This window comes from Mesoplodon densirostris, chromosome 1 (genome assembly GCF_025265405.1).
Source record: "Mesoplodon densirostris isolate mMesDen1 chromosome 1, mMesDen1 primary haplotype, whole genome shotgun sequence".
Taxonomy (NCBI): domain Eukaryota; kingdom Metazoa; phylum Chordata; class Mammalia; order Artiodactyla; family Ziphiidae; genus Mesoplodon; species Mesoplodon densirostris.
The window spans coordinates 116,742,898-116,814,986 of record NC_082661.1 but is presented as its reverse complement, the minus strand read 5'-3'; the positions used below and the strand labels follow the sequence as shown (position 1 = coordinate 116,814,986).

Genomic DNA, 72,089 nt, shown 5'->3' with positions numbered 1-72,089 from the left:
AAAACAGGAATAGATAAGATAAACCCAGGGAAAGGTGAACCTTGATATTGCATTATGTTCTAAATCATAGCAAGAAACAATCAGAGTTTGATTTCCAAATCATTACCAAGACCAACAATAAACATATACGGTTGTATGAAAGACAAACCTCCAGCTCAGGCCTATTAGTGAGCTCTTCTATCCATCCCATAATTTCTATCCCATTGTTTTGTTCTCATTATTCTGGGATATTATCATATCTATGACATTTCAATTCCCCTCAGTTTGCTGTTGACTCTCAAGTCTAGTTGTTCATCTCAGCACAGTGTCCTGAGATCCTGGATCAAACATCCAACTGCTTAGTGAACATTTCTATGTGGATGTGACGCAAGAACCTTAAGCCTTTATGCTCCCACATCAATTTTCCCTCCACTCTGTCTCCCAACCAGCTTTGTTTTCAGTGTCCCACCCCCACCATCTATTCATTTATTCTTGAATCACCTTTTACTCATCTCCCTTATTTTTCCTTCACGTCTAATCTACCACCAAGTTCTTCTGGATCTACCACCGACATGTACCTCAATTACATTTTCTTCATACCACCTATGCTACTGCATTCCTTGTCCTAGCAATTATCTGCTTTTGCCTACACAGTTGTGATGGAGCACTCTTGCCCCCTTCTAAGCCATTCTCCACAATTAAGCCAGAGCAATACCTACGAAAAAAATGTCTTTATGTGTGCTTGAAAACCTTCACTGCTTCTCATTAATCTTGAGTGTGATTTGGAGGATAGAATTCATTGCTCTCAAAAAAGTCATAATGGGTCAGTATGATGACAAACAAAAATAAAAGTGTCCATCAGGCCTCAGGTTATTCTCTCTCCTGTGTTCCACGTATATTTCGTCTTTGCACCTTCTAGTTCTATTGAGCAAAAGCAGCCTCAGGCCCTCCCCCAGGCCCCCAGATATGTTCCCACAGAGGAAGCAGCTACACAGAGGCAGCAGTTCCCACAGTTCTCTCTGCAGCAGCTACACCGGCTTGGCTTCTCAAATTTTCCTATTAGTCACACCTTGAAAGCCAAAATAAAGGGAAAACCTTGAAAGCAGCAAGTAAAAATTGAAACTTACAAACAGGAACAATGAGCAAAATAATAGCTTATTTCTCATAAGAAGCCACAAGGTCAGAACAGAGTAGAATGACAACTATAAAATGCTAGAAGAAAAGAAATCCACCCAGGATTCTATATCTTAGTGAACATATTCTTCAAGAAAGAAGGCAAAATAAATAAATTTTCAGATAAAAGAAAACTGACATAATTCTTTGCCAGCAGATGTGCTTTATAGGCTATGGTAAAGGAAGTTCTTCAGGATGAATGGAAATGATAACAGACAGAAATTCACATTCAAAGAACAGAATGAAGAATACTAAAAATAGTAAATGTCCAAGGGAAAATTTTTTTTAATGTTTTTTTCTTTTTGTTTTTTATTCTTCTTCATTTCTATATAAATCATAACATTTTCAAGCAAAAATTATAATATTTTCTTATAGGGTTTATAATCTATGTAGGTATGATACATGTAACAATTATAACATGAAAAATTAGGGACAGTCAGTCATAAACCTATATGGTGGCAAGGTTTTTATGTTTTATATAAACAGGTATAATATTAATAACAGTTCAACTGTGAAAAGTTAAGGAGAGCAGCCCCTTGGGGAAAAAAAAAGAATTCTAGCTAAAAGGTGAATAAAAAATTAAGATGGAATTCTGAAAATATTCAAATAATCTAACAACATTCAGGAGAAACCGAGGAATAAAAAAACTTAGAAAGTGATATATAAACAACAAATAAGAAAATGATAGGCCCAAAGTCAAACATATAAAAAAATATATGTAATGGGCAACAACTAAAAGATACAGGTTGTCAGAACGGATTTAAAAACTAGTCCCAAATATAAGATGTCTACAAGAGGCACACTTTCCGTATAAAGGGAGGCAAGATGAAAGTAAGTATATGGAAAACATACCATGCAAAGAGGTAGGCAGGAAGACCACAGTGACTAAGTTAATAGCTGTTATGGGTCATCTTCACAAGTAGATGAACCCAACCCCAAATTTGGATCAATGTCAAGACTGACGAGGCCACGTGCACACACACCAAAAGGCTATGAGGAGGTTTATTACTTACATAATTGAGGTCTTACAGAAGCAGGGAAGACCACTAAAGCAGGTCCAGAAGTGATGGCCCGGGTCTTTATTGTAGTTAGGGGCTAGGGCTGGGGCTGGGGTGAGAGCTGCTGAGCACAGGCAGACCCTTGTAATGTTTGAATCTCCCACCTGCACTGAGGAGGGAACACCCAGGCTTGCTCTTCTCTAAGGGGAAAAAATTGAAAGTTAATGATCTGTTGCCCACCCTGAGACATTAGAAGAAGAAGAGAAAGTATGCCCAAAGTATGTTGAAGGAGGGAAAAATAAGGATAAAAACAGAATTCCATTAAATAGAAAGTAGAAAAACAGAGATTCAATGAACCAAAAACTGGTTCTTTAAAAATTTCACTGGAATTAGTAAGCCTCTAGCAAGAGTAATCTTAAAAAGAAGAAAAAAGAAAAAATTGACAGTATTAGGAATAAAAAGAGGACATTACTAGTCCTGCAAACATTAAAGTGATAATAAAGGAGTATTATGAACAACATAGTACCAATAAATTTGACAATGTAGATTCAATGGATACATTTCTCGAAAGGCAAAAAATGATCAAAATTGACCTAAAAAGAAAAAACTCAAAAATCCCTATATCAATTAAAGACATTCGATTCCAAATACAATACCTTCCTAAAAGCAAATTTGGATATGGTTTCTTAGTGTGCTCTTTCAAATATTTTAAGCAGAATTATTACCGTTTTAACACAAATGTTCAGAAAATACAAGAGGGAATGATTCACAGCTCATTTTATGAGGGTATTACTACCATGATACCAAAACCAGTCAAAGGTATAAGAAAAGAAAGTTACAGATGATTATTCCTCATGAACATAGATAAAAAAAAATGTTTACCAAATTCTCAGCAAATTGAATTATACAATATGTAAAAGAAAATTATTTCATGACCATGTAAGGTTTATTTTAGAAATTAAAGTTTCTATAACATTTAAAATCAATAAATGTAATTCACCATGTTAATTGAATAAGGAGAAAAAATGCGTAACCATGGCAACAGATGCAAATACTTGACAAAATCCAACTCCCATTTATGACTAAACCTCTCAGGAGACCAGGAATAAAAGGACACTTAATCTGATTAAAGGCATCTATGATAAAATTTACAACTAACATCAAAACACCGAAAGGCTTGGTGCTTTCTAACTGAGACCAGGATCAAGGCATGAACGTCCAATTTCAGCATTTCTGTTCAATATTGTAAGGAAGATCCTAACGAGTGCAGTAATGCAAGAAAAAGAAACAAAAACCATAAAAATTTGGAAGAGAGAAGCACAACTCAACTTGAAGTAACATGCTCAAATACATAGAAATACATAATGAATCTACCCAAAGTAATAATTACTAGGATTAAAAAGTAAATTTAGGAAGGTTGTAGGATATAAGATCAGTGTATAAAAATAATTTGTGTCCATATACACCAGCAATGAGCAATTAGAAAATAAAATTATTTTAACAATTGTTTTAACAATTTCATTTATAATAACATCAAAATACTTTGGAATAAATTACTGAAAAACACAAGATAAATACACAGAAAACTATAAACTATTGCATGTTTTGGAAGAATCAATATTGTTAGGATGGCAGTTCTCCCCAAATTATCTATAAAGTGCATGCAATTCTAATTAAAATACTAGTAGAATTTTATTTTAAAAGAAATAAACAAGTTGATTTTAAAATTTATATACAAATACCAAGGACCTGAAACAACTAAAAAAAAAAAAAAAAAGAAGACCAAGTTTGAAGAACTTACACTCCCTAATTTCAATAGCTGTTATAAAGTTACATTAATCAAGTCAGTGTTGTATTGGTATCAGGAGATATATATAGATATATATATATATATATATAGATCAATGGAACAGAATAAGATCAATAATAAGCCCATAGTTACATGGTAAATTGATTTTCTCCAAAGGTATAAATGTAATTTAATGAGTAAACATAGCCTTTACAACAAATGGTATTAGAACAACAGGATATCTATGTGGGAAATAATAATAAACCCTAACCTCACACCAGAAATAAAACTTAAAATGAATCATAAACCTAAATATGAGAGCTAAAGCCATACCAGAAGACAAAAAAGGAGAAAATCTTTGTGACATTGGGTAAGGAGATATTTCGTAAGCAGAACACACACAAAAAACCTCACAATCTATGAATGAATAAACCAATTAACAAAATGAGTCTTGTCAAAACTAAGAACATTTTCTTTATGTATTGGTCATGGTTTTCCAGAGAAACAGAAGCAAAAGGATATGGATAGATGATAGATTCAGATAGATGATAGATATTGTAGATAGATAGATAGGGATTTATTGATATTTTAAGGAATTAGCTCATGTGATGTGGAGGCTTGGCAAGCCCAAAATCTGCAGTATAGGCCAGCAAACTGCAGACCCAGGGAAGACTTGCAGTTCAAGTTTTGGTCCACCAATTTAAATGTCAATCTAAACCCCCCCCCCAAAAAAAAATAAAACACCTTCACAGAAATATCCATAATAATTTTTGACCAAGTATTAGGGTATCGTAGCCTAGCCAAGGTAACACATAAAATTAACTCACACTCTTTAAATGACATATTTAGGTTAAATAAAAGATAAGCTACATTTGGGAGAAAATACTTGCAAAACACAAATCTGGCTTGCATCCAGAAAAAAAACTCTTACAGCTCAATAATAAGACAAATGATCCAATAAAAACAGGCAACATATTTGTACAGATAGTTCAAAGAAGGTATACAATGGCCACTGAATACATGAAAAGATGCACCAAATCACTACTCATTAGGCAAATACATTCTAAAACTACCCACTAGAATATCTAAAGCTGAAAGAACTGACATTACCAAGTATTGGCAAGAATGTGGAGCAATTAGAGCTATCATGCATTGCTAGTGAGAATGACAAACTGTACAACCACTCTGGATACTATGTCAACATGCTATCAAATTAAACATATATTTACCATTTGACCTTCCCACTCATGGCATTGCACAATACAATATCCTCCAGCCACAGGTCGCTTATTTAGTTTCTCAGTCACACTAGCTTCATTTCAAGTTCCAGTCACCTGTGGCTAGTGGCTACCATATTGTAAAATGTGGCTATAGGAACATTTTCATTATATCAGAACAATATATTACAATGTGTTTCATTGGAAACATTACCCAAGAGAAATGCAAGAAAACATGTCTACACAGAAACTTATTTATTGATATTAATAACAGCATTAGTCATAACAATGCAAAATGGAAGCAACACAATGATCCATCAACTAGTAAGTACATAAGCAAAATGTGGCATATTCATATTATGGAATACCATTCAACAATACAAAAAAAACCCCAAATAATAGTACACACATTGCAGGAATGAATCTCAGATACATATATGCTACAGAAATAAGTCTAGTATAACTTCATATAGTGTGAACATGTTTATATGAAATTCTTGAAAATACAAAATTATGGTGATAGAAAGCAGATCAGTGGTTGCCTGTGGCTGGTAGTCTGGAGAGAGTTGACTGAGAAAGGGCATGAAGATACTTTTCAGAGTGACAGAACTTTTCTATATCTTGAATTTGATGGAGGTTATATAATTGTATATAAGTATTTTTTAAGACATTAATAATTTATTGTAGAGGCAATAGAGAATTAGGCAATGTTTGATGATGACAGTGAGGTATTAATGTGTATTTGAAAAAGAAAACATTGAATTAAACTGTGTAGATACATTTGAAAAATACCAAATTTTAAAAAAAAATGGAGTAGCATATGCTAAAGGATAAGTAGAGATTTGGAAATATACTTTTTTACTAAACCAGAAAACTGATGAAAACTAAATTTGGACAAACTAAAAATGAAAGGTCCTGTTGGGATGTTAGATGTAGTGAATAAATTCTAAAATCTATAGATACATTCTAGCAGCAGTTCTATGTCAGAAGTGTCAGAGGATATCTAATATCAGTGGATTTTGTCATATGTAAATTATATCTCAAAGGAACTAAAACAAGCACACACACAAACACACACACACAACTCCTGCACACACACTTACCAAACCACTCTATACTTCTTAGTTTACATGAGCTTTGTATTTGCTCAAAAAAGAGAGCAACCACACACATCAAAGTATGTATACTTTGACAAAGATGTCACTGCAATGCAGGAAGGATTTTAAAAATAAACGTTGATGTGTCAATTGAATATCCATTTTGAAAAAAATTGGACCTTGATCCAAAATTCACGCCACACACCAAAATTAATGCCATGCTCATTGCATACCTAATTGAAAATGGTAAAACAACAAAATATTCAGAAGAAAGCAGAAAAATATCTTCAGGGCTTTGAAGGAGGCAAAAATTTCTTAATCAGGATGGGAAAATCATAAATAATTTTAAAACTTTGATGAATCAGAACATATTAAGGACTTTCATTAATAAAGAGAAAAAGGCATGCTGCATAGTGGGAGAAGATATTTGAGGTATCTGACAAAAGACTTGTATCCACCATATATAAAGAATTTTTGCAAGTTAATAAGAAAAAGTCAAAAAAAATTAAAATCTGGGCAAAAAACTTGTTCAGGAAATTCATGAGTATATTCAAATAGCCAAAATACATACAAATGTACTTAACCTCATCAGACATTAGGAAAATGCAAAAACCACAAAGTCATATAACTACATTCCCATTAGAATGGATACAATTAAAAAAGCTGAAGGAAAAGGAGAAGAAAATGTATACCAAGTTTAGGTGAGAATGTGGTAAAACTATTATTCATACATTGCTGGTGGTATGTATATTGATATATTCACTTTGGAAAACTCTTTGAAAATGATTAATAAAACTACATATATGCAATGCCTATTACCCAGCAATTCCACCCCTAGGTACATCTCCTATAGATATACATTCACACTTACCAGAAGACATGCACAGAAATGTTCAGGTATTTGTAATGTTCACTATTTGTAAAAATGTTCACTATTTGTAAAAAAAAAACACACAGAAAACTAGAAACTAAACAAATGATAATCAACAGTTGAATGAAAAAAATAACATATAACGTAATCAGACAGTGAACCTCTATAAAACATTGAGAATGAACAAGCTGCAAGTATATGCAATGAAATGGATAAATATCATAAACTTAATGACAAAAAAGGACTGCCTAATGTATCATTCCATTTATAAAAATTTCAAAAACTGGCAAAACTACCCTATACTGTTAGAGACCAAGACAATAGTTGCTTTTGGCACAGAAAGTCACTAGATGTAAGGATAGCTTCACGTCCTACTTCTTTATCTGAATGCTGTTTATAAAAATGTGGGCAATTTGTGACAATTTCATCGAGCTGTACAATTTTTGAATGTTTATTATATTTCAAGAAAAGTTGTTTCTGAAGAAAATAACACAAGGGAAAAAATGGCGGCTGGTTATTAAAAGCATGACAGCCAAAGCCTGAAGGGCTGCAGATGGAACAGAAGACAGGGATTTCAAGCTACTCAGAGAAATGTTATTTATGGACATATGAAAAACAGTTTTCTAGACAGTCATCCCAGCTTCCTCAGAGATGCATTATCTAGTTGAATAGCATTATTTATTTTGCTTTGACTTTTGTTAAGTTGGCCCTGAAAACTAAAAGAAATCTGGATCATCTCACTGCACAAAAACTCAAGATGCCCACCATTGGTATCTGACGACTGACAATGTAATGTAGAGCAAGAACCCTTTTCCTCATTAGCTAGTATCATGGTGTGAAATGTTAGTAAATATCTGCTTATTTGTCTCTTTTGTGCAAGGTATTTTCAATTCCTTGCCACATTTTTCCAAATTGGAGTTTCCTTTTTGTAAGAGGCTGGCAAAACTTAGAAAAAAGTTCTAAAAGTCCTAAAAGTTCTAAAAAGTATGGCTTTCAACAATTCAGAAAGAGATAACAGCATCCTAGACAGTAAAGAAAGAGAGAAAAAAAAATCTCCCTTAAATTGAATCACTTGCTCAATGTTACAAAGAGAAAACTCAGAATCATATTTATGAGAAGTTAACCAGGATCATTGCAAATAAATGAAAACAACATGCAAATAATGTGAGCATGAAAAACAATGAAAACAAATTAACAAAATACAATGGTTCCTATAAGTAGAACAAAGCCAAATGCATTCTGCCTTTGTGAACTTGATACAGTCAATTTTCAACACACATGGAAATCACAAATTTTTATTGTCTGCTTTAAAGTTGATGAATAGGATAAATAAAATATTAAATGTAGGTAATCCATAGTAAAAATCAAATGGCAATGCTATTTCTGTCAAAGTAAAGTATCTTCCAATTTACATGTTAATTACTGGTGGTAAAGAAAGGGAAATTTACCAAAAAAAAATTTGCTTTGATGTCCCATTATCAGCATGAACATGGTTCCCAGCTTATTTGTAACCATCCTCCCTGTTAAATCAGATAAATATTTGCCAGACAGTTCAAAGTTTAATCTGAACACATTCCAAGCACCTACAATTCTTACAGGAATATCTTTGACAAACATCCCCCACTCCCTATTCAATATTTTGAAGCCTCCTTCAGAAACAAAAATGGTAAGTATAATTTTATCAGAAGGATTTCCCCATCAAAAGATATTTCCCATCAGAAATTTAGCACTTAAATCTTTGGAAATTATTTTTCAAGTCTCCTGAAAATGAATTTTGTAGAAGAGATGGTGGCACATTACTCTTGATATTCTTGAAGAAAAAGAAAAGCAAGTAGTAAAAGGAAGCCCTGAGAGAAATCAGGGTGAATTTCAAGGACCACATACAAGAGTTTTTTGAAGTATATATACTATTTTTTCCATCATAGTGATAAAATTTTTGAGAGCTAAAAACTCAAGTTAAGCCCCCTCAGTTCAACTTCATCAATTTAAGTAGGTGGGAAAATGGATGCCCTGCAGAGTTAAATCAGTTGCTCAAGGCACATAATAAGCCTGTATCAGAAGTAGTCCTGGAACCCGTTTTCCGATTGTCTCATCCACTAACCATTTACTCTTCCACACCACCTCTGTCAGCGGTGCTCCTTCCAATCTTGAGTTAAGCGGCTTGCTAGAGCACACTAGCTATGCATTGCTACAAGAAAATGAATGTACTTTATCCCAAACTCCCAGTGTCCTGGATCAAACTTTGCGGCAATAAAAAACAAATCATTCTCCCCAGGCTTTGCCATTATGACATGAAGTAGAATCACTCTATTTTTTTCACCATGATCCTTGGAAGGTCAGTTTTCTTTCTTGTAAATAATTCTTTAAATATGAGAGTTCTATAGCTTCAGTTTGTCAACTCACTCTATCATGCCTTTAGTAGTTTATTTGTTAGTGCCTATGAAATCCCTGTTTTTAATTCTGAACTAGTAACCCTGCCGTAAATTGAGTAAGAAAGTTGACAGAAGGATAGAGGTAAGCTGACAATGTTTGAGTTTAGGCTAATTGAACAAGAAAGGCTTCTATTGGATGGAGCATTATGCTCAAAATCTATTCTCTTCTTGCCAGTGACTGATTCTGTGCGGCAGCTCTCTGCCTCCTTTCTTCCCCAGATAAATGAGATTCAGTAATAACATTTGAGAGCAGAATGGCAAGGAGTAAAGAAGAAAGCAGCTCCTTTAAGGTACTTTACATTTATCAAAGATACAGGGTAGCTGGCATAAATAGGAAAATTTCTGGATTCATTCCACCTGAGATGAGCAGAAGGCAAGAACAAATAGATGCTGTTTTCATCCTCAACTCTTCAATCTCTCTTCTCTAGATGGTCTGGAAAAACCTATATCTAACATCTCAAATTTTCAAGCTACCTTTCTATTGATGGTGACTCTGCCTCCACTCACCTCAAGTGTAGATACTGCTCAATATTCTTTCCTAAACAGGTTCATGTTATAAAGGCCAATATTATTACCATGCTCAAATATTACTGAAAGTTTCCTCACTATGGAACACAGAACAAACTCCTTGGCATGGCAAAGCCATCTACCAACTGGTCCCAACATCTCTCTCTCTGACCCTACCTTCAACCCATCATGGAAATTCACACTATTTTACAAGTATATCGTACATGTCCATACCACTATTCTTTTCCTTTTATTGAATTCTAAAGTAGCCCTTCCCCAACTTTTTAACCCATAAACTTCACGTCCCTTATGAAACTTCCCCATACCGCCCTAGTTCAAGTATTTTTAATTTCTATTTGTATTGCTGCTATGCCTCTCATTTCAGTGTCTGTCTTATGTAAGTTGTGTGCTTTTTTTTTCTCTTCCCACATGTGTTCTGGAAGCTCCTGAATCTTACTCATCTTCATGTTTTATCAGTACCATGGGCAATGCTTTTCATAAATAGGACACACACATTCTGGCCACCCAAGAAGTTTATATGTCACGTTAAATAGAGAAGTGAATAAAATGTCTTATCTGACTTAGCAAACACAGAATGACTTAGTCTAGGATGAAATTTATCAGTTTTTTTCAGAAATGAAGGAAAGTAGCGTTATCAGTGTTTCATTAGGAAAACAGATATTACAGCAGGTATTTCAAGAAGGAAGGCATTCCATGAAGAAGATTCAGCAGCTCTCAAAACCATCTGGAGACTGAGAAATCAATGTCAGGAAAAAATACTACTTACTGATGTTCGAGAAATCAGGAATTGCAGCAGAGGACAGCCAATGAGCTCAGCTACCTGCTGCCCTGCACGGGATGGCTACCTGCATGCCCTACACAGGGGGACTCTCAGAGTTGCTGGAACCGACTGATACCCACACTTCTGCCTAAATCTGCCAAGAGGCCATAATAGCTTCTGTTTGTCTTCCACTTCCCAAATCTCAAGCAAGTGTATCTAATTGATGCCTCTGATTGCTGGCAGAGGTCCTGAGAAATATAGTTACCAGGATTCTAGGCACTATTATGTAAGAGGAAACACTGAAAAGGGAAAAGATTGTTGATATATAATAGCTAATTGGGCACACAAAGGCCCAGAGGTCACTGTGAATCAGGACTATTTTTCTGAGCTGTGGAATTCAGATACAAATATACACGACTGAGTGCAAATTATATGTTGGATTCATAAAGCATGTAACTGCCCAGAACTTTAACCCTATTGAGCTAAATGAGTTGACCTAGGATGTCACAGTCTAGTTACTTAGCTGACAGAGACCCAGTTAAAGTCTCAAAAAAACAATAAATTATGTATTTCTTGAAATTTTCTTTATCCCAAATTCTAAGCGCTTGTAATACCATTTAAATTGTCAGGAGGAAATAAGATTAATTGATAAGAAGAAAACTAAAAATTTTTATTATCTTCATGTGAAATAAAGAAAAATTGTTTTTACCATAACAGTGATCTCAGTATTTTGAGAGGCTGTAAAAGTTGCCAAATCAGTAATAAAAACCGTTACTTCAGTGTGGAAGAAAACTACAGGCCCTGACATGAATTCCACCAGAAAGCTACCAATGTCCCATAAACGGTTAGAAGGAACAAACATTTTCATGTTTCTTTCTTTCAAGTAACCACTTTATGCTTATTTTGAAGAAATGCAACCTCTTCTGGAACATTAAAGTTCATTCAATTTCCATTCATTTACTTAACCTGTCATTTTATTTCTCTCTTCTTCAATATTTGCATATGAGTATGTTGTAGGAACCAATAAAACCTGGATTATGAGAATAGCATGAAATCTACAGTTGTGAAGTTAGGCATGATTAATATTTGAAGCAAATATTGCCAACAGATAGGATAGTACAGTTTTGGGAAAACTGTCCTCTTGCCAAATAGAATAGAGACTATGGGACACAGGAGGGAAAAAAAAAGTGAGAAAATATACAAAGATATATATAAGTCTGTAAAGCATCATGAGATATTTTGGCTATATCACTAATGGTTGTGTGACATTTGACAAACTGTGTAATCTCTCTCTGCCTCCATTTTGTTTGCTGTTCTTTAACCCACATCAGGGGTGTGAAAGCGAGGTTCCCTGTAGCCCATTCAGGCATTTCTCTGATCAGGAGCACTAAAACCACTGAAGATTGTGGCCCTTACTCTGCTTCAGCTTGAGCAATTATTGTGCCTTGGAAGTCTGCATAGGATTCCTTTTGAAATGAGGATTTCTAGCTGAAGAATATTTGAGATCCACCGGTTTAAATGAACTACAAGAGGTAACAGTTTAGGAATGTGATGTTTTCCTTTTGTGAGGTTATGTTAGACAAAACCTCTCAAGGGATATAAGTATCTCTATTGTTTGACATTATGTCTAGGAAGGAAGACTTCATTATGGTTTTCTTGCTATACTGCACAGCTTCGCCTTTATCCTAAATTTCTCTTTGGGGGATTTAATACATCTTTACAACAGTCAAAGAAATTAATAGACATGCAGAAGACCATTTTTCATCTATCAGATGAGAGAAAATTTAAAAGGAGTAATTTTTTTTTGCAAACAAAATCTTAGTGAGGAATATAAAGATGAACAATAGTAGACAAAACTGTTACTCTTCATGACAAGATTCAATGTTGATAGAATGTCAGTTCTCTCCAAATTATTTTAAGATTTAAAACAAAGGAGTAGAGCTTCCCTGGTGGCGCAGTGGTTGAGAGTCCGCCTGCCGATGGAGGGGATGCGGGTTCGTGCCCTGGTCCGGGAAGATCCCACATGCCGCAGAGTGGCTAGGCCCGTAAGCCATGGCCGCTGAGCCTGTGTGTCTGGAGCCTGTGCTCCACAACGGGAGAGGCCATAACAGTGACAGGCCCGCGTACCGCAAAAAACAAAAAAAAAACAAAAACAAAAAACAAAGGGGTAATACTTTTAAGACTATGTATAGGCAGCAATTTCTTTTTTTTTTATTTTTTTATTTTTTTTGTCTGCATTTGGTCTTCATTGCATGGGCTTTCCCTAGTTGCGGTGAGTAGGGGATACTCTTCGTTGCGGTGTGCAGGCTTCTCATTGCGGTGGCTTCTCTTGTTGCGGAGCACGGGCTCTAGGCACGCGGGCTTCAGTAGTTGCAGCATATGGGCTCAGTAGTCATGGCGCACAGGCTTAGTTTCTCCACAGCATGTGGGATCCTCCCGGACTAGGGATCGAACCCATGTCCCCTGCATTGGCAGGAGGATTCTTAACCACTGCACCACCAGGAAGTCCCTAGGAAGCAATTTCTTATATTTCCAAAGTGGTTGTAAATTGGGACACACTTGTAGGAAAGAAAGCAAATTGGCAATATACATCAAAAACATAAAGGATTTCTGCTCTTTGTATTAATAATTTCACTTCTACAAATGAAGCCTAAAATAATCCAATTAATAAAATTATTTGCATACCTAGATATTCTTTTCTGCATTATTCTATAGAAAGTATATCAGAACCAGTATAAATGAGGGGTGATTGTATGAACTGTACTGCATACACGCACATGTTGGGATACTATGTGGGCACTAAATACAGGTTTTTGAGACTTGTTAATGACACATGAGACTTTTTTGTGATGTAACATTAATTATAAGTAAACAGAAAAAAATTGGCAGAAAAGCTACAAAATATTAACAGTGACCAACGAAGGGTGGTGAGTATATGTATGATTTCCCTACTTATAGTGTGTTCTTTTTTTTCCAAAGAATAAATATTAAATTCATCATAAACAAAATAATATTACATAGAAAACTGAGCCAATTTATACTCAGTGAAGTTAGGGAGAAATGTTCACTCTCTCAGAGATAATATTTTATGTAATAATGGTATATTTAGAATGTGTCTATCTTTGAAAGTCAAAGTGGACAGCATTGCCAATATTCTTTATATTATCTCAATTATCAGTAGGATGCAGATCACTCTTGCCTTCAGCTATTCATTATTTAACATTAAAGTTGATATCTTACTTCATAGTAAACTGACTAATCCAGATTGAATTCCCTAGTATCTAGGTTTAATGAAGATCAAGCATTTGCAAAACTATTGTCAAAGGTAAGCAAAGCCGGGCTTCCCTGGTGGTTGGGAGTCTGCCTGCCGATGCAGGGGACACGGGTTCGTGCCCCGGTCCAGGAAGATCCCACATGCCGCGGAGTGGCTGGGCCCGTGAGTCATGGCTGCTGAGCCTGCGCGTCCAGAGCCTGTGCTCCGCAACGGGAGAGGCCACAACAGTGAGAGGCCTGTATACCACACACACACAAAAAAAAGGTAAGCAAAGCTGGACACTAGATAAAATGGTTAAGGACAGATTTTTAATCAGTAATAAGTACTGCAATAGGGAAACAAGTCCAGTGTCAAGTTGTACAGAGATGACTGCGTGTTTTAAAGGAAGAATGAGGGAATAGGGAAGGGGTTAAGCAGGAGCTGGGTAGAATCAGAAAAGTAAAAATGCCAGGGTCTGTCAGGGTAAATACGACTGAGCCAGCTTCCTCTGTTAGCTGGGAATGACCAACTTTAGGATTCTGTCCATCCACAGGGACTGGGAGACAGGCCCTAAGCTTCCTGATGATTGCATTTCAAAGGATGGTCTTCAGATCCTTGGGAAAGACACTCCTGAGTTGGAGATATGTAAACATCCCAAAAGGACAAAGGAAGGATTCACAAGGGCAAGCCCTTTTTAGTAAATGCCCTAAGAAAGGGTGGTCGAGGGTCCATCCTCAGGTGTTGGTTAGAACAGTCAATTCTTTTGGGAGTCTGGAGCTTTCTCAGGCTGACACTTTAAGGGGGACTGGGTCACCCTAGGGATGAGGCCTTGAGCTATCAGAAACTATGTTAGTGTTGGTTCAAGTCTTTGTAGACCAGAGTTGAGACCCAATGGAGAAGATGGCTCAGAGGAGCCTGGCTAGAATTTGATTAAGGAGAGCATTTTGTCAGTATCAGCATCTTCCAAGTGGAATCCAATAGCCTCAAGCACAACTACACCAAGAAAGAAGAAAGTGCTGGCAGTTTTAGAAAGTTCATCTATATCCTCTTCCCTCATATCTAGCAGCTCCTTTCTGTTTTAGCTCACAGTGAACTTAAATAATGCTAGTTGATTAATTTTTAGAGCTTGAGTATGATCCATTTAAGTAATTGTTATCCTGTTTTTGTTAGAGGAGCCCCAGATAAAGTGCAAAGAGTGATCAATAATACATATTAATTAAGCACATACAAGTTCAGCAACGTGAGAACAATATTTGTATGTCAAAAGCAGTTTTAGGAAAATGTCAAAACTTTTAACTCACATTCTCATGCACAATTAATCCATTATATTCAACTCAACAATACTTTATTGAGAGTTTGCTTATAATAGGCACTGCTTCATTACTCATCACTACTCACCTCGACAAGCTCTTTTCTGTGGCTACAATAGTTGACTGAAAATGAATGTTTCACAGTACAATTTTTCAAACGTCCTCTAGAAATACAATGAGTAGTGGAATAGGATTCATTCTCATCTTTTGTATGAATATTCACATACTAAGCTTGGGTGTCATAGCTGGTTTTTCAAAAAAGATAAATTAGAAATTGATCAAGCTATTACAAAGGCACGTATAATTTAATAACTGGCTAGAAATAGATCATCTTAAAGGAAATATATATTATTGTGTTTAAAAGCAAGGTCTTTGGAGTCAGGTAAAGCAGGATTTGCTTCCTCAACTGTTCTATGGGACTTTATTTCTCTTGCAAGTGAAGGATACTAATTCCTACCACATAGACTGTTGCTCTGAGGTTAGATGAGATACTGTATGTAAAACTCCTGATACATAATAACTTCTCAATAATAATTATTATGAATTATTATTTTTCTTTCATAATTGAGTTTCTGTGGGAGTCCTGAATTAGAAGTATATCATGAGGCAGAACAGACAGACCAACTGAAAAGTTAATATATGAAAACACACTAATGTGCTAAATGTTCAAATGGAAAACAAAATATGACAGAATTATATTTAATTTAAATCTGATGCTGCCTAAAGAAATTCCAGAATGATCATAGAAAACCTAATACTTGAATTTAGTCTAAAAGAATAAACATGCTTACTAAGCAAATGAGAAGAAAAATTTATGTGTAAGAAGCACTGTGTCCAAGATGCAAACCTAGGGGCAGGATAGGAATAAAGACACAGACATAGAGAATGGACTTGAGGACACAGGGGGCGGGGGGAGGGGCAAGCTGGGACAAAGTGAGAGAGTAGCACTGACATATATACACTACCAAATGTAAAATAGATAGCTAGTGAGAAGCAGCTGCATAGCATAGGGAGGTCAGCTCAGTGATTTGTGACCACCTAGAGGGGTGGGATAGGGAGGGTGGGAGGGAGATGCAAGAGGGAAGAGATATGGCGATATATGTATACGTATAGCTGATTCACTTTGTTATACAGCAGAAACTAACATACCATTGCAAAGCAATTACACTCCAATAAAGATGCTAAAAAAAAAGAAAAGAAAAGAAGCATCATGTCCCAGATGGGAGGCTGGGAAGGGAATTGTGGGGCAAGATGAAATCAGCATGTTTGGAGTACAGAGTTGGTTGGAGTTTGAGAGGTGGGGGAGATTGAGGCTTCTTTGGAATACATTTTGTGGGTATTGATATAGGGCTGTGAATCTGTCTTTTAGACAGCATGTACCCAAATGAAGGACTATTATATGCACATCTGTATTTTGGGATAATAGCTCTGACATTCCTCCAAAAGTATGCAAATCCTACTTTTTCTCTCCAGAGTCAAATATATTGAATAAGTTCCTGACTTACAGAAAAGCAGGAAGATCTTTCTTTTTGCAAATTAGCAATGACAAAGGAGAATGTTTTTAATTGTTTGCCTTGAAATTTAAAATACCCACCCTTGGGCCTCCCTGGTGGCGCAGTGGTTAAGAGTCCGCCTGCCGATGCAGGGGATACGGGTTCGTGCCCCGGTCTGGGAGGATCCCATATGCCGCGGAGCGGCTGGGCCCGTGAGCCATGGCCGCTGGGCCTGCGCATCCGGAGCCTGTGCTCCGCAACAGGAGAGGCCACAACAGTGAGAGGCCCGCATACCGCAAAAAGAAAAAAAAAAAATAAATAAAATAAAATAAAATAAAATACCCACCCTTAATTTTGGGCCTACAAAATGTGCAAGTTCCCTCTCTTCCAAGCTCTACCGGATAATCCACAACAAATCTGTAGCTGAGGATTTCTGACAAATTTTCAGGTGTGCCCACAGAGAAAGAATGAACATCCACAAAAGCGGTGGTCAATACTGAGAGACTCTATTTCATATTAGAAACTGCGCCATTGGTACAAAAGTTGGAGAAGAACCATCCATGTCTGTCTGAGTTGTGTTGTTGCTCTTTTGAACGTTTGTGATAATATCTAAGGAACATTTCTCTATTTAAATTGTCCTTTTATCATTGCGCCAAAATAAGCTGTCAGGTGGCTGGCAGTACTACACTGTGTTTCTATGTTATTAAGTTTACTTCTAACATAAAAATACAGGCATCTTTTCTACTTTTCAGAGTTTTTAAGGTCTTCAGGATAAATGGCTTTGTAAACCTCCTGTTAGTGCAGGTTGTCTTGATGGTCATCATAAAAGCTAGCGTGAAACTTATTTAAAAAGTATAAACTGGGGCTTCCCTGGTGGCGTAGTGGTTGAGAGTCCGCCTGCCGATGCAGAGGACACGGGTTCGTGCCCTGGTCCGGGAAGATCCCACATGCCGCGGAGCGCCTAGGCCCGTAAGCCATGGCCACTGAGCCTGCGCGTCCGGAGCCTGTGCTCCACAACGGGAGAGGCCACAACAGTGAGAGGCCTGCGTACCGCAAAAAAAAAAAAAAAAAAAAAAAGTATAAACTGCAAGAAGATAACACTACACACAATTCAGGCTTAACAGTCATTTCACAAATGAAGGTTAATCAAAAGGATTGATTTGATGCACTCTATTTAACAATGTTACCAGTGAGAACTAGTGACAAGATGAAAGCTTTATTATGTGCAAAATCAAAATCTGAGATGTCTGCCAACCACACAAACCTGACTGTATTCCTGTTGCTTTTATCTCTTTTAATGAGACCTCCTCCTAGATGTCCTCAAAATTGTGTTTAAATTTCTCTCTCTCTTATCCCTTCCAAGTACTGTTAGTCACAAAGCCTTGCAGATTAAAATAAACTACTTCTAAAACTCTACACACACACACACGCACACACACACACACACACACACACACACACCCCTTCTGTTTTATTCTCACTGTCACTTCACTAGTTTAAGCCCTTATAACTTATCTGGACTGTTCCAATAACTTTTAAATTGTCCCATGCCTCCAGGCTTTCTCTGTTCAAGCCAAACCACACACTGTTGCCACAGGAACCTTCCCCAAGAATAACTTTAATCTTTTTCTTAGTGGATCAAACAGTTTCAGTGGGCTCTCCTTTGCCTACAAGGTAACTCATTAGCATAGCATATCAGACTGTCCAAAAACTGTTTTTTCAAGTTGTCTTTCACTAAACCTGTCCATTCACTATCTGTTCCTCCCAAACTGGACCGTACCATTAGTTTCACAATCATCAACAGCATTTTGAGATTTTTTTGTTTACACGATGCATATCAATAGGTAGTGATAATGTTTCCCCCTTGAACTGCCATAAAATTTGCTTCTAAGTATTGTGGCACTTGACATGTTCTAGTTTGCATTATACACACATGTACACACGCACACACATATACGGAAATTTATACTCTGCTCCCCTCAAGAGCCTTTTAAGAACTTTGTTCATAAGATCTAGCTGGAGGCCACAGGCACTACTGTACTGCTGGGGAGAGGTTTGGAGAGGACTGACTGCATAACCCTATGACCCCAAACCACCACCTCAACAACAGTAGCTCGGATTTCATTTTTTTAACTTAATAAAGTATCATATCATATTTAATTTTATTTTTAAGCTATTTTCCACTGTTTTTTTTTTAAAGTCTGGATTCTTGTTTCAAAGTTTAAGAGATTTCCTACAGTTACCTCCTATATACCCACACTACTGGGGGATCTAAAACAGAACCTCTTCCAGATTCGGCAGAATTAAATTTCATCACAAAGGAGACAGTTCTCTCAAGAACTTCAGATCAAGCATCCAATGAATTCCTTCTGTGCAAGACCTTTAGATCAAGACCCCAGGCTCGGACTGCCAGTTTCTTTAGTCTTTTTCTCTTTTTTTTTTCTCATTGCCATTTCCCCTCTTCTCTCTTGCTTTAAAATTTTGATAGTTAAAATGAAGCTCTTAAAGTTTCTCCTTTTAATGTTGGTTCTGTAGACAAAGCTAGAGAATGAACACAAATCCATGGATATTAAACCTGTCTTACCTATAAACTCCAGAAGGGATGGGATCGATTCTCCTTCCCAATCCCAGGTGGGGCAGGAAAAATATAATCAGTGACAACTTATCTCTCTTTCCTAACACTTTCCAGATGTAATGTAGCTCAGACCTCACTTACAATAACAGCATAAAATGCACTTACTGATGAAACTATTCAGGCAGCTAACTTCTTCTTGTCTAGGGTAGTGGTCAGAGTGTTATTCAACATGGGTGCCCTTGTAAGCCACTTGGCTTACCAGGCAGTTGTTCCTAAACCAGCAATGCACTGTAAGATGTGAAAGCTTCTAGGCCACCAACTGGTAGGGTCAGTGGGAAATGTAGGACATTACGTTAAAACATATGTGAAATATATGGGAAATAGAGGCCAAGCCATCCTGCCATAGCATTTCTAAATAATAAACTGAATTTTCTTGCTATAGTACTTTTCATATTTATCATACAGTGTATAACTATAACTATTTCATTTTGTTTATTCTATTGTTTCATAAATATTCTTTTTATTTTGCAGTCACACACAAATTACATGGTTCAGCATTTTTGAAGAGATTCAAGTTTCATTATAATCATTCTGCCTTTCTTTCAAATTCTGAATTAACTTCATTAATCCTTTCAGCTTAGAATTTGGCACTTGGATTCTCAGTTAGCAACATTCACTTAAATTAAACAAAGTTTCATTGACTGACTGCTATATAATATATTGGATTAGTGCTCAAGCTCTGAAGCTTACAGACCTGGCTTTGAATAGTAGCTCAAATTATTCACTATGTAAACTTTGGGCACATTAGTTAACCTCCACACAATTCCATTTCCTCACCTGTAAAATGATCATAATATCCTGAGATAAAACATTAGTAACCCAGAAACAAGCCACAAAAATCAAGGAAAAATGAAGTGGCCAGGGAGAAAGAAATTTTCCTTTACCCTTCTAGGTTCTTCTGACTGCTCTAAGAGTTAAATTGACATGTGACAGATTAACAGGAAAAAAATCAAACGAAGTTTAATAACACATATACGTGAGTTAACTTACCAAAATGGCTGAAGCCCTCACCTTACATAACGTCTGCAGCTAAACACCGAAGAGGATGTTAGGGGTAGCAGTTTAGGACTCCAAAGGGGAGAAAGGCAATTGACATGGAGATGGAAAAGCAAATATTTGGTGAACAAATGTTTTCTGGTTCATGCAGAGACAATGGGAAACAGAGGAGAATTTTAACAAACAGACTTTGCTAGGTTTCTCCCTGTCTACTTCATTTGGCTCATAATATAGTTACCTATGGCGATAGCTCCTTTCCTGGAACAGGTCCTCTATCTTCATTCTTTTAGGCAGTTAGGGGGAAGGTCAAAGTTTCTTTCTGAGTCTTTGGGCCTTGATTGTTTTTAGCTTAAAAAATCTGTATGCCAGAGAGATATTTTGGGGCGGCAAGGTTTTTTTGTTTTGTTTTGGTTTGGGTTTTTTTAGCTTTTATTTTTGAAGTATAGTTGATTTACAATATTGTGTTAGTTTCAGGTGTAAAGCAAAGTGGTTCAGGTTTTTTTTGAGATTATATTCCATTATAGGTTATTACAAGATATTAAATGTAATTCCCTGTGCTATACAGTAAATCCTTGTTGCTTATCTATTTTATGTATAGTAGTTAGTATCTGTTAATCCCATACTCCCTTTCCCCTTTGGTAACCATAAGCTGTTTTCTATGTCTGCGAGTCTGTTTCTGTTTTATATGTAGATTCATTTGTATTATTCTTAGATTCCACATATAAGTGATAAAATGTAATATATATCTTTCTCTGTCTGACATACTTCACTAAGTATAATATTCTCTAGGTCCATTCATGTTGCTGCAAATGGCAATAGTTCATTCTTTCTTCATTTTTTTTACTCAGCCATTTCTTGTAGCTGAGTAATATTCCCGTGTATATATACACCACATCTTCTTAAGCTAATTGTCCGTTGGTGGGCACTTGGATCGTTTCCATGTTTTGTCTATTGTAAATAGTTCTGTTATGAATATTGGGGTGTATATACCTTTTCAAATTAGAATTTTCATTTTTTTCTGGATATATACCCAGGGGTGGGATTGCTGGATCGCAAAGTAGCTCTATTTTTAGTTTTATAAGGAACCTCCATACTGTTTTCCATAGTGGCTACACCAACTTACATTCTGGGATGCAAGTTTCGTTCCCTACAAAGTTATTATTCGGAAGTTAATCAATTCAGATTATTGAGCAATTGTCACTTCTCCAGGTTTGTCTAGTAATGCAAATTTTTGGTGAAAACTTTTTTGTTGTTGTTTGGTTCAACTTGAATGGAATGCAAATCTGAATATTTCTAGGATTACATGAAACTTTGTATATATGCATATTGCAGTAAGTTGGAAAAACAATAATTAATGTCACTTTACCACCAAAACAAGTTTGCACTGCATTTTTGCATTGTCTGATGTACATATTAGCGCAAGCCATTTGCTAACTGTTAATAAATTAAGCAGAGCAAAATAGCTTTAAAGCGCCTTATCTCTCTAAATTGAAAAGCCTAGGGGAATCATACAGCCCATTCTTAGTCTATAGGATTGGCTGAGTGAAAAAAAAAAAGTGAATGAAGTAGAGAGATGGAACTAAATGTTTTACTGTACCATCATTACTGAATACTAGTTCTCTAAGTTTTAAAATGTTTTGAGTTCCATTTTATAAATACATATTATCATCTCTCTATAGCATAGTAAGGTTAAATAAAAGAATTATTTATTTGTGAATTACACTGTCATATTCAAGGTCTGTACTGCATTTAAAAAATCTGACCTGATCTTTCTAGCCATGAAGATTATTTACTATAACAGTATAAATTACCAGTACCTCTGTCCCTTTGTGCATCACAAATGAGCCATCAGAGTTTGCAAGTTTCGGTAGCAGGTAAAGGAATTTCACTGGAGGAGAGCAAGCAGCCAAATGAATGAAGACTGTGATGAGCAGACCAATGCTGGGGGCAATGAGATAACTTTTTACTTCCACATATCTCTGAGAACAAATCCAGACTAATTCCCCAAAGGCTGGTGTTTTTCTCCGTAAAATACATGGGGGAAATATAATGGCAGTAGTATGGTCTGCGTTTTTATTTGGAAAGTGAATTTGCTACTTTCAGGGGAATTACAGGCTTGATACTCGGAACTGTGTACAGTGAGGTCCCAGTATAGATATAAGTTAATGTCTTGTCATAGTCTGGGGCATGGCTGATGGACTGACTTGGCCTGAGGGCCTGGGGAGCTAAGATTGCCCATGTATTAAGGCAGTGGTCCCCAAACTTTTTGGCACCAGGGACTGGTTTCATGGAAGACAATTTTTCCACAGACCCAGGGGATGGGGGATGATTCAAGCACAGTACATTTATTGTGCACTTTATTTCTATTATTATTACATTGTAATATATAATGAAATAATTATACAACACACCATAATGCACAATCAGTGGGATCCCTGAGCTTGTTTTCACTTGCCACTCACTGATAGGGTTTTGATATGAGTCTGCAAGCAATTGATTTATTATGGTCTCTGTGCAGTCAAACCTCTCCGCTAATGATAATCTGTATTAGCAGCCGCTCCCCAGCACCAGCATCACCGTCTCAGCTCCACCTCAGATCATCAGGCATTAGATTCTCATAAGGAGCAAGCAAACTAGATCTCTTACACGTGCAGTTCACAGTAGGGTTTGCACTCCTATGAGAATCTAATGCTGCTGCTGAGCTGACAGGAGGCGGAGCTCAGGCGGTAATGTAAGCAATGGGGAGCGGCTGTAAATATAGATGAAGCTTCACTCACTGGCCCACTGCTCACTTCCTGCTGTGCAACCCGGTTCCTAACAGGCCACCCCGGGGGTTGGGGACCCCTGTATTAAGGGAAGAAGAAAGCTCAGTGTGAGGCAATTTGGAATTCAATATTCTAACCCCATAATTGAAAACAAAAGAAGGTATAATAGTGGCAGCTACACAGCAATACTGGTGAAGTTGTGGCAAAGGAATATTATGAGTGACTCTATTGTTCCTTCAGGATCCCATAAAACATACTTCTAACCTCAGACCACAAGGGGTACAACATACAAGAAAGAAATCAAATGTGGCCGGTGTCCAATTCCTTGAGACCTATATGTCCTGGATCATGCATAATACAAAGGTACATCTATTTCACTGAGAAAAATACCAGCCTTCAGGGAATTAGTCTAAACTTGCTCTCAATGATGTGTCAAAGTGAAAAGTTGTCTCTCTTCTCTCCAGTACTGGTTGGTTCCAGTCCTCACTCATTTGTTCATAAGGTAATATTCAGGAATGTCTATAAACAGGCTTTGATATAGGTATTCAATTGCAAATGAAACAGACATATCCTTCTTTGTTAGAGCTTACTGTCTAGAGGAAGAGAGAAATAACATACAAGAAACCAATCAAACACAAATTTGAAATAACCTGAGAATGATATTATGATAGGATCAAATTAGAAGCTAGGTAAATAGTTAGAGGGAAAGGATGTACTTAGCTCAGACAGGGCAGGCTGTCAGAGGAATTAGAACGAAAAGGAGATAAAGATGCCAGCCGTTCAAAATGCAGGGGGTGGGGAGGAAGAAGCACCTGTCACACTTCTTAGGAACCACAAACTCATGTGTTCTCATGGCATTCTATCAAATTTTTTGTGATGTTTGTTAAATCTGCACAAATTTTCCAGACACGATCTGAAATTTAAGGCTAACCATGTGAACTGTACTATCTAATTAATTATTTTACCGTTACCTTAAATCAATTTGCAAAAAAACAAACCATATGTCATCATCCCATACTCAAAAGAATGCTCCAACTCAAAATTCAAATTTTCTATGACTATCAGTGTTTTACCTCCACACACTGAACCAGGCTTAAAACTCAGGAATCATTCCATAGTTGTAGCTTCTTATCAAACCTTTCTGGAGCTACATTATTTTTTTCATGGTTTAGGTTTCATGAAATACTTGACATATACAAAAGAATTACCATATGTATTTTATACTTACATATGTATAATACAATATTTATTAAAAAGCCACTACTTATCTTTAGAAACAAAACATTAGCAATATTATTAATGCCTTCTGAGTGCTTCTCCCCAATTTTATCATCTTCTCTACCAGCCAAAGGTAAGCAATATTTTTAATTCTATATTTGTCATTCCCTGGTTTTCTTTATTGCTTTTCTCCCTAGATTTGTGTGTCTAAATAAGATATTGTTTAGTTTTGCTTATCTTCAGACCTTAATAAATGTAAGTATATAAATTCCTCACTAATTTACTTTTTCATTGAATTTCATCCAATGTTGTGTTTCTAAGACTCTGTTATAATGTGTAGGTATAGTTCACTCAATTTCATTGCTATATACTATTCCATCACATGAATTTGTCAAAATGGGTTATTAATTTTCCCATTAATAGACCAGGGTGCTTTCCAATTTTTTGTTACTATAAATAATGTCACTATGAACATTCTCCTTGTGCACATGAAAATAGTTTCCATATAGTATATGATTAGCAGTAAAATTACTAGGTCCATAGTGTTGGTTCATATCCAAATTACTAGGTAATATCATTATTTTTTCCAGAGATTAATTCCACAAGCAGGTTCCAAGAGTTCTCCTAGCCCACATCTCTACCATTTTCAGATTTTTAAATTTTTGTCAATATATTACATGTAAACTGGTATCTCCTTTCATTTAAATTTGCATTTCTCTGATGACTCTTGATTTTCATGTATTTGAGTCATTCATATGTCTTCTATGAACTGTCTGATTATGTCTTTAACTCCTTTTATCTATTGGATTTATTGTCACTTCCTTGTTGTATTTTAAAGTTTTTACATGTTCTTCATACGATTTCATTGTTGAAAAGAAATTTTAGTTTGAATGTAATTCAATTTGTCAGTGTTTCTCAATGTTTTTTGCTTCTTTGATTTACAGAATCCCCCCCACCTCCAGCCCAAGGTTAATTATCTGCTAAAATTTTTACATTTTGTTTTTCACATTTGTTTTTAACCTATCTAGAATGTATTTTTGTGTATTTGTATACAATAAGGATCCCATTAAATAATTATTTCAGATATTTTTGAGTAGTCTGCCTATTCACTAGTGGTCTGCAATATCATCTCATTCATACACCATATTCCTATGTGTGCATGCATCTGATCTTGGGTTGTTTTTTCTGTTCCATTTTTCACGTTTTGTATCATTTAACCAAAAGCACACTGCCTTAGTTGCTACAATTTTATTTTAAGTTTTTGTACCAAGTATGGAAGTTCCCCCTTCTTACTCTTATATATACATTTTAGAATCAGCCTTTCAAGTTAAAAAAAATGACTGGCAAAAAAAAAAAAATGACTGGCATTCTGTTTGGAATTACACAGTCTTGAAATAATGTTTTCAGTGAAACTGACATCATTATGACACCTAACGAGCATTTTATGTCTCTAGTAAATTTGTCTTATTTAATATCTTTCATGAAGGTTTTATAATTTTATCCATAAAGGTTTTACATGGCTTTGTTAAATATAGTCCTTGAAACTTATTCTTGTTGTTGCTAGGTAAAGTACAATTTTTGTTTAATAACATTCACATGCTTTTAATAGCATTCAGATATATTCTTTGGTACTTCAGTATTCTATTGCCATTGCTATGTTAAGTAATATTTTTCTTTTGATAAATAAGAAGTGAAGTTCACTATTTTATATTGATCACTATTTTATATTGATATTTATATTGATTTAAATTTCAGTAAATTTGCTATTTTATTAATTTTAATCATTGGTAAGTCCTGTGGCATTTCTCTTTGAAATGTTCTCACATCTGTCCCTTCCTCATGCCTAACTAGCTTACACACCATCTTGCACTTTCTTTCACCAGGCCTCCATTCACATCAGACGTGAACTTCCAAAATAGCTTCTCAAATCTATGCACTTTCCAGGGCTTCACGGAACCCTAGTTTGGCTTACAGAGAATTTCTTAATGAGTGGAAATGAGCCTTCCTCCTTCATAAAAATGTTCAGCAGCTAAAATTTATATCCTACTAGATTTCCCCTGCCCCTCATTTAACTCCAACTAAAAAGTATATTTGCAATCTCAGTTTCCATCTTGGTATCTTTCTGTCCCATCAAATCGGCAATCATCTTTACTAACTCTCTTCTTACTCCAATATTCCACCTTTACTTGTATCTCTGAATGCTTCTGTTTTAAGCATTAGTCCTGGTCTTCTAATGTTTTTCTTACTTCCCATTTAAAAAAACCAAAGAAACAAACAAACTACTCTCACGTTTGAAATCCAAGTAAAGCCCCTCTTCTATTTGAGTTTTTCTCCTGTGTTCCAATCCACTTTGATAGCTTGCTATCCTGAATTCCTTAATAATTATTCGTTGCATTCTTAGGTTGTTAGAATACAACAAAATGTGTTGTTTTCACCTTTTCATGTTTCATCTATCAAAAATAATTTATTGAGTTGGTAACATGTTGGTAATTTATTGGGTTGCAACCAAACCTCTTGGATGTGTTTTGAACATGACTCTTGGCATCACAAAAGTAACAATACATTGTAGGAGAGCAAAATTTGCTAAAATGTGTCTCTTTGGCATGATGGTTATATTAGGCTGGTTGGTTTTTTATTTTTTTAAAGAAACAAAAGGCTCAGGAAGAGCTTTTACCTCCTCCCCTGAACTGCCTAGAAGAATTCAGATAGGAGGCCAACCCCAGGAAGAGAGTTGTCACCAGAGCTAACTACAAAGAACGTGAGTTAGATGTAGTAGACTGGGGAGAACTTAGCAAGGCTTGTTCTGTCAAAGTCCTCTCCATGTCTAGTTGTCTCTGCAGAGTATGGCAAACATTTTTTTACCCAAAATTTGTTTTCCTCATCTTCCTATAAATTGTTTTCCTCCCCTTGGAAATCCAAGACTCCTAACCCCTTCTCCTCTCAGATGACATATAAGCCTCAATTGCCTAACTTGCCCTTAGGCCCCATTTTCTTATGAAGCCCACATACGTACAAAGTTAAATTTGATTTTCTCCTGTTCATCTGTCTCATGACAATTTAATTCTTAGACCAGACAAAAGAACCTAGAAGAGTAGAGGAAATTGTTTTCTTTCTTTGACATTAAACTGAAAAGTAATAGCTGCTCATGTAAATTGATACAGCCACTATGGAGAACAGTATGGAGGTTACTTAAAAAACTTAAAATAGAACTACCATATGACCCAGCAATTCCACTACTAGGCATATACCCTGAGAAAACCATAATTCAAAAAGAGTCATGTACCACAGTGTTCACTGCAGCACTATTTACAATAGCCAGGATATGGAAGCAACCTAAGTGTCCATCGACAGATGAATGGATAAAGATGTGGCACATATACACAATGGAATATTACTCAGCCATAAAAATAAATGAAATGGAGTTATTTGTAGTGAGGTAGATAGACCTAGAATCTGTCATACAGAGTGAAGTAAGTCAGAAAGAGAAAAACAAATATCATATGTTAACACATATATATGGATCTTAAAAAAACAAAAAATGGTTCTGAAGAACCTAGGGGCAGGACAGGAATAAAGACGCAGATGTAGAGAATGGACTTGAGGACACGGGGAGAGGGAAAGGTAAGCTGAGACGAAGTGAGAGAGTGGCATGGACATATATACACTACCAAATGTAAAATAGCTAGCTAGTGGGAAGCAGCCTCATAGGGAGATCAGCTCGTGCTTTGTAATCACCTAGAGGGGTGGGGTAGGGAGGGTGGGAGGGAGATGCAACAGGGACGGGATATAGGGATATATGTATACATATAGCTGATTCACTTTGTTATACAGCAGCAACTAATACAACAAAGCAAAGCAATTATACTCCAATAAAAGATGTTAAAAAAAGTAATAGCTGCTCAATCAATATCTATTAATCTCCCTTGTTCACTCCTCAGTTCCTACAATAGAGCAATTTTGCACATGATAAACGTTTAATGTACATATTTATTTAAGGAATCAATGAGTATGTTTTATTAAGAAAATAACATGTTCTCCTTTAATGTGAGTTGCATTTTCCTTTCTAACCTGGGAAGGTTTTATAAAAATGATAGGTTTTCTTTGGAAAAATTTATATATGGTGTAATGAAAATGCCAGGATGTTAATATATGTTTTGTCTGGTTTGCCTGATCTCTATTAATATAAGCTATCTTATTCCAAATCAGTTTAACAAAAGTAATCATCATGACTTTGGTGTTAACATTAGATGCATTATATTAACACTTCATTATGAGTATATCTTGCTTATTTCTCTCGCCAAAGCTCTATCAATAATAGGGATATATGCCCGTGATTGTCAAACATCTTATCTAGAAAAGAGAATACTTTAGTTTGACATCTTCCACAGAACTAGTCATTTATAAGGTACAATTTCTACAGCCTGCCTATTTACTTGAGAGTCAATTAATTCACTTCCAACCACCTCCTTTAAAGACTGTAGTATTTATAACTTCAACTTCAGTTGAATCTGTTTGAACTTTAAGACAGGAAGCAGTAATGCATGATACAACACTTATGATAAACTCACTAAATGGAAAAAGATTTTGCAATTCTAAGTATCAAAGTTTATAATTAAATGACAAATATTTGGACAATTTTTTTAAAGTATCCATTTCTTCTGTTTATTTTATTTCAGGGAAGTAGTAGATGCTAAAAATGTATGTTTCCAATTTTAGGTCCTATCATTCTAGGAAATATAAAAGTAGATAGCTAATGAAGCTCTACATAAACACCTTTACAAGTACTGAAATCTTACAAGCCACTAGTTTATACTCTCTTAATAGCTTCCTGTAAGCTAAAATAATTTTCTCCCAGAATGTAGTGACTATGATATTTCATCAAGTTTTTAACTAGTGCTATAATTTTTTTTACTATGATGGATAGTGAACATTTCCTGACATTTTCCTCTGACCCTTCAAAAAATAACTCAGTTAAAGAGATATAAAACTGGGGGAGGGATAAATTAGGAGTTTGGGATTAACATATACGTACTACTATACACAAAATAGATAATCAACAAGAACCTACTACATAGCACAGGGAACTCTACTCAGTATTCTGTAATAACCTATATGGGAAAAGAATCTGAAAAAAAATGGATATATGTATATGTATAACTGAATGACTTTGCTGTACACCTGAAACCAACACAACGTTTTAAATCAACTAAATTCCAATATAAAATAAAAATTAAATTTAAAAATAAATTATGCAAGGGCTTCCCTGGTGGCGCAGTGGTTGAGAGTCCACCTGTTGATGCAGGGGACACAGGTTTGTGCCCCAGTCCAGGAAGATCCCACATGCCGCGGAGCGGCTAGGCCCGTGAGCCATGGCTGCTGAGTCTGCGCGTCTGGAGCCTGTGCTCCGCAAAGGAAGAGTCCACAACAGTGAGAGGCCCACGTACCGCAAAAAAAAAAAATTATGCAACAAAAGAGATGAAAACTGCAATAAACCACCTTTAAGAAATACTAACAAAAACAAAGTTAGAACAATTGCTTAATTAAAAGATTTATCAGAGATTTTAATGAGCTTTATGAAATTGCAGGAGAGGCAACATTGCATGTGGGTTTTTCCAAAAATCTGTAATCATAGAACCCTTTTTTTGGTCAACTTTATCATAGGACTGAAAACATTTTACGAAAAATATTGGTATAGTGGAAATATTACTGGTTCTGGATTACTGAAGACTATATTCAAATCCAATTCCTCCCAATTTTGCCTCTGTTAATTAAATTTTTGAGCCTTGATATCATCATATGTAAACAGGGAATGTTCCTGACTTAGTAGGGCCACTGTATAAATGCATTAAACTAATTCAATTGATTCAATTCAACAAACATTTACTTAGGTCCTAGGCAATGACCAGCACTTGGTTAGGCACTAAAGATAAAGAGATGAATAAGACATAACCCCTGACCTCAAGGAGTTCATTGTTTTCAAACTCACTGGCCATGTGCTACCATGGGAATTTGTCTTTTCTTGGCTCTCATGTACCTCACTCTTCTTTGTCTCTTTCCCTTTTCTCTGGCCACCAGCTCCAAACCATTACAATCCTAACCAGAAGAGTTCAGCTCTCCATTTCCCCAAAACAACTATCCTTGAACACCCAAAATCCATAGATGGCAAACAAAAGGCCATAAATTCTGGGCATCTATCCACATACATTCAAAGAATGGCAAAATGTTTGAAATTAGAGATTTTTCTTGAACAGACTCCAGATCAAATTCTTAACAATTCTTTCATCTAGTCTTCTCATAAGTAGAGTGAAGTGATTGAAATGTAACATCTTGAAGGTCCTGAGGTCATGTGGATGTGGTTATTAGTATTATTTTAACTGTTTTCACTTAGTTGTTCCTATATAACATATTTTTCAACCAAATAATATACATGAAGAAAACTCTCTTATCCTTAAAAATCAGCAGTTGTTCCCGTTAACATAGCAGTATGTTCCAATGAAGAAAAGGAAGAAAAATAGACATAAAACTGCAAATTAACAAAAAGAACATATTCATATGAACATTGAACATTTCTTTTTTTTTTTTTTTTTTTTTTTTTCTTTCTTTTCTCTCTCTCTCTTGCGGTACGCGGGCCTCTCACTGTTGCGGCCTCTCCCATTGCGGAGCACAGGCTCCGGACGCGCAGGCTCAGCAGCCGTGGCTCACGGGCCCAGCCGCTCCGCGGCATGTGGGATCCTCCCGGACCAGGGCACGAACCCGTGTCCCCTGCATTGGCAGGCGGACTCTCAACCACTGCGCCACCAGGGAAGCCCTGAACATTTCTTATGTAATAAAATAGAATGTATTCAGCTAAAGAAATTATAATTTATTCCAATTCAAAATAAATGTTGAAGCATCTACTATATCAAAGCAATTAAGTCAGTTACAAAAATTTTAAAAAGGATGGTATACCCACAGCTTTAAAATAATTTAAATTTTATACTAATGATAAACAATTAAGTATTTATTGAAGCATTGCTATGTGTGAAGCATTGTTACAGGTCTTTTCATTTGCTTTGTTTTATTTTGACTGTGAGGGAAAAGTTTAGAAGCTGAAGCTTCACACTAGAATTTTCAGGAAGGGAAAAAAACTTGAAAAACAGAGTATTTGAGCAGACGGTGCTTATTTCTACCTGATAGACAGCAATAAACATAGGAGGCTTTAAATATACAAATATCCTAAAAAATCCACTCAGCCATTATTTAAGTTTTGGTTGATTTGTGTTTTCAAAGTTGATTGGTTTCTGTAATTGGCCATAATAGAAGCAAAATCTTTTTTAAAATTATGTTGTACAGGAAAAACAATAAAATAAGTCATGCAGAATATATTAATGAACATCAGAATTAAAATTTCAAATCAGATCTGAATTGGCACTAAAAATATTTCCAACAGTATTCCCCTTCTACCACTATATTATACCTTTCACTGAGTTGCAATAGCAGAATAAGTAAGCCCTGGGCAGCCATGACTTTATCCCAATCCATAAAAATCTAGAAATGAGAATTTATGGAATAAGGATTATAGGGTCAAGATTGGATTCTTGAGTCAACTAACTAGGGACTTAGAAAATAAGCTTATTTTCCTCATTTCATGAATAATTTTATTCCCAACTCCATCAAAAGCCTGAAAGTCACTTTGTCTCATCTTATAATTTTTTGTCTTGCAAAAGGGGAAAATACTATTAGTCACTTTTTTTCTATGGAGGTAATGTAAGAAAAGAAAACATTTCCTATGCCATTTTAGATTTAATGACTGAAGTCTACAAATTACATTGGCAAAGATTAACAGGTGAAAAGGCATACAAATTTCATTGATGTTAATTTTTTTTTTTTTATGTATGGGGACTTCACAGAAAAGAAGTGAAAATCCAAAGAGATGGTTAGACATGAGAGCTTATATACCATTTTAACAAACAATGATAAATTCTGAAGAAGTGACTAAATAAAAGAAAGGGGGCTTGGGCTTCTAGGGACAGTAAGTTGTGGGAAGGTAAATATATGGGGAAGTTAATGGAAGATAAGGGTTATTTTTTTAAGGTTGTTTATTTGTTTGTGCAGAATCATCTCAGTGCTGACTTTTCCATGGCCATAAAGTTCCCCTGGAGAGGGGATTTATGGCAGTCTTTATTTCTCAGAAGTTTCTGCTTTTAGTAAGATAAGGGAAGTCCCAAGAAGACTTCTTTCTGAATCTGTCAATTCTCAATTGCCTTCAGCTCACAGTAATCCGTACTCCAGTGTGGCATATTTGAGGGTAGCATATCTGATCTGCTTTAGTAGCAAAGCTTTAAGTGACAGTCTCAAACAAAAATGTTGTCACTTTTACAGTTTCAGTTATCAGAAACTAAAATAAACTCTTGCTTATGAAGAGTTGTCAGGAGTCATCTTTAATTAGGATTCCAGCTACATTTTCATTTCCTGGGATGGTATAAGCTCAAGGTAGAAAGTCAGATTCCCTCAGGCACTTGTTAAATTCTGACTACCTTAGGCAATTCTAGAGCTTCCCTCCTCCACTAGGTTCACTTGAAATTTCAAGGATCTTACAGAAAACAAATGTATCTACCTATTCAGAACATAAGCTCACAATTTCTGAAAATATATTATTGGTGTGACATAAATATCTGGGAGGAGGAGCCTACTTACTCTCTCGTTTCACACATTCTATGTGATGCTATGGATTCCAGAATAGGATTGATTAATCTAATCAGGCAACACGTAGAAACCGGAGATTAATAGCTTCCCTTTCTCTTCCATCTTTGCATCTTGCTCAAATGCCAAATGTCTCTTGTTAATAAAATCTATGTGGAATACTGCTGGTAAGTATGTCTGAGTAAAAGTTTCCAGGGCTTACCTTCCTTAGTAGAGGGGAGAATTGAGAAAGGTGAGGGTAATAAAGATTATAAATAAAATTTTCTGATATGTTATATAGGTGTAACTTAGAGTTAGAACAATTCACAAATATTATCAAGTAGTTTCCTTGACATTCTTGTTCTACCCAACAAAACATCAGAGCTGTTTTCCTTCAAACTACTTTATCTTCCTTTTTGGAACCTTTTATTTTTTTTAGTTATACTATCACCAAAATAACTTTTCTAGGATTAGCTTCTTACTGGTGAAATTAGTAAAACAGCTAAACCATTATGTACTTTTATCCCCAAAGAGTAGTATATCTTTTGACCAAAAAAGCAGGGCTTACATGCCAGAGCAATTATATGCAGATTTCAGAGATGACTAAATATAGCAAGTATCCGAGTGTTAAATCCACTGTACCCATCTCTTAGGCAGCCAGTGAATCAAAGGCCGGTGTTCTTCTAGGTGGTCTACTCAAAACTTTTCCTAATTTTAAGATTATAAAGTGTGTTAAGTATCACACCTGCCTCCATAATACTCCATGTCAAAATTTGCTGAGACACTGTTTGCTATTAGACTATAAACATAAAAATAATCGTCATTCCACAAATGACTATCGTCTGTTACTTTTGTGTACCCCTTATGTGCCCATCAACAAATGTGAAAACTGAAACACATAATGTCTGAGTCTAGCTCTCTACTATCTTTGCATCAAGGGAGTCTTTCTTAGCACACTCAGACTAAAAATGATAAAAAAGCAAACTCCACCCATTTCTTTTTTGTGTGCAGGATCTAAAAGTAAACAGTGGTTCCCAGACCAGACTACAGTGTATATTTTACTCCGTCTAGATAAGTGCACTGTATATAGAAACTATAGCAGGGTATAATTTTAAAAATCCCATTTCTGTCATTTTGAATCAAAAGATGTGGGAGCAGATGGGCAATTACCTTGGGTAAGAGAGAAGATGTAGTGCCAGAGGAACTACCAGAGTCTGATGACTGGGGCGACACTCTACAAGGCAGATGTAAAATTTAGTTTTGGTTATGACTTTTCTACTCAGCCTGCACTTTTTAGTTTGAGGTTACTGCTGATAATTTAAGAATTGAACATCAAATCAAATCTCCAGTGAATCCAGGTGGATTAAAAATGTCACTAACAGAACTGAGTATAATTATGAATAAGAACACAGGCATTTATTCAGCAGAGAGAGTGTATTATGTGTCAGGTTGGAAGTTACAACCTGTACCATCAAAGCTGTCTTTAGCAGCTTCTAGCTGTGGGGTGTTTGGCAGTCAAGGTTACCAGCTGTTCTTCATGACCATACAGTGAAATAGGTTAATAATTTTTGCTCTGTTGTATAGCAACAGAAACTGCGATAGGTTATAGAAACCTTGGAATAAATATAAAATAGACGGTGTTACTTTAAATATTTTGAAAACTATGTGATAAGCTATATGTGTGTGTGTATAAAGTATCAAATGAAGCAAGGGAATTATCCTCTTATTTTGGAAGGTCTATTTAATTAAGCTGGAAATTTCAAACAGTATCAGAATGTCAGTGTTTGAGATTTGGGGATTAATTTAACTAAACTGGTTGTGTGGGCTCTACAAATTCAATTTACTATACTGATGGGATCACTTGAAAAATATATGACCTTAAAGTAAAACTGTAATAATGAATAAGATAAATATTACCCATGTTGTTCTTCCCATCTAAATATGTTGGTTATTTAATAAATCTTGATATTTCTTGTTTCAGCTCAGTCATATAAAAAGATCAGAAGACATCAGTCCCATCTTTACAGCAGGAAAAAAAGCTGAACAAACTTTAAAAAGAAATCTAGCATGTCTCTCTCTGTCACTCATAATTTTGGTTGGCTTGTGGCATCTTTTGAACATTTATTACCAACTTTGAAAAAAGATAAATCTCAAGGAACGTCTAGCCCTTTTTCTACAGTTGCTGTCTCTCAAATTCACAAAAAAGAAAGAAAGAAAAAAAACTCCCCATGTCAGTGAAGATGCCTGATAACAAAGGAAAATTGTTACCTTTGCTCAATCCTTGCTTGAAAACATCCTTCCTTTCTGCTCTTTCTGCCACTCATTGTCAAGATATAAGAGAAGTTACGGGATTCTGAATCTTTGGTTAATGCTAAGGGCAAACCAGGAAAGGAAGGTGGATTCTTACCCTTTAAAAGACTAGATAAAAATCAGATAAAACAAAAGGAAATAGTAAAGTTTTAATAAACTGACTTCAGTTTTTATCTTTACACAGATAAACTGGATGGGATTTTTCTGTTTCCATATTTCTCTACAGGACCACGCGAACACATGACATGTGTGTGTGTGTGTGTGTGTGCACACGTGCACTCAATGCACTTTTGGCTTATTTACATGGTAAATGCAATTCTTCCTTCTGATCACAATGTGCATAATCTCATTTAATATTTGAGCTCTGCTGACAGTTTGTTAAGAAACCTTCACAATCAGATTGGAATATAAAATTCCCTTCAGACCCATAAGAGTTCTTTATAAGAATGCCTTCCGCAAAGGTCTCAGCTTTACAACTAAAAAGAGGTAGACGTAAGTGCATGGTTGTTCATTTGTTCTTCCATTTTACTTTTTAATCTTTATATAATTTACTAGACTTACTCATTTTCTTTTGTAATAATAGCTTTATTGAGAATATACAAATAGTATGTGAATTATAACTCACATATCATAAAACTCATCCTTTTAAAGTGCACAATTCAGCGGTTTTTAGTATATTCACAGAGTCGTTCCACCATCACTATCTAATTTTAGAACATTTTCATTCCCCAAAACTCCACACTCATAAATAGTCACTCTCCATTTCTCCCTCCTCCCAGCCTCTGGAAACCACTAATCTACTTTCTGACTCTGTATCTGTCTGTTCTGGACATTTCATATTGCTCTTTTTCCTTTATAGCTTTCCATAAAATTTCTCAACATCAGTCACCTGACATATTTCACTTGGGCATTCAGTCAGTTATATTTTCATAAATAGAGAAATTCAATATTAAAAAATCACTTTTAAGGGAAGAAATCTTTAGATCATCTCTTAAAGAATAATGCATTATGAAATGATGAAACTCCTTAGATGAATTAATTCATTTCAACCAATATTCATTGAGGCATTTAACCAGTGTGTCTCCAAGTGTTGGTTTTGGGTGACCTACCTAATTCAGAATCACCTGGGATGCTTTTTAAAGATGCAGGTATTTGAGATCCACCTCACATCTACTGAATTAGACTTTCAAGAAGGGGGGAAAATGAACCTTCATTTAACAGGGCCTCTGGGTTATTCTTATGCACAGTAACATTTGTCAATCAGAAACCTACCCTGAGTAGGGTCTGGCCATAAAACAGATGAGTAAGACACAGTATTTGATCTTAGATGGTTTCAACACCTTTTGTCTATACATTTTGCCAACGGTATTTTAGTAAAGTTATAGAAATAAATTGATAGGAGAAGTAGCACTAAAAGAAAAGACTCCCAGTGATCAGCCACTATCTGCTTCTTACAAAATAATCTACAGATACTTTTACTTATGAAGAGTATCGTATGGTACCAGATGTTGTGATACATATTAATTTTCCATATTTGATTGTGCATTAAATATACTTACGTTAGCATGGACTCGTTTGTTAGGTGAATATGTATTAACTTACTACTATGTGGCAAGCACTGCTAAAGGCACAAACTAAATTAAGTCTTCAAACTGTAAACGAATAGGGGGTGAATACAAGAGATATTCAGAGGAGAAAGCACTGTGGATAGGCAAAGTCTTCATGGAAGGAGAAAAAGGAACTGGTTCTCTGAGGATGAATAAGATTCCTCTGGAAACCAATAAACAGAGGCCATTCATATAATGAAAGACACATAAATAAAAGTGTATATACCACCAAAACACTGGAGCATTTGATTCAAGTTAGATCCAACTTATCAATCTACCTCTTTGGAGTCAAGTATCTTCTGGTACCTGGAATATATGAGAGGTACTTGACCAATAACTGGTGCAGGGCTGTCGCATATTTGCGCCGTGTAAGAACCAGGAAACCAGTAATGGGGATACCCAAAAAGAGACTCTTAATATAGTATATCCTAGTGCAAGTAGCTCTGTGCACTCCATCTGCCAATATGAGATTGGTCTTCTCAATCCTAAGGAACTGAGAAGCCAAATGGTTGTCTCAATCCCTTCTACAGATAAGAGAGGAAGAAGAGATGAAAGAAGAAAATGTGGACCTTCTGTGCTGTAATGGGGGATTGATAACCTGCTGCTGATCAACTACCAGCCCATAGAATCCTGTTAATTCTTCCACAAATGTGGCTATTTCCTCTGGAGTCTCCCCAGAAGATCAGAATGGCAACAAACAAGGAAAGAACCATGGTACTGGTAGGGATAGAGTAGGATAATTAAATAGTTTAGAAATCCCACTAGGAGATTAAAGGCAAAGAGGGAATTGTAAGGGAGTTTGGGAGACTGTTGAAGTTAATGACCACTCAAGAAAAGAATCCAGTAACCTAGCAACAAGCTACACTACCTTGAAAGAAGATCAGGTCCATCCAAGCACCAGGCACACTCAAGCCACAAACCCTGATAGTTAAAACACAAGACAACAGATATGAGGTCTGAATATTATTACATGAAGTCAGGGAGTCAATGGTCCTTGAAGAGTAGCATTTCTGCATGTAGCCAAGACAAAAATATATGTGAAAGGGGAAAGACACTAAGTGAAAGGGGACATTATACCAAAACCTGGGATGAATTACCATATTTTAATATATGGTACCACCCTTCTGCTAAATATACTTATGATTTAAATAGCACCATGACAGTCCCGGTTAAACCGTACAGGGTCAAAGGAGGAACTAATGATGTAAGCCTTGACATCTACTGAAGAATGAGGAAGAAGGTGGTCTTCTCCCCTCCCCACTTTTCCTTGGATTATAAAAATGTAGGCTTCTTTGTTCTCAGGGCTACGCTCCCTTGCCTGCCCTCTTGTTTCTCTCACAAGTGTCCTATGCTAATAAACTCACTCTTTGCCTATCACTTTGCCTCATGCTGAATTCTTTCTGAGACAACAGAACCTGAGCTTCAGTAAATCCTGACACCAGGTAAGCAGTTTCAATTAAAATACAGTGGATTTGGGTTCCCTCCTAAGTCAGGGATCATGGGTTCAAGTCTTAATCTGAGGTGTGGGTGGATTTGAGTCCCAGCCCATGGGTTCGAGTCCCAATCTAAGTTTTGGCTAGGTTCAAGTCCCATCTTAGAAGGATTGTGGTTTCAGTAATACATCTACAACAAATGAGCAAGCTAAGAGAGAGAGAAAAAAAGTAACCTTAGATTAAGCTCCCAAATCAATCAATCAATCAATTAATCAAACAAGAAGAGACAGACCAGGCCATGAATAACAGTGAGCATTTAGGGAGTTTCAAGCATGGTTCAAAAAGACTTTATAGAAATGTAAAACTAAAGATATTCAGTAGATGTTGAAAAATAGAACAGTTACAGGTGAGATCAGGATTGGTGGTCTAGATGATACAGTGTAACAAATATCTTAAAGCACAGAGCCAAAAATATAAAGACAGAAAACCATACTGGAAACTTGAGGGAGGGAGGAGAGAGCTGAGGAAATGTCAATTGTATAAGTTCTGGAGGGAAGGACAGAAACAGATAGAGGACAGGAAATAAAACATGCTAACTTGAGCTGAAAAAAGAGCTGATCCTGCAGGTGAAAATTATTCATTAAACAACCCAGGTAAAGTTAATGATTTTGAAAAAAACTTGGAGAAATTCCAGAACTTAAAACAAAAGGTGAAAACCCTCGAAAGCTTCCAGAGAAGAAACACATTACTTAAAAAAGGAAAAAAGGAAAAAGGATCAGACCAGCCACAGGCAAGTAATCTGCCACACTGGCAACAGGACAGTATAAACCACCTACAGAATATTGAGAAGTAAGAATTGCAGCTTGGTCATTCCATTCCTAGCAGAGATACTAACCTCTGACGAGAGGAACTGGGTGGAAAGAAAGAAAGATATATGTGGATATGCTAGACTTCAGGAAATACACTGTCCTGTTCTGCATCTAACCAATAACATTGCATCTGGGAAAAACCTCAAGAGACTGGAAGGTTAAGAGAAGAAGAATAATGGGGGTAGGGTGGGATGAATCTCTTATTTCATATATATATGATCGAAATAGATGAGACACTGTGTAGGAATGCAATAAGATGATCATAAGGATGCTCAGGATTGAGGAGAAATCCTTGAAATCAAATGGATGTAAATTATCAAAATTGAAGAGTAATTCTTGTAATTGAGAGGAAGGAATCTGAGAGTAAAAGTATTAAACTGTCCTAAGTAAAACTCTGAGATAAGGTGTAGTGAAGGAGAGACAAAAGAAAAAGGGAGAGAATTCCCTGGCAGTCCAGTGGTTAGGACTCCATGCTTCCACAGCAGGGGGCATGGGTTCGATCTCTGGTAGGGGAACTAATACCCTGCAAGCCACGTGGTGGTGCAGCCAAAAAAAAAAAAAGAAAGAAAAGAAAAGAAAAAGGGAGTGTCTCAGATTGTGGTGGAAAAGGACAGTAAATATGTTCTTAGGAGCTCAGCTTGTGGAGAATGGTGCTGGAGAGCAGGGGACACAGTCCTTGTGAGGGAATAGCTGGGGACTTGTCCCCACGTATAGCAGGGAAACATGAGTGTAATTATGACAGGCAAGATAGAGGTGATGACTATTAACGAAATAAGAGCTACAGGAAAAATGAATACAACTTGTTCAATGCTTTAAAAACATTTTTTAAGATAAAGAGAAAAACTATAGAGAAACAGATTTATTAGTATAAATAAAAAAGGAGGAAAGCAATTGGATAAACAATGTTGAATACACACACATATATGATGTATATTCCAGAGAAAGAAACATATATTACGTTTTCATCACAAAACGCGTGAAATTGGAAATAACATAAACCATACCAACATAATCTCACCTACTTAGAAATTAAGCAACAACAGTGCACGATAACTTGGGGAACAAAATAGAAAATGCACACCATTTACAAAGGTACAGAAAGAAAAGCACATCATACCAAAACCTATACAATCAAGCAAAAATATAAATGCAAAACCAGTATTGCCTTAAATGCCTTAATTATTAAAGAAAACAATTACTCTGCTGAAATTTCTCATTATCTAATCATGATTGTTAATGCTTTATATTGAACCTAATTCAAATAATATCTTTTAAGATTCATGGTTTTCAGTAATCTTAATATCTAAATTTAATCAGCCCAATCAAATTGAATAATTTTAGCAGAAGTTTGCTCTTAAGGCAAAAAAAAGGGGGCATTCATAAAAAATTCAATAAAGTAGGTTATTGGATGAAAACTGGAACATTCATTAGAATGTCAAAATCAGAACATTTGAAATATCTGGATAATTTGGTAAATTTTTGAAACATGTATTAGTCAGCCCAAGCTGCCATAATAAAAAACCACAGACTGAGAAGCCAGGAATTTATTTCTCACAGTTCTGGAAGCTGGGAAGTTCAAGGTCAACATGTCAGACAATTCTGTTCCCCAGAGCGGGCTCTCTTCCTTGCCGGTCTCACTGTGTGAAGAGAGCTCTGGTCTCTTTACCTTCTTTTAAGAATACTAACCTCATCATGGTTGCTCCATCCTCGTGTCCTCATCTAAACATAATTACCTCCCCAAAATCTCACCTCTAAATGTCATCACATTGGTGGTTAGGGCCTCAACATATGAATTTGGGGGGTCGGGGGAGACACAATTCAATCCATAGGAATACCCATCATGGATTTCGTATTTTCATTGCCTTTGTTTAGAACTTCCATTCAATTTAAAATTAATCCAGTGTTATACTCAAGCACAACAACAATTTCAATGTTATTATAAATGTTTACGTGTACAGTGAGTTAACCAGTCATGTTATTAGTTAAGGAGTAATTTTAAATATGCTTCCCGCATACAGCCTAAGAAGGTCTTTGATATCTAGGAGTCATATACTTTTAAGTCCATTCTTTCTTCAAAAGCTTTCTAAAAACTTAACAAGGCCAGCTGTTGAAAGTATCCATTAAACATTAACTGCTCCAGGCAAAATGATCACAATCCATGCCTTACAGTAAGAAGCTATCTTTGAGATTATTATTATAATACTTTATACTGCTAACAATGGTTGAGAATTTAGCAGCTAATACACTTGCCACTCCAGCTATTACAAAGTTAAGATAATGTGGTTGAACGGAGAGCAATAAAATAACGAGGGCATCATAAAACTAAGGTAAACAAAATCACATAGTAGTAACTAATTAACATGACACATGAAAATCTTTACTATTATTCACTGTTTGAAGTCCTTTATATTGAATGATTATATGAATTCTTTTTTTTTTTTTTTTTTTTTTTTTTTTTTTGCAGTATGCGGGCCTCTCACGGTTGTGGCTTCTCCCGTTGCGGAGCACAGGCTCCGCGGCCATAACTCACGGGCCCAGCCGCTCTGCGGCATGTGGGATCTTCCCGGACCGAGGCACGAACCTGTGTCCCCTGCAACGGCAGGCGGACTCTCAACCACTGCGCCACCAGGGAAGCCCTATATGAATTCTTTATATGAAATGATTTTATATAGTCCTTTATAGGAAGTTAAGTTTCTTCTTCTGTCCTGTGGGAATAAATGAAGCCCACCCAAATGAATACAAGCTTTATTCAGAGCTTGCTATATAGCAAGAGAGTCAGTCACCACCGCTTCTGCTTGGCAGAGACTGAAAAGGCAGGTCGAGCAGTGAGAAAACTTTATAGTGGAAAGAAATGGAAGGTTTCAAGTTTGCCTTGATTGGAGGTTGTTGGCAATGCAGAAGCTGGAGGTGGGCTAATTTAGAAGGGGGGCATTCTAAGCGATTGGTTAGGGGAGCATATGTGGCTTTCTTTGGTTGGCTGTAAATTAGAAGTGGAAACAAAAATTTGGGAAGCTGGCAGTTACTGATAACTTCTATTTTGGGTTGATTGCTACAGAGGTGGTTTGGCTTAATCCTGGACTGGTTGATGCAGATTGTGGATTAGCATTCTATTTTTATGTATGGTCTGGCTACTCTCCATTTCAGTCTCTCAGTTTGCACTCTGACAAATATCCAACAAATACTGCCCCAGTAGAATTTGAATTCATAATGGTTTGGAGCAGTGTCAGAAGAAATAAGCCAGTCTTACTTCTAAGAAAATGCAATCAATCTGATCGTCTCATTTTAGATACATTTTTTCTACCATAATAAGTTTCTTCTTTTTATTACTATACTTTCTGCTAACTGCTATATTAACTAAATTACTTTAAAGCATAAAATTTTAAACTCATAAAAAAATATATATATATACACGTAGGGTCAAAACAGCCCTATTTCATTTTAAAGCATGTATGCAAGTTGTGAAAATGTTTCAGACTATCAATTATCTTGTCTTTTTACCATTATCACAAAAAATTCTTAAGTGCTCAAGTATGACACCTCTTGATAGGAATACATTACAGGTGTACTTTTTAAATTCACTTGAATAAGGCTTTCAGTATCTCCAGGCATTCATGTTAACACAGATATTCTAGTCTACTACTTAAGGTCGAATGGCCAAAGTTAGCTTCAGAGCAGTAAAAGCTACCACCACCCTAACAACAATTATTATTACCATTTATTGAGCCATTACTGTCTGCCAGGGTCTCTGTATATTCACATTTAAGTTTATTTAATCTTTGCAACACTTTCAACGTAATTTAAAATAGAAAGCTAAATTATATCGATTCATTTATCCATCAAAAAAAATTTTATTGAGTCTCCCCAAGGCCCAAGGATGATTGGCTAAAGTGGACGTTGAGTCAGGAGTCAAATCCAAACCCGCCTGCATCCACTTTCTGTGTTGTAATCCAAATGCACCCAGTTTTCCTTGTGAGCTGAGGCTTATCCACAGGAAATACATCGTTTGATAGGCTCTAAATTATGGACCAGAATGTCCCTGATAAGGTTTTCTACCACTAAAATTAAGTGCAAATGCCACATAAAAAGAAGAACCCAAGAAGTAGAAGTTTATACTTTGTCTTTAATATTTTCTTCTGAAGTAATATTTTATAATTTTTTTCCAATTAGCAAATAGTAATCATGACATACTGCTGGAGGATGTCAAGTGGATGTCTATATGAGATATGATGATAAACATAAAACAGGGAAAAATAGATTCCATGTGTTGGTTAATATATAGGTTGACTTGACTGGGCCATGGGATACTCAGACATTTAATCAAACATTATTCTGAGTGCTTCTGTGAGGGTGTCTATGGATGGGGTTTTAACTTTTTTTAGTTATGTTTATATAACTTCTTATATACCAAAAATAAATATAACTAAATATCATTTTAAGAGATGGGTACAAATGTTTATTATATTATTCTGTGTTTGAAATACATCTTATTTAATTGAGAAAGTACAATAAAGTTACCTGAAAGTCTAATAGAATTAAGGAAAAACTGTGTAAGATGAACACCTGCAAATGATTATATGAAACATGAAATGTTTAACCAGTTACAATGTATAATGGAAAAAAATCACTTAAAAAATAAATATAAAATTCCTAGGGATATTTTAAAAGAAATGTGCATCACATGTGAGTCTTGATTGAAGAGACATAGAAATATGTACCTGAACAGGTAGAAAGAAAATTTTCAAATTCTAATTCTTCAATTAAGTAGTTTTAAGGAATTTCAAATAAATGTCAGTGGAAATTAATTTGATATCCTATTGTGAGACTGCAAATTCAATGAAATTGTAAATTGCTGAATAGCTAAGATACTTAAAAAGATGTAAGCAGAAGGAACTTGAAATTTCAATGATTAAAAGAATAGGTTATTTATGCAAAGATACTACTAAAACTTCAATGGATCATGATTCTGAAGAGATACAACAGTTTTCTTATTTATTAGAATTTCTATTTATAATTTTTATTTATATGAATTCAGTACATAGTTAGTTACCTTTTCATTACAAATAGCTACCCAGGGAAGAAGGGAGATGTCTGAGCTCGCGGTGAGCTGGTGTCAACTTGCCCTGAGTAGGGAACGCATGTCTCAGCTGGGCCTAGGGGTGACCCACGGAGCGGCTGGTCCAGTCATGGAAAACTACTGGAAGTCACAACCAAAGAAATTCTGTGATTACTACAAGTGCTGGAGAGTGGACAATAGGCCTAGCATTGAATTTCATGCAAGAGGAAAGAATCATAAGGAAAATGTGGCCAAGAGGATCAGTGAGATTAAACAGAAAAGCCTGGATAAGGCAAAGGAAGAAGAAAAGCTATCAAAGGAGTATGCTGCAATGGAGGCAGGTGCCCTGAAAGCATACCAAGAATATGGGAAAAGGCTTGGTTTAGAATCAGAAATTTCAGAGCCAAGCATATCACCAGTAACCAGCACTATCCCACCCACCTCTGCATCAAATCAGCAGCAAGAAAAGGGGCCCTTCAAGGGGCAGATGGGTAGAAGGCATAACCTCTAAGGGTTACCATTACTATTTTGATCTCATCACAGGAGCATCTCAGTGGGAGAAACCTGAAGGATTTCAAGGAAACTTAAAAAAGACGGCAGTGAAGACTGTTTGGGTAAAAGGTTTAAGCAAAGATGGTTATACCTATTATTATAATACAGAAACAGGGCAATCCAGATGGGAAAAACCTGATGATTTCATTCCACACTCTGGCGATCTGCTTTCTAGTAAAGTCAATGAGAAGTCACTTGGCACCCTAGAAGAGTCCAAATCATCAGATTCACATAGTGATTCTGATGGGGAACAGGAAGCAGACAAAGGGAGGGAAAAAAGGAGAAGTCTCTACAGAAACACAAAAGCTAAAAATAAAGTTTAAGGAAAAAAATATAAATAGTGATAAAGGAACTGAAGCAGAAACACAGAAAGAAAAAAATACCCAAGGTAAGAATTCATCAGGTCCAAATGAAGAAAAACCCAAAGCTCATGAAAAATCAAACCCATATGGAGAATGGCAAGAAATTAAATAAGTTGAGTCCCATGAGGAGGTAGATTTGGAACTTCCAAGCACTGAAAATGAATATGTATCAACTTCAGAGGCTGATGCTGGTGGGGAACCCAAAGTGGTTTTTAAAGAAAAAACAGACACTTTTCTTGGAGCTGTGGCAGATGGAGTGGCTCCAGTCTTCAAAAAGAGAAGAATTCAAAATGGAAAATCTAGAAATTTAAGGCAACGAGGTGATAATCAATAACTGTAAAAAAAAGCTTTTTGTACCGGCTTTTTAGACAGAATGGAGACTATACATCATAAAAGCTCCTATGTGTTTGTTTTACAGTACTTAAATGCCAGAAGTTTAGATTTATTCTAAATGTATTTTATGTGAATTTAAAATAAATCTTTTTTATGTGGAAAAAACCCCCAAATAGCTAGGGAATTAAGTCAATCAGTAAGTAGTGCATAGTCAATTAACTGAACTTTTAGGGGTAAAAGAAATCAGTTCTCCAGGGTCTCCATAAAACGTTTGAATGCAGAATAGCTGGGTGTTGAATCCTCTTCCCTGAGCTGTTGCCATCACCACCATGTCAGGCTTCAGTCAAATAGAGACAGTGCACTAAGGAAGTGGAGATTTGTGGCCACCTGCAGGAGAAATCATCCCTGTGCCACAGAAACCCTGGAGGAACCAGGATCAACAACCAAAACTAGCAGCTACCCTTTCACTTTTTTAAAAAATATGAACAATCGTTATACAACCCTGGGCACATGAGGAAAATAGCTGCCAGAAATGATAATTTCATACTCTAAAATGAGAGAAAATCCACCAAAGAAAACAGAGCTACTGAAAAAATAAGAGAGAATTTTAAAAGTATCTAATTAGTATTCTCAGATCCAAGAGAACTGCAGTGGTAAAAACAAGAGCAAGTTACAAAGATAGAAAGACAATGTAGCTGCAAGAAGAGTTCTTGGAAGTAAAAAGTATGATTGAGAAATGTCATAACTCATTAGCAATTCAAGAATGAAATGTATATTTCTAGAAACTAAATTTGTGAAGATCAACTGTATTAAAACTATGGGAAAGTGAAAAGATAAAATATATACAGAATAGATAAAATATGTGCTTGTCAAATCTAGGCAAGCCAACAACCATTAAACAGCATATAGAAAGAAAAAAGAATGGGAATGAATAATCAAGCAAACTATATATGACAAACTTCCAGAGCTGAGGAAAACATTTTGGGAGCGTGCACACACACACACACACACACACACACACACACACACAATCCTGTTAGAAATTTTGAATTCCTAAGATAAAACTGAAATGCTACAAGCGTCCAGATACACACACACACACACACACAACAGCACCAAAATGAACAAAAACAGCAAACAAACAAACAAAAACCAAGGTTTACAAAGGAAAAGAAACACAGTGGCTCCATCACATAGGCATGATCAATCAGTAACTCCATTTCCAAGAGAATGGGGGGCAGGGCTGAAAAGTCCAAGCTTCTAATCAGGGCTTGGTCTTTCTGGTGACCAGCCCTCATCCAGGACCATCCAGGAGCCCACCCAGAGTCACCTCGTTAGAAGTAATTCTATCACCCAGGAAATTACAAGAGGTTTAGGAGCTCTGTGTCAGGAACTGGGGCCAAAGACCAAATATGTGAACAAAAGATGCTCCTAGTGCTCTTACCACTTAGGAAAATTTAGTTGTTTTGTGCCAGAAACGGAATGAAGACCAAATACGTATACATTTCTTATTATAAATCAAAACATCACAAAATCTCTGTTAGGGGCCAAGCTTTGTGTTTCTCTACCTTCAAGGAGCTCTCCTTCCATTAAGGCAGACAGGAAAACCAATGCAAAGCACAGCCAAGCAGTAGTTGAGAGTCCGCCTGCCAATGCAGGGGACACGGGTTCGTGCCCCGGTCCGGGAAGATCCCACATGCCGCGGAGCGGCTGGGCCCATGAGCCATGGCCACTGAGCCTGCATGTCCGGAGCCTGTACTCCGCAACGGGAGAGGCCACAACCGTGAGAGGCCCGCATACCACAAAAAAAAAAAAAAAAAAAAAAGCACAGCCAATGAGGACACACTGTGAAGAAGCTCTCTTTCCATGTGGTATAAGGAAGCCACATTTTAAGGGATCCTAACCCAGCCAAAGGGATGTGTGTGGGGAGGGCACTATTGCTAAGGGTTACTCTTAAGGGCTAGTAGGACTTAACCAACTCACAGGAAAGGAGAAATCTTTGCAGGCAGATTAGAAAACAGGAGGCAAAAACAATACATTGTGTAGGAGGGAAGAAGTAGGCCTACAAGCTTAGCGGTTGTCAGAATGTTTACAAAATGAGTCATTACCTAGACAGAAATGAGGACAAAGAGGTGAGTTGGGCCCAGATCACAGAGGGCCTTATAACCCTATGGTAAATAATTTGAAGCATATCCTGCAGGGCATTGCTTTTCAATCTTTTGAAGTAGAATAACCCTTTATTCAAATAATATCTACCTGGAGATCTAATATATAAAAAGATGAAAACACAGCAACTTATTAGCATAATCATACAAGCTACAGTTGGTGACATCAGTGTATAGTCAGGCATTAAGTGCAATGAGGCCAATCCAATAAAACCCCAAAGTCTCACCCTTAGCATATAATTTATTTCTAAATTTAATTTTAGTTGTATATTAGCCAAAAAAAGTATTAAATCATAGAGAGAAAAGTTTGCAAATAGTCATTCAACAACTTTTATTAGACAGAAATGGCAAAAGAAGCATTATTCTGGGATCTGAATGGAAAAAGAGACAGCTTGAACACTATCAAACCTGAAGCACAGGTAATAAGCTGACCAGGGGTCAGCCATTCAGGTTAGCCCCCAGGACAGGCCAAGGATTTGGTAGCCTTTCAACAATAACCTTTAAATACTTGCTTAACATTTATTAATGGCAGTGGTGGGGGCATTAGGAAGTTGGTTTTCATTCAGGAAATAATGTGTTTCTTTGTATCCGAAACTTTTTATCAGCAAGTAAGAAAATCCAAATCTAGGTATTTAAGCAAAAGGAAGAAATTACTGGAAGGTATGGGAGGGTTCCCAGAATTGACAAGAGGGTGGAAAACCCAGCCTAGAAAACGCACAGAAACAAAGACAAACCTTAAAGTTCCAAAATAAGGAAAAAGGGCAACTCTACCTTCAGCAGGAACACTCTGCCCAGGATGCATTCATTCACTGTGGGACAGCCCTCTCTCCACTGTGGGACATGGCAGCAGCTGTTGTGGGTGATTCCCAGCCCACCCCAGGCATGAATGTGCTTTTAGCTGAGCTCAGGTCCTGAGCCCATTCCTGGCTCTCAGAGGATGGAGAGGAGGAGGCTGTTTCCCCTGAGCTTCTGTAGTAGGAAGTTAAGCAATGGTGGCCAACAGGGAATGAGACTGTGCCCAGGGTTTAGAAGGTAGATGTCAGCCAATCATGGAGGAAAGAGATCCCAGAGGATTTCCCTTGAAACTCAGAAGGGAATGGGAATAATAAGTATTCTATGAATAGCAGGGTCTCAACGTTTTCTTTCCACAATATTCTAGGGAATTCACTGGACATCAGAGAGAAGTAGTTGATTGGTAACCTAAGAAGTTTGGCATTTAGGTGACCTTTTCTCTGGCCACAATGGAAAAATGCCTGAGGTTGGTGCAAAGGAAGAGAAACAGCTAATTTCCTGGGACACTGTTACTCTGACTACATACCAGCTATTACCAAGAGGGACTGAGTTTCAGAAGGACTTGTTCCTCAAAACTTCAGTATACTCTGTAAGACCCTTGAACCTTTCTAGAGAGGGTAATTTGGTGGATAAGTAATCAAAGCACAGAATAGAGTTTAGATGTTGAAAAAAAATCTTCATTTCAAACATTTACTGTGGGCCAGGCAATAGTCATATCACTTTATACATTCAAGTCACTGTATCTTCACATCAACCCACAGAATAGTTACAGTTGACCTTGAACAAGGAGGGGTTTAATCCAAGCATAATTTATAGTCAGCCCTCTGTAACAGAGGTTCCTCCACATACACGAATTAACCAAGTGTATGTAGTACATACAGTACATACAGTACTACATACATAGTACTTATAGGCTACAAACAGAGGGCCTTATAACCCTATGGTAAATAATTTGAAGCATATCCTGCAGGGCATTGCTTTTCAATATAAGTGCATCTCTGCACTTCAAACCTGCATTATTCAAGGGTTGACTGTACTAGTATTACCCCTATTTTATGCATGAGGGATTGAGAAGTGAGATTAAATAACAGAATCATACAGTAAATAAAGAGCAGAACCAGGTTTCAAATCCAGACAGCCTGCCTCCTGAGTCTCTGTTTGTAGCCTATAAGCTACATTTCTCCTGAGGATCTATGGACTAAAGTTGATACCAACTACATTTGATGAAAAATAAAAGAATTTGTGTACATCGAAAATAACTTTTGGAATTATTTTTCAGGTTGTTCATCACTCCCTACTAGGTAACACTGGTTGCTCATATTCATGAAGAACAGTGACTAATAATTCTCAAAATTTTCTTTAAAATGTAATTAATGTTTTTCTGCCATTTATATGAAAACACATTTCCTACTATCATATTATTCTTATTTTCTCTTTGATATTCTTTTGTAATTTTCCAATTCAAACATTTTCCTAAAATATATTAAAGATTTTTAAATTTTAGAGGTAATAAATCACTTGTTCCCATAAAAATAAATATTATTTTTCCCAAATAAATAAATATCAAAATAAGGACTAGTGGGCAACAGATTACTTAGGTTAGAGCTCATGGTTCCTGGGACAATCAACTTCAGGGGAGTCTTGGCAGGAATTTCATTTGATTGGTAGTAAGGTCACCTTATGTGGTTTGTAATTTATCTTGTAATACTTCAACACAGTTTGATATATAAAATAAAATATCCCATGAAAACCCCCATTTAAGTATGAATTGACCAGTGATTGCCTCCCATCCTTTGTCCAGCCCTTGTTCTGATACTGGACAATATTTCTTTCTATTTGGAGGATCAGGCAGCATCCCACATATTCCTTAGGTCCCATACCCCAAGATCACCTCCATATTACACAAATGGATTTTTTTGATCCCACTTATTCATTTTAGGGGGCTGGTGTTCAGGTTGAGTTTTACTCTGTATCTGAGAGGTGGCTAGTTAACAACTCTGGTTTTAGTTATGGTATAAAAGCCTATTATTCAGAAACTCACAGTCCAAATATAGCTACTGTAAGTGCTAACACTGTCTTTATCCACTATGAGGATGTGTTAATTAGCATACCGGATCTTAACATTTTCCAAGATATATCATTAACTAGAAATTTTTAAGATTCCACCCTTTCAAGAATCCATTGATCCCAGTGTCCTACACATTATGGATCAGAGCCCTGGACTTAGGATTCAGAAGTAGAACTGTGTGTAGCAAATTAATCAGAGAAATAGTTCCTCTCCCTAATCTAAACTTTAGCTGAATTTTCTGCTATAATGCTGTCACATCTGCCTTGAGTGAACGTTTTATGTAAAGTGTAAGGATACAGAGCAGAGACTTCAAGTCTTCAGAAGTGATAGTACAACTTTTTGTAATTTCTTGCTAACAGATGGTTTTACATGTGGCAGTCCAAGACTCACTTTCATTTTATTGATAAGACTTTCTGTGGTGGGGCACAGTTCAAGGATTAGAAACCTATAGACCTCAGCTATCTCTAAAAATTAAAGAATGCTCCCTATCCACAAAAAAGAACTGATAATTCAGAATATTTGATCAGTTATGACAATTTGCAGCAGGACTTGATTGGGTCATGAACTGAGCCTTGGAGTTGTAAAATATTTAAAATAGGTCAGTATCAGTGAAAACTGTAGGGTTTTTTGTTATTGTTGTTGTTGTTATTGATTTACCTTGTTTTGTATTAGAGCACTAAATACTTTGGAGGAAGAAGAACACATTTACATTTTGCTGATGATGTAAAGGGTCTCTCATAGAAATCCAAGTGTACTGGCATCACAGAGCTCCCATTTTTACTAGGGAAGTTTTAGTGTCCCTTAATGTGCAGGCATCACGAACAGCTATATGGTAGCCTGACCCTTAATCCTACACCAATTTCAAGGGGTTAAAAATAAATTTTACTACAACACTTTGATCTTTTAAAATGTATAGAACATTGAAACTATTTTAAACTAAAACTGTCATTGAGCAATTGCAGACTCCCTAAAGCACCTGCATGCAACAACAGTTTGAAAACTGCTAGTGTAGGTGAAGGCAAATTACCAGAGAATTTTAAGGAAGGGAAAAATACTAACAGACTTACATTTGAAGGATATGTCTAGTATCTGTGGGAAGAGCACATGTGACCGAAAAAGACAAAACACAAAGCCCCATTAAGAAGGAATTAGAGGGGCTTCCCTGGTGGCATAGTGGTTGAGAGTCCGCCTGCCGATGCAGGGGACACAGGTTTGTGCCCCAGTCCGGGAAGATCCCACATGCCACGGAGTGGCTAGGCCTGTGAGCCATGGCCACTGAGCCTGCGCGTCCGGAGCCTGTGCTCCACAACGGGAGAGGCCACAACAGTGAGAGGCCCACGTACGGCAAAAAAAAAAAAAAAAAAAAGAAGGAATTAGAATGAGAGTAATGGTGATAGGAATGGAGATAAGCTGGATTGAAAATTTATTTAGAAAGTAAAACTGCAAGGATTTAAGTCATTCTACTATCTTTTAGTCTCACTTGTAGTCTTTCCTAAAAGGCATTAGATTAACTGATGTTTCCATTGAAACTGGCTGCATGATAATGTTAAGAAACATAGACTTCTGTTTAAATCCCAGATGCGGGACTTATTAATAACTCTGTGTTGTTGAGCAAATTAGCTAACCTCTTGATCTTCCATTTCCTCATCTGTAAAATGGGAATAATAATTTCTACCTCACAGTTTTAATAGTGAGAAAAAGGAAAAAGTAAATGGCCATGTTAAAGTATTAGAACAGTGCCTACGCAAACAATAAAAGATAATTTCTTTCTCAAGAAAAGAACAGTTTAACTAGGACTACACAATAAAAGGAAAATGGTGTGTTAATAATCTGCATGCAAATATAAAATAAGGGTGTAGGAATTAAGCAATATCTTCCCATGGAAGCCAGGCTATTTAAGAGAGAGGAAGTGAAATGAGTAAGACAATGTTATTTTTGTTTTGTTTTGCTTGATTCAATCTATTTTTCCAAGTGGAATTGTGTGTATAGCAGAAAAGTTCTCCTGCCAAGATAAAACAAAATGGTGAAAGGAGAGAAGATAAAGATGAATCACATGTGCCAACAGGCAATCCTTCACAAACTTGGAAAAAAGAATGATACCCTCTCCAGCAAGTTAGCTTGGTCTCATTAGATAGAAAAGTAAAGGTGAGGACATTGGATGAGATATACAATGACTTGCACTGACCAAAAGCCAAGTGCAGCTGTTTCACCATATGAGTTCCCTCACAGCTTAAGAGATGCAGCTCTCTGGGTGCAAAGGTAAAATCCCTTCCATGAGAAGCCAGGAAAAGCTTTTCTCTGGTCTTCCTAATCAGGATTGAGAAGGAAATTGTTAGGGGAACCACTGACTGAAACCACCCGCCCTGGCTAGGCACCATAGTAACCACCTGCGTGAGTTACCCGACAATAAGAGGTCCTGGTAAGGAACACAGAACTGACAAGATACCACCAACCGGAAGAATTTGGGAAAGGTCAAAAAGAGAGAGAAGACACCAGTCCACATGTCCCACCAAACTCCCAGAATCCTTCCCACTGGAATCCATCTTGGCTGAGCAGTTGCGTGTGCCACCAGGAAGGACCCTGCATCAGACTGATTGGCCAGAGACAACCCAGAAACTACCACCATCACCATAAAACCCGAGGCTGCCAACCACATGACAGAGCAGTCCTCCTGGGTTCCCTGACCCTCCTGCTCTCCACCCGGGCGCCCCTTCCCAATAAAGTCTTTTGCTTTGTCAGCATGTGTGTCTCCTCGGACCATTCATTTCCAACTGTTAGACAAGAGCCCACTCTTGGGCCCTGGAAGGGGTCCCCCTTCCTGCAACAAAATGAATTATCAATATGGCAAAGCCAGAACTTTTTTACATGTCTTGTGGACATTTAATTCCCAGTCACGATTCGGAGGCTGGATTTTGAGCAGAGAAGATGTAAGTCTGCACATGAAATCAACTTTTGCCTCTATTCAAAACGTATCTGCTTGATACTACAAACTGATTCCACTAAACTAGATGAAACCACTATAAATATCCTAGCACCCTTCTTTTGTTTACAATCACAGGCAGCCAGTTACCCCTAAGGAACAAATACTCTTTTTTTTTTTTTTTTACCATTTTATTACCTTAATTTTTTGTCATCAAGTATCATTTTTGTCACATAATTATTATAAGTATAAATTGTGCTGACCTTGGAATATCACCAAAAAGTAGAAAATCTGGGTTTGATTTTTTTTCTGACACAGGTAATAAGTTTTCATCATTTTTCTTTTTAGTTCACCTTAGTCCTGGACTTCTATAAAAATGGTTTATTGAGAAATTCAATAAAATGCCATTGAGACCGAATGGCACTGAGCCTTCATATTATCTTTAAAACTTATTCTCAACTGTTTTTGTATTTGAATATTATCATTAGAATAATTAGAATCTAATATAAAAACCAACACAACCATCTGTTCCCATTTCTTAATCTTACACACAGGTACAATCATAGTGTGCCTGCCCCTACATCAGGAGTTTCTCTGGATGCCTTCAAACACAAGTTGCCATGTAAGCAAATACATTTGCCACTCCAGCCCTAGGCTAAAACCTTTGTGCATGGTCCCAAGCTTGGGTGTTTCTTTAGTTTGGCTGAGACAGCTGTAAATGTCTAATAAAGGATTTTGCTTCACTAAAACACAAAGAAATCCATCCATAAATGGTCAGTTTCCCATTAAGATTAGAGTCTACACTCCCAAGGCAGACCTAAATTGTAGTTTCATTCTTTCACAACTTCATTCAAAGATACTTACAGAGAGCCTAAAATGTGACAAGCACTCTGCCAGGTGCAGTGGACAAAAAAAATCCCTGCCCTCATGGAGGTTACATTTTAGTTGGATTGTAGGGACACAGTTCACAAATGTATAGATAAAATATATATTATGACTCTTGGAAATAAGTGCTACAGAGAGAAATAAAGCAGAGAACAGGACAAGAGAAATAGACAGAGGAACTGTCATGTTAAACAGTGTGTTCTGGGAAGTGTGAACCTAGAAGATACCTTTGAACAGACCTGGAGGGTGTACAGAAACCAACCCTGAAAAGCCTGGAGGGTTGCCTTTCAAGCAGAAGCAAGGGCCTCCAGTGTGTCTGGTAGTGTGTGCCGTGTTGGAGGAACAGTAAGGAGGCCAGTGTGGCCACAGGAATGAGCCAAGGGAAGAGGAGTAGGCAGTAAGCGCAGAGTATTAGTGAGGGAGACAAGAAGGCAGTGAGGGAAGAGCAGGTTTGGGAAAGAAAATCAAGAGGTCAGTTTGGAGCATCTTAGGACCAAGGTACTTATTAGCCATCCATGTGGAAGGATAAATAGACTGCTAATGATCAGGAGAAAATTCAAGGAGCAATACCTCTAGAGGAAGAGCTGTGATTAGCATGTGCTGAAGCCTAAGCACTGAAGGGACACAGAGGGGATTAAAAAAATCTTCTTTATGCAAAGAGGAAAAAATGGTCAAAGGAAGCAGAGAGAGCGTGGCACTGGAAAGCTTAAAGACACTTCTGGGAAAAGAATGGGGGTGGAGGACATTTAAAGGTCCAGGTGGAAGGAATATGTTAATTCTAAAGTGGAAAAAGGAACCCAATCCTAGCGTGAGGAAAGTAAGTAGATTTGTTAAAGTTCCAGCCTCAATTCTCATTGTATTTCTCGGTTAACAATAACAACAAAACACTCGGTTTTTCCATGAGATGCGAGTGACATTTCATATATATCTATCATAACCTGGGGAACACTGATGAGGCAGAAAGTACTAAGGAAAGGATGCTAAGCACTTCCAAAGCATCCTGTGAGACCTCCAGCAGGGACGTGTAGATTAGGACACGTGACCATTTAAAGACCCTCATCACACTGAGCCATAAGGGAAGGTGGCAGAAACAACCAACTCTCCTCACTGAAGGGCAGAAAGTCTGGATTTCCTGATGTCCCCATATGCTAGCAGAAATACACTGAGAGACAAGAAAGAACCACTTTTATTGCTATTAACAATAAATAATTATGCCTGCACTTGATTCCTCTCCTTTGTTCTAAAGAGCAGTATACAGAAAATCTTCCATTAGTGCAGTAAATTTCATAACATATCATCTTCAAAATAATTTCTCTTCTCAGTGACTGACTCAAAATTTAGCCTTGCTCAGAGTAATCTAGAATTAAATCTACAACAATGAAGTCTGGATTTACATATTTTTTTTTAATGAAAAGATAGCCTTTTCCTTTTGGTTGTGATGTTATTCTGATCATCTTTGGATGAGGATTGGGAGAATGGAAAAGTCCATGAAATTGAACCCCATTATGAGAATCGTTGCATATAGCAGTATTTATTAACCTGTTGAGGACCAAAGAGTCTATTAAAAATCAGTTAAAAACCATGGACATGTGATAAAAAACCAGAAAATAAAGTGCTTAGCCTATAGAGAGAAACACAAGCTTACATTTTCATGAGGCTCACGGTTATTTTACCTGGAAAACATTCAGATGCCTCATTAAATCAAAAGTCCTAAAGATGTCCAGCTAGTGGTGAGCAAAAAACATAAAAATGGGGACCAAGCCTCTTGACTCTCAGGCCCTCCATTGTTCCACACAGCCTTTTTGAGGGGAGAAAGGAGACAGAGTGTCAGAGTTCATAAATCGACTGTAAAATGTAGACTCTTCAACTAAATCTAGTCTTCTAAACCTGAAAAGCTATCTATATTTTAAGACAGAAGAATTTTTTTCTGCCCATCTTTAAAGAAAAGCTGTTTAGTAATGATGGTTAATGTAAAGCAGCTGTTGCTTCTCACAAAGGAGGCTTGACAGTACTGCTGGATGAGTCATGAGTCACACATGAATATGGAATTAGCAAGATGATCATTTGTTCAGTTGTCAAGAATGAAAGTCTGCTGTGAACGTGCAGTCTTTGTGAAAACTCCAAAGGAGGGAAGGCACTTTTATTACGGGCTAGAAACTTCAGACTCGCCCTCACTAAGGTAAAATAATGTAGAAAGCACCTGATAAGGAATGCAAAAAGGAATTTGGATTTTTTTTTTTTTAATGATCATAGAATGCAAGTAGCTTTCCTCTACAACCTGTAGGAAGTGTGTTTTTGAACCAGGGACACCCTGGTCCATTGCAGTACAGATGGACCTTCCTAGGATCTTCTACCAGCCTGGCCTCTGGAGTTAGGGGAATTGTGGTTGGGAACAGAGATGTAGAACTGAACTGATATAGACAGATATAGAACCAGATCAGAGAGTTAGCCCCTCAGATGTTCTGTGGATGAAAATTAACTTAGCTAAGTTTAAATGACTCTTACACTAGATAAGACGTCTTAGACAGAACTCAGGCAACCCTTCCTTCAAAAAAGAGTATGATCTATAGAAAATGGTATGAGCCCTTGGGGAGAGGGTGGGGCATCTCAGATCTTTAAATATGTAAATGTATGTCTCTGATTATATCATCAGAAATCACAACCTTCAAGACTTAGAGAAGATCATATTCATTAATAGAAGGCTGAGAGTTGTCTGAGAGAGTCCATTATGCTTTTTCTGAGGAACATTAAAAAAAATAACAGAAAAGTGACCTTTTTGACATTTAAAAAATGTTATTCTTGATAAACATTTTTTGCCTTAGGGAGACATGTCTATTAAAGAATAAATATTAAGATAGCTAAGGAATGAACTATTCTCAAATCATACAAGTTATATTCAAAGCTTGGAAACTGATAGATTTTTTTATTTCTTAGGTCAGTATTGAAGGCAATTTTAAAGCTATTCTTTAATTTACAGTTTTACACTGTTGATATGAAGGTCACATGGTAATGAGAACTTAATAAATGCTGTGAAATACAAACCATGACACTATTGAACACGTGCAGTTTTAATCAGCCCCTAAAAGTTAGCCTGTACAATCTGCACAGAATGGTTAACTGTCTCTCTCTAAACTTGAGACTGTTGCATTACGCTCTCCGGTTTGTGCTATTCTAAGCTGTTTAGTTTATCATTTCTATGATACTCTAAGTCAAGTAAGGACAGCTTGATTTTGCTGATAGCTGATGAAACTGTAGAATGCTGCATAATTAGATAGAAGGGAAGTATCTTAAGAAGGAAAATAAACATCCAGGAAGTTATTCTATGGGAGGGGGAGGGTTGGGTAAAGGGATGTGAAAAGTATTTCTTGCCCTGTTACCCGACTTTTCCAAGGACTTTGATTTAGCTTTTGTTTACAGCATTAAGTCTGACATTCCTGAAAGTCTTTAAATAATTGACATTTGAATAGTGCTTTATGATTATGAAAGTGCTCCACACACACTATCTCCTTCAGTACTCCAAAGTAACTTAGGAGATATATGTTGTTGTTACCCCTTTTAATAAGGATGCTTGGGCTGCCTGAATTTAAATTATTTCCCCAAAGTTAATACATGGTAAGTGACAAAACTGGGAGGTAAATCCAAAAGTGTTCTGCTCTTTCACCAGGGCGATGTTGCCTTTCACTTGGGAATTTGCAAGCCTGAAAAGAAGAAGGAGCCAGGCATCTTGATTTGCCTAAACTATGGTAAAACCTCCTGGCTTGCAGTCTCTCCTACACACTGGTGATTCTTAAAGTAGAAGCAATGAAGTCACTACCAACTCAGGATGCTCCAAATGTATTAGCCCAGGCACGAGGGCTCTTAAAAACCAGCCAAACCTCATTTGCAGTAAAAATAAAAACAGTAATAATAGTAATTACATTTATTTCCTGTTTATTATGTGGCAGGCACTTATGCCAAGAAGTTTACATATATTACCTCATTTATTCCTAACCAAAAAACTCATGAGGCCAGTACTATTATTATATCCATCTTCCAATATAGGGAATGTGGAAAGCTGAAAGATGAAGTCGCTGTTTCAGGATGCCTTACCTTCTCTCTCGCTAGGTTCACAGTACACTGTCTTTCCTTTTCATTAAAAAGGTCAGAAATAGAAGGGTTGGGGGTCTACTGCATCTGGATCTAAAGAAAGCCGTTTTCAAGTGGAAAGTGGAAGGATTGTGGCAGTGATGCATCATGGAATTTAAACTGTTTTATAAATTTTGCTTACAAGCAAAGAGAAAGCTTAGAGAGTTCTGAATTATGCAGAAAAACGTTATCCTCAAAATCTAAGAATGAGGCACAACGGGTACAAGACGACCATAACCTTGATAAACTGGGATAGCACTCAAATTAGTTTACATAACTACACCCAACTAAATGCTGATTATACAAAACGTTTCTGAAATATACTAAACATGTAAAAGTAAAAAAAAAGTAGAGGGGCAATTAAGCAGACAAAAGAAAGAAAAGAAAAATGGAAATGTAATGGGATATGGCTCAAATTAATTTACATAACTAAATCCAACTATATACCAGTTATATGAAACACTTCTGAAATATACTGAACATTAAAAACTAATAAAGGAAAAAGAAAACAATTAGGAAATGAATAGGGGGGAAAAGAAGAAACAGAAATATAAACATCAAACTGCATTGATATAACCAAAAGAGAGATTTGGTACTTAAACCATAACTGACTTTTGTCCTGAGTGATGAACATGTGTGCGACTAGAGGAACAGCATCTTTATACTGCTGTAAAAGCCTTGCTGCAACTAGAGGAGGAGAGAGAACAGCCCTGAAACGAGGGCAGAGCAGTTTAACCAGCTTTTGTACAAGTTAGGACCAGAGAGTCTCAGAGCTGGTTTTGGAGGTCTGAGCTAGAAAGAGATTTTCTGAATTAGAAAATGAGGGTAATTTAAAAAAAAATATTTGCTTGTTATTTATAGCTCCTAAAAGGGAGGGAAAGAGAAAAGGGATGCTTAAAATTAAAATTTTACTTGTTTCTACTTGAGCCATGTAAATGTCCTTGTTCAGCTCCAGGCTCTCTGTAAAACACAACACAGACACTTGTACACTGTGCACCTGCTTCTGGGTGCAGGCTCAAAGCGTGTGGTTGTGTGTGTTTTTGCTTTGGGTGTTTCAGGTGACCATTGGTCAAATTCTGATTTATCCAAACACCTTGCAAGCTTATCAAGATTTTGTCCTTTTTCTCTTGGACAAATAATAATAGTAATAATAAATTGTGACTGTTAACTATTATTCTCAGACATGCTACATGAACATCTTTGTGCACCTTCCTCAGACATACAACTTTCATGTGATTGTTAGAAACTGAACATGGAATGCATGTAAAATTCATCTGAGAAATTTCCATCCAAATTTGTGACACTGATGTTACAATAAAGCAGAGAGAAGGCAAACATTACATTGTCTCACAAAAAAATGTTGTAAGAATGGTTAACCTCATCATGTTCAGTAATTTCTGCCTGGAGAGATTATACTGGGCTCTAAATGTTCTCCCCAACTTTGGATCAGATACCCAGGTTTGAGGAAAGCCCCTATGCCTGCATCCATACCTCCCCAAACTGGGTGTCTTTCATCTAAATCTTTAATAGTCCCAAGAAATAGGAAAATATCGCAGAATCACAATTAGAGGTAAAGGCCATTCTGAATTATAAATACCAGATGTACAAACATAGAGGATATTTATAATTGCAATTCTCCAATTTTAGTAAAGAATAAATACAGAAACACAAAAATTCACCAGTCTTGATACTAAAGAACATTTTTTTCTCACCAGTGGTCATAAAATTCATAATCGATTTGAACTTAAATAGACAAATAGGCAATCAAACAAATCAGAATAACAAAATAGTTTCTCCACCATCTCTCATCCAAAAGATAAAAGATCTCAATAAACCTTTAGTCTATTTACAGTGATCAGCAAGTAATCAGACCATAGAACAAATTACCAAGCACTACTGCTACCAGTGAGGAGTAAAAACTTATCTGCCTTTAACAAACCAAAAACACAACACAATACAGCATAACAGAAAATTATTGAAGAGGAGAAATTAATTTAAAAAAAAAAATCAGCCAAGTTCCACTATGACTTTGGAGTTACCATAATGAGACTTACCCACTCCTCCAGTGAGGAAGTTTATCCAGTTCTGTCAGGTACATCCATTGAGCATCTCCGGGGAAGCCTTTTAAAATCAGATAAACAAAATATAAGCATTGGGATAATAGTACAAAAAATAGGAAAACAATTCAATAAAAGATGAAATAGGCTTGAGTTCACAGAGTATATAGTATAATTTAATATATGTTAACAGAGGCATTACAGATCAGTGGAAAAAATAAGGATTATTCAATAAGAGACTGAGAGATTTAGGTATTTGGAAAGAAAACAAAATTAAATCACAATCTTACAGTACTATCTAGTATAATCCAGTTCAAATATATCAACTGACAAAATGAAAAAAATCAATCATTTTAAAAACTATCAGAAAAAATAATATAGTTATTTTTACACTCTTTGGGGGGAAGACTTTGTAACATACTTTATTTTTTAACTCAGATGGATAGGTTTGATTCCATGATACTCTTGGTCTGTGGCATATTCTTGTCTTTGGTCACTTCAAAGCTCTCTTCTTGTCCCATCTTTTGTTTGTGGTAATGTTCATATCTCATACTCCATCCCTTACTTCCCTCCCAGAGAATTGTTTTGATGTTTTTAAATGTTGGTATTTTCCATTTACATGTGTTCATGAGTATACATATGTTTTTTAGTTTTCATAAATGCCATTATGTTATATATATCATTATTTTGTTTTCATCACTCAATATGTTTTCAAAATTCTGCCTGTTGCCATGTGTTCAATTATGACTTTCTTCAAATTGCTGCATAATACTCCATGGTGGGTGGGCATGGAGGGATTTTGTGTTTTGTTTTTGCTTTTGGTTTGTTAAAGACGGATAAGTTATTATTCCCCATTGGTGGCAGCAATGATTGAAGATTTGGTTTTACAGTCTGATTATTTGATGAGCACTGTAAATGGATCAATGGTTTATAGGTATCTTTCATCTCTTGAATGAGAGATGACAGAATTTTTGTTTTGTTATTGATTAGTTTTATTGCCTATTTGTCTGTTTGGATTCAGTAGACCCTTTGATCTGCTGCGGGCTTCACTCCAATTATATCCAACTTCTGACAATACAAATTATACTTAAATGATTTCATAGATGCCCCTGTGGGCCTGGGTGAGTGTTTCTTTTGGATATATACTCAGGAGTGCATGGTTGTAGGGAAGGCTTATGTTTAATTTGAATAGATGGTGTCAGCTTGCACTACAGAATGACTGCAATTATCCGAATGGATTTGATAACCTTACAAATGATATAGATAAATTAGCAATTTTTTATCTAAGTGAGGCTAGTAGAAGGAAGTTGTTAGATTTCAGTCAGTAAAAGGAATGAATTTTGTCATCTATCACTGTAACTGTTGCATTATAAGCCACCCTAAAAATCAGTGGCTCACAAGCAAAGGCCTTTCTTTTCTTATGCACACGTTTGTCTGGGGCTGCTCTGCTCGAGCCTACAGATCACTTGGATTTAGACTTTGAGTTAGGTTCTGATCTGTCTAATCATCTCTTCCCTTTCCTTGGATCTGTGACTACCTGAGGCAAGTTATCAGTGGATAACAAGAGTTTGAGTAGGAGAACAGGGAGGATCATTGAGGGCTTAGCTTGGAACAAATAAACCACTATTTTGTTCATATTCTATTGGACAGAGCAAGTGCCATGGTCACGTGCAGCACCCATGGGTGAGGGAATAGCTCTGTCATTTAACTGAAAGACTGAAAGATAGAGATCAGTAATCCAGTGTGTCACAGCCGACTTTCAAGGCAAGGTGAAGAATGTTGGGAAACTTGATATTTCAGTAGGATTTCCATCATATACAAAAACAACTTGTAAGGGAAGGGTATAGGGATTAGTATGGGCTGAAAGGGTCAGAAAAACAAACAAAAAAGCCAGTTGGGAATGGAATTAAAGGAAAAGATAGATGACCACAAGTGTTTCCTCTAGGGTGAAGATTTTAGTTCATTAGGAAGAGAAAAAATGTATTTGGGGCAGTGTAAGGAGGCAATCAGTTGGACAAATGGATATCTATTTCCTCAGTTAAAATGTGTAAAGGGTTGGAGGACATAAGAAATATTCAAGCTGGCAGAAGTAAATACCTTTTAATTCAAATTCTCTCTTCAAGTAGAAATACTTAGCAGACTTCTGTCTCTTTAAGCGTTCCACATTTCCTTGAGAGTTAGGGGAACTGGGGTCTAAATGAGTCCCTTGGCCTGTGAAGCTCAGTTTCAACAGAGTTTGAGCAGCCCTGTGCAAATTATCCTAGCATTTTCCTTTACCTCTGGATCATGTTCCTACTAACTGAATTATGCTGAATGAAATATAAAATACTTGAAATGAATGACTATGCCTTAATTAAAAAGAAAGAAAAAAAAGTACCCACTTCCACATTGTTCTTCATTTGGAAAAGGCAATTAGTCACATTTTAGAACACTTCTAATTTAATCAGAACTTCAGTGATATTAACTTCTTTAATCCTAAGAGCATGGACCTGGTAAGATTCATTCATTTTTAAACCTCAGATTCATTCATCTATGTATGCAAATGATCTCCCTTATGATGCTATTTCCCATTCATGCCTGTTCACATTTTCTATATGCAAATAGATCTGCTCTTCAACGTAAGCATATTTAATCAGGGCATAAGCAACATGTTACTGTCCACAGCTGAACAAATGAGATCCCAATGCTATATTAAAAAAAATCTTGATTAAAAAAATTTAATGACTTTTTATATTTAGATTCTTGAATACATGCCTAAAAACAATTCTTATGAATTCTAATTTCTTCTAGTCCAAAAACGGCAGCATTGAGAGAGTTGGTGAGGCACTGTTGAGAGAAACATAACTGTCACCAGACCACAGACTCTTTGTCACTTCAATATTCCAAACGGAAGTATCTAGCACTTAAAACATCCCTACCCTTTAATCCTAAATTAAAATATACACTCAGTATGGTTGATCTCAGTTATCATACCCTTATCGGGAGTCAGGACCTAAAAATATTTTCTGGATACAAATGAATCCCTAATTGGCAGAGATATGTTTAACAGGACACCCCCTTGCTTAGTTTACATTGCTAACCCTACTCCCTAGTGACCCAACCCAGGTATCTGCTCTTTAGATCCCATTTCTGAAATGGGGCCAAAGTCTCTCCTGGACTCCTTTGTGATCCACGCTAGAAACTCATGAAAGACTGAATGCATCTTTCCTCGTGTGCACTTTCTCTGTCCTCAGAAACAGAATCAAAGCTGAAACTGCCGTGGACAGCCAAGGGAATTTTCCCAACCGGTAACTGATATTCTCAAAGGAATGCCTTTAAGCCCAATTTTACTGCTAGTATTTTATCCCAGCCATGTTCACTCCAAAATTAACAATTACAATAATTATTTGCATTTCTCTCATTATTTCCTTCCAAGTAGCTCAGTCACATCCACCTGGCAGAGCTTGACTCCTGAGTTCCTGACCGCCACAGAGAGATGCGTGCACAGTGGAAGCAATGAAGGTCAGACTTTTCATCCACCACACAGAAGATACAATCAATCTTACTTTCAACGTCCATGGAACCAAGCAACTTGTCACCAGAGGTGGTGGTCAAATTGATAACATGGTCTTTAATGGATTTTATCTCCTTCCCTCTTTCATTCTCCTGTTCCTAATGCCTCCTCCCTGGGATGGTCTTCCAGAATCAACCATCTGCATGCAATTTTTTTCTCTCAAGCTCTTGCTTTTGCGAGAACCCAAAATCAGTCTGTACCTTCATGTCTCATTATCCCTCTCTGTTGATCTGTCTGGTTATCTTACTATTTACTCACCCTTCTTAGGGATATTGTAATTTATATGAAAATTATTGCATTGAAAGAAATCATAGGTCAACAGATTAACTAGTATGTAATGCTTATAAGTGCCAAGATATAAGCACTTTTAATATTGTAGGTATACTCTTCCACAATTTTTCTTCAGAATATTTAAATATTTATGCACCTATAATGTATTTTGCAAAAACAGGATCCTACTATCATATATCCACACATATACATAGATACATATAGAAAGTCTCTTTTTCAATTATTCTTCACATGGGTATTTCTTTATCTCCATAACGCTAGATATATCGTATGTTTTCACAGCTGCGTTGGTAATACTGCAATATTTGGATGGTTGTGCCCAGATTTTAAAAATAGTATCTTACAGATAAACATTCAGCTTATTTCTGATTCTTTAATTTTGTAAAATAGTACTATCAAAGCTTTGCTTTATATGCATCCTTGCTCAATTAAACAAATTATGTTCTTAATATAAATTTCTGTGTGAACAGTATTGTTTTCACAGAGAATTTGTACCAGTTGAAATTCCTGCCAGAAGTGGCTTATGAGATACATGTGCCATCACACCCTTACAGGACATTGCTGACATTATTCATTTTCTTAGGTATTCTGACAAAAATGCATACACAATTATAGAAAATGGAGATATATATGTAAATACATGATTTAATATTTGTTTGATTGTTATTGAAGCAGCACACGTTTTCATGTTTGGCCACTTCTGTGTGTGTGTTCTTTTTGAATTGATTGTTCATCTAGTAGTTCATAATAAGCTCTTTGACAAATCATTCATTTCAACGGCAAATAATATTGAGACCTACTATATGCTCGATAATATGTGTTAGGAGCTGCAGATACCACTGTGAATATAAAACGTGGCCCCTTCCCTATGGTGCCTCAAGTCTACCAAAGAAGAGGGACACTAAAAAAGACAGCTGGGTTGGTAAATAATTCCCTGGCACAGAAAGTATGGTAAGAGAGGTCAGAGAATCAGGCCATCAGAAAAGACCATGCAAGGAAGAAAGGCTTAAATTGAAATTAAAGAGTAAATGGGAATGAGCCAGGTGAAGAAGGACAGAAGAACGTTTCATGGAGAGGGAAAAGGAATAAAGGCCTGGAGGAAAAAGTGCATCATGTTTGGATATATGTACCCTTTGTCACTATAACTATATATTTATATCTGTATATATCAAACAGTTTCCTTAGGTAATTTTTAAGCCATTTTTGCCAAAAGGAAGTTTTAAAAAATTCTTATTGTCAAATGCTTTCCCTTATGATTTTAATTTTTGTCTTCATACCTAGATAGTCCATTGCTTTCATAAGGTTGTATTATCACTCACTTATATTTCCTTCCAGTACTTTAATTATTTTATTTATTTTCTTTCAAACTTAAAAATAATCTGGAATGTATTAATATTTGGTTGGAGAGTATGAGATGGACATCTTTTTTCAGTTGAATTTATAATCATTTTTTTCTCCAAGCTTACATTATCCAGTAGATTCCTATGCTTAATGAAAGAAATTTCTTGAAGCAAATATCTATCTCCTATCACACATTGGTTAGACTCACAGTAATCAAATACCCCCAAACATTACCAAGTCTCCTCCTCTGGCCCAATACATGCTTCTCTCTGCTTCTCACTCCTAATTTACATCTCATTCTTCTAAAATTCTTACAAATTACTCTGTCCACGACAGTTCCTCCAAATTAAGTCAATTTGTTACTTTTTATTAGTCAACCATAAAAGTGACAAGTTAGAGAACAGAACTTAATATCCATTAGTAGGAAAATAATATATCAGAACTACATTTTACTTTCTTTGGAGGTATACAATTCAATAAAATTTTTATAATATTTCAAAAATAACTAAGAGAAAAGGAGCTCACTCTAAGGTAATTGGTACTTAGATTGCATGAAATTAGCACAGTGAAATACACAAAAAAATTTAGAAAGGGTCCTTTCCCCAAATAAGGTAATTTGTATAGCCAGTTCCCACAAGGAGGATTAGACTCTCTCTGAAGCAAAGATACTTTGTTGATCTTGAGAAACACAAAATACCTTTGCTTGTAGCAGCCTGAAGTCTGGCAGATGGTCACAAAATATTATCAGAAATAAGAAATAAACACTGTCAAATACATTCCATATTTTTATAGGCACTCAATTAAAGCAGCTTATGACAATCTGAATTAGAGTCATTAAACTACATAACTAAAAGTATTATTATTTTTATGACAGTAATAAGAATGCAGTCACTTTTTCTCTCAATATTGTTTTCTAATTTTGAATACATTTCACGCGAACTCTAAGACTGCCAGGAAGACATCATTAGCTTTTATATTAAAAATATTAGAAGAGATGTGATTACTCTTTTCCTGAAGAATTGCTGTCTTTGATGAATGACAAGATGCTGGCGTAGAATGCAGTCACATTAACTGTTTGCTTGATTTGGTAAACCCTATCCTTTCTCAGGTAAGGTTTAGATCCTAATTAATTTGGTGAGGCGGGTGAAGGGGGGTTGATGTTAGGAAAGAAATAAGTGATTAATTCATCACACTGATTTGAGGGTCAATTGTTCATATTGGCCGGGGGGTCCTCAGCCATGAAGAAATGATTTGCAGAAGCTGCAGCAAAGAAAAGTCTAGATTCAAGCTTAGGAATGGATCAAGAAAGGCAAAGAGGGTCTGAGTCTTAAAAGTTGGTGAAACGCGGGAGGAGCAGCCAAGACCACATCCGAGAAGGTCAGTATAAGAAAAAATCAACCATTTGGTCTAACTGCAGAGTTCTGGCCAGAAGTCATCCTAGTCCCTTGGTAAAGTGTATTCCTGCACGCTCCCTTGTCCGAGGAATGCCACACACCTCCCTGGCCTGAGCTTCTGCTCCCTACTCTGGGTGTTTGGGAAGGGAAGTGCTTGGAGTCATGAACAGAAGGGCCCGCTGAGACAGAGCTGGGCTGCGGCAGAAAACAGCTTCCACTTCCCGAGTACAGGGGTGCTTGGTGGGGTGCCTGCGGACAGTGCACCCTAAAACAATGTTTCTTTTAGCATTTATCTTCCTGGAGAATATAAACTACCCATTTTAAGTTAAAACATAGGATTTGCCAAGATGGTAAACCACACTGAAGAGTTAATTCTGGGGTTTAACAAACTTTTTACCCCATACTCTAGTACCTAGTTGTCTAAGCTTTTTGTTATGTTGTCTAGCATCTATGTTAAGACTAGAATGAGGGGAATTCCCTGGTGGTCCAGCGGTTAGGGCTCCACGCTTCCACTGCAGGGGGCATGGGCTTGATCCCTGGTCCGGGAACTAAGATCCTGCAAGCTGTGTGGCAAGGCCAAAAAACCCAAAATACTAGAGTGAGAAAAAGTGTAGAGAAAGCAAAAGTACATAGAGAGGAGGAATGAGGGGCCATATTCCATTGCTGAGACCTTTACATTGCAGATAGGGGGATTATCTTGGAAGACATGAAATATATCAAATTATTAAAATGTGGTCCTTGTGCCCTAATGATGTACATCACCTTCCTAGCTCTAAATTGCTGTTCAGTCCACTACAAGCCAGTTTGCAGTTTTTCCATTGGTCCATGACTGCAGCATTTGCAAACCTGTCCTATTCGGTCCCTGATGTCAGTCTGCTACGAAAACACTTCATGTGACAGTGAACTGATGTAAGTTCTGATGTAAGAGATGCCCTCAACCTGAAAAATGCTCAGGAATACACTCAGTACCAGCCCTCTCCACACAGAATGGTGGTACCCATTCTCTTCTCAAACCCATTCTAGAGCCACCACTAACATTGTTGGTATCTCCATTTATACCTTATAAAAGGGAACAAACAAGAAGCATTTGGACTTGTCCAAAAGATAGTGCATTTCAAGGAGGAGCTCCTTACATGACAGAGTAATAAAAGGTACTTTACCATCCTTGTCCACACCAGCTGTTAAAGGGCAGTAGAAGCATTTTGGGTGAATTAAAATCAATATTCACAACTTTTATTGTTTAACAGAGAACAATAATGCCTATCATGATGTTTGTTATCGAGGGAGGACTGAAAAATCTGAATGACTGACAGTATTTTCTCAGTAAAACTGGAAAATACCCCCAAGGATATCATTATAACAAGCAAGGAGGAGGTGGTTACGAGCTTCACACTGGATAAAGAATGTCGAGGTGGCAACGATTTTATTTCTGATGATTAATGCGGACAACTTTCCAGGGAAATATTTTAGTGGCTGCATCACCGAGCTCATTAATGAATATGAAATTGAGGTTAATTCTAAATAAGAATATAACTGAGACCCCTCTGTGGAAAGTTAAGTTCCAATAACCTGCTCCCTTTCAGCAGAAGTCTAAGTGTCAGAGGACCGTGCAGATGGAATGAGGGTTGCCTCTTATTCCTAATCCCGTACTGGTGAGGATGCAATTACGGACTTGCACTAACACATACACCATGATTCCTGCCTGCCCAACATCTGGGAAAATTGTTGCAGAATCCAAAGATAACTGTGAAACTGACTCTGCTGATAGGTAAAGAGGTCCCTAAAAGGGAATATCCAGGGGTGGCATCTTTTTCCCTGGACACTGTACTGTTTTATGGAAGGGAAGAGGAGACCTATTGGTTGCCAGATCACTAATCACGGGAAAAATGAAGACATAACAATGAAAAGAGCAAAAAGAACCGAGAAATTCACAATTGTATTGCCATACTACATCACGATGAGTCTCTGTAATATCCTCATGTCAAAAAAAGTTAATTTGTGTCTGTACATTCTAAGTCCAAGCTATTAAAATAAATGTTTCTATGATTTCAAGATAAATAGAGATGAGGTGGGGAAAAGAAGATAATATCTACCAGAGTGTAAGCAAAAGGGATTAGGACCAGGAGGCTAAACAAGTTTCACTTCATTTGCCAACTCCATTTCATTTTTAGGGATTTCCTGGAGCACTAGGTGGCCAAGGAGGGTGAGGCTACATCCAGACGAAGTCAAAAGGAAGGCCAAGGCTGATTATTGATGCTGTCATGGCCTTGGGTCAGGGAGAAGGTACATAATGGGGAATTTGGAGGGAAACCTGGGTCCTGTACTTACTAACCCTCGATGAAGAAAGTGGTATTGCATGTCAAAGACTGGAGTGACCCTAACTGGCACTTTTAAATCATACACCATTCACTCATAAAATATTTTGAATCTTACTGAATAAGGACATGCCTGCTGGTTTTGCAGACTGAGTTACACAGCTACTTAGGACTTGAGCTGAATTCACAAAGACCAATGTAGCATCATATGGCAAGAGAATCATTTAATAGGCTTCCAGTAGAATATATTGTTTGTAATGTGATGCATTGTTTAAATAAGGAAATATTTTTCATCTATATTTGATTTCTATGCTAACAGTGAATTTTTAAAGAATGAACTTTTAAAATTGATATATAATTGAAATAGAAATTATTTTACTTTTAGGTATACAGTATGGCTCAATATTTGTATATACTGCAACATGATCACACATAAGTTTAGTTGACATCTGTTAGCACATATAGTTACAGAATTTTTTTTCTTGTAATGAGAACTTTTAAGATCCATTCTCTCAGCATCTTTCAAATTTGTAATACAGTATTATTAGCTATAGTCACCATGCTATACATTACACCCTGACTTTTTAAATTTGTAATTGGAAGTTTATACCTTTGACTGCCTTCACCCATTTTGCCCACCCTCCCACCTCTGCCTCCGGCAACCACTAACTCGTTCTCTGTATTTATGAGCTTGCTTTTTTTTGTTGCTGATTTTTCTGGGTTTTTTTGTGTTTTTTTTTTGTTTTAGATTTCACATATAAGTGAGACCACATGGCATTTGTCTTTCTCTGTCTACCTTATTTCACTAAAAGAATGTCCTCAAGGTCCATCCATGTTTTCACAAACATCAAGATCCCATTCTTTTAGAAAAACAAATACCATATGCTAACACATATATATGGAATCTGAAAAAAAAATGGTTCTGAAGAACCTAGGGGCAGGACAGGAATAAAGACGCGGATGTAGAGAATGGACTTGAGGACACGGGGAGTGGGAAGGGTAAGCTGGGACAAAGTGAGAGAGTGCCATGGACATATATACACTACCAAATGTAAAACAGATAGCTAGTGAGAAGCAGCTGCATAGCACAGGGAGATCAGCTTGGGTGCTTTGTGACCACCGGTGGGATAGGAAGGAAGGGAGGGAGGGAGACCCAAGAGGGAAGAGATATGGGGATATATGTATATGTATAGCTGATTCACTTTGTTATAAAGCAGAAACTAACACACCATTGTAAAGCAATTATACTCCAATTAAGATGTTAAAAAAAAGATTCCATTCTTTTTTTGAGCTGAATAATATTCCATAATCTATCTATATTTATAGATAGATAGATAGATAGATAGACTGCCAGAGAGGCAATCTTTTTTACCCATTCCTCCATCCATGGACCCTTAGGTTGTTTTTTTTTGGCTATTGCAAATAATGCTGTAATGGACCTAGGGGTGCATATATCTTTAAGTTAGTAGTTTCATTTTCTTCAGATAAATGCCCAGATGTAGAATGGCTGGATCATATGGTAGTCCTATTTTTAATTTTTTGAGGGACCCCTTTTCTGTTTTCCATAGAGGCTGCACCAGTTTACATTCCCACCAACAGTGCACACGTTCTCCTTTTCTTCACATTCTCTGCAACACTTGTTATTTGTTGTCTTTTTGATAATAGCCATTCTAACAGGTGTGAGATGATATCTCATTGTGGTTTTGATTTGCATTTCCCTGATGATTGGTGATGTTGAATACCTTTTCATGTGCCTGTTGTCTATCTGTATGTCTTCTTTGGAAGAATGTCTATTCAGATTCTCTACCCATTTTTTAATCAAATTGTTTTTTTGATACTGAGTTGTATGAGCTCTTTATATATTTTGGATATTAAAACCTTATCAGATATATGATTTACAAATATTTTCTCCCATTTGGTAGGATGCCTTTTCATTTTGTTGATGGTCTCCTTTGCTGTGCAGAAGCTTTTTAGTTTGATGTAGATACACTGTTTATTTTTGCTTTTGTTGCCTTTGCTTTTGGTGTCAAATCCAAAAAATCATCACCAAGACTGATGTCAAGGAGCTTACTGCCTATATGTTCTTCTAGGAGATTTATGGCTTCAGGTATTACATTCAAGTGTTTAATTCATTTTGAATTAATTTTTGTATATGATGTAAGATAGTGATCTAGTTTGAGTCTTTTGAATGTGGCTGTCTAGTTTTCCTAACACTGTTTATTGAAGAGACTGTCCTTTCTCAATTGTATATTCCCGGCTCCTTTGTAATAAATTAATTGACCATATATATGTGGGTTGAACTTTATATTATCTGGTACAGGTTGCCCTTTAGAGGAACACTTGATTAGGAGTCAAGCATCCTGGGAATATCTCCTGCTATGGGCCATTAATTAGCTTTGTGACCCAGCACAAGTCACATTTCCATTCTTCAATTTCCTCCAACGGAAAATTAGGGGATTAGGCAAATAAGTTCTCTTTCAGCTAAAAAG

General features: G+C 36.6%; 1 pseudogene; it reads left to right on the top strand.

Annotated features, from left to right (window-relative positions):
• Positions 1-44,577: 44,577 nt before the first annotated feature.
• On the top strand, positions 44,578-45,695 carry LOC132484057 (WW domain-binding protein 4-like; annotated as a pseudogene).
• Positions 45,696-72,089: the final 26,394 nt, after the last annotated feature.